The 72,089-nt window shown below is 42.0% G+C and overlaps 1 protein-coding gene across 4 annotated transcripts; it reads left to right on the top strand.

Annotated features, from left to right (window-relative positions):
* Positions 1 to 18,618: 18,618 nt before the first annotated feature.
* LOC147605662 (transcription factor-like protein DPB) lies at positions 18,619 to 53,516 on the top strand. 4 transcript variants are annotated; one of them, XM_086793288.1, is made up of 11 exons: positions 18,619 to 18,775; positions 26,525 to 26,644; positions 27,187 to 27,457; positions 27,542 to 27,621; positions 28,055 to 28,098; positions 47,556 to 47,618; positions 47,809 to 47,955; positions 48,043 to 48,111; positions 48,258 to 48,359; positions 52,702 to 52,772; positions 52,984 to 53,516. In XM_086793288.1, the coding sequence occupies exons 1-11, from the start codon at positions 18,763 to 18,765 to the stop codon at positions 53,258 to 53,260; spliced, it is 1,257 nt and encodes a 418-aa protein (XP_086649414.1). In that variant the 5' UTR covers positions 18,619 to 18,762; the 3' UTR covers positions 53,261 to 53,516. The 4 variants fall into 4 exon arrangements, with proteins under 4 accessions (XP_086649414.1, XP_086649415.1, XP_086649413.1 ...); XM_086793287.1 differs by having other exon boundaries at positions 18,639 to 18,775; positions 26,510 to 26,644; XM_086793289.1 differs by lacking the exon at positions 26,525 to 26,644 and having other exon boundaries at positions 18,626 to 18,775.
* Positions 53,517 to 72,089: the final 18,573 nt, after the last annotated feature.

The raw sequence follows: 72,089 nt of genomic DNA, 5'->3' as shown, positions 1-72,089 counted from the left end.
ACTGTAAGTACTGTTTGTAACATGCTTCATGGAAGATGTTGATTCTCATGTGAGGCACTTCTTCTTGGCCATGTGTAGGCGTTGAGGCTTAGACCAAGAAAATGCCTATGTGGCACTATTCTCATCCACTCTGGAAGATGTTGATTGTCATGTGAGGCACTTCTTGGCCATGTGTAGGAGTTGAGGCTTAGACCAAGAAAATGCCTATGTGGCACTATTCTTATCCACTCTGGAAGGATCTATAAACAAGTGGTTCACAACTAATTTTTGGTGGACCACTTTATTAATTAGGATACCTTCCTCTCTCCACTATTAGACTAGGTCTATGTAGACCACATTCTCCAAGAGTTAAGTAACTTACTGAGAAACCATAGCTAAGCTTATGACCATGACCATAATGTTAGTGTTAGTGGCCTATATACCCAACTACCCTTGTGATTTTATAGTGTGCCAATGGGTCACATAGGTGATACCAAACCTATAAGGAAACACAATAGTGAAAGTAGAATCAACATAATACAAAGCACTAAATTGCATAAAGAAGTGGAGAGAAAACAATATTACTACTTGCAAACTTTGATTACAAAACTGATGGTTTTCGTCGACCCATGCACTCCGGTGGTGACAGTGAGGAGCTTTAATGGCAATATCTTGTTTACAAGAGTGCTTGCACATAATTAACTTGTTGATAAGCTAAGGGTGCCAAACTAGTCTATATATAGTACCCAGGTTTGGCATGGAACTAGGAGGTTAGCCACATTGGCCAACCTCTACGATGGTCCAAAATGACCAACTGACCATAGCTTTCGAGTAGGACCATATTAGAAAACAACAAAGTCACATAGGGACTTAGCACAACTCCCACGACCATGTAAGATTGGCTTGACCCTTAAACAGTTCCTCATAAACCTAAGAACAATGTCTCTTAGGTTTGTTGTCCGCACTCACTAATGTGTTCACATAGCTCACACATGTGTGCTTTTGACTTGGTAGAGTGTGCCAACAAGTCTATATAAGTCATCTCCTAACCATCTGGCCATATTTAGCCACCATCAAACTGAGAACTCTTGGGTGCCTTGGTGCTCACAAAACAATGGCTATTCCTCATATAGGGAACCTTACAAAAAACAACACATCCATCACTATAGTAGCAACATGAGGGTGGAGAAAATGCTTTTCCAATAGAACCACCAAGAAATCATAAAACCCACATGCACCTTGTTGCTAGAGCTCCGACAGCTCGCCTCTTAGTTTGAGAATGCTCAACTCATGTTTGAGTTGACTTGGAGTTCCACTTTGATTATCACTATGAATGACCCAATTGCTCATCAACTCAAGAAGGCGTTGGACACCTTAAAAGCTACATAAGACTTAAAAATGAAGAGGGCACCCTGGCCCAGCTCAAGAGGGAGATGGAGGAGCTAAGATCTCAATAAGATGTTAAGAAGGGTTTGTAGTGTGCCATATGCCATGTGTCTTGCCAAACCACTCTCAAGAATGCTCCAAGCAATGGTACAACAAGGGGTTCTATTACATGTTATAATTTTTTTCATCATGCTTACTATTAAATAAATAAAAGACATGTTACTATTAATAAATTACATATAAATTTTTCCGTCATGCTTGCTATTAAATAAATAAAAGACATGTTACTACTGATAAATTACATATAATTTTTTTTGCATTATAATTGTTATTAAATAAATAAAAGACATGTTACTAGCATCCTACACATTACTAGTAAGGCCAAGAAACGTGAGAATGATTGACCAAGTGCATGGACACATTACCAGTAGGGTGAGGAAAGGTGAATTGGACCAAGTGCATGAAGACATTACCAGTAGGGCAAGGAAAGGTGAATGACCAACCAAGTGCATGGGAAAAAAATATCTAATTGACATAGCATGCACTCATGCACGTATCAAGTAGGATAAGATAAGCCTAGAGATAAGATTCCCTTAGATGTGACCAAGAATCGTTAGACCTATACTAAGCACACATGGATTGTGTCGGCAAGATCCAAGATCAAATGGGAAAAACACAAGCTTGGAGAGAAATGTTAAATTTTATTGGTTTCGAGGTCATCTAAGGTTTTTGAGGGTTGTACAAGCCATTCACAATGTTAAAAAAGGTAAAAAGACGGCCTCTACGACCCCATCCACCATAACCGACCAAGGGTATTTAGCAGGCACACTTCTTCTAGTGTCATGATAGCCAAAGGCCCTTTTTTACCTTTTTTAACCCCGTGGTGGATAGCTTCTATAGCCCTAGAAACCCTTACATGATGTTCAAGTCAAGATCTTACCTTAACCTTACCAAAGCATGTGTTGTTGGGTCTTAGCTGCAAATGTAACTTCCCTTTGTGGGTCACATCCTCACTCCGTTATCACACTGGCATGCTCCTTGCTATGCTGGGGTGAAGAAAGAGCTCTCTATGACTATATGGAGGCAATAAGACATGGTACTTTGTCATGGTTCTCCCTTACGAAAGGAAAGGGAAGAAGAAGCTAATGGAGGAGGGAAACCTACAAGAGAAAACCTATTCAAAATGCAAGAGAAGAAGAAGCTAATTGAAGAGGGGAACCTAAAAGAAGCTAATTGAAGAGGGGAACCTAAAAGAAAACCTATTCAAGCATCCATCTAGCATGCATGAATCCAAAAGCATCTAAGCAACCAAGTGTAGAGAAGAAGAGGAGTATTCTATCAAGGGAATGATTGTATATTACTTATTGTCAAAAATGACTTACAAGTGACTAGTTTTCACACTGCTAAACTTTAAAATGGTTTGACTAGTCTTAAGCAAGTATATACACAAAATGGTTTGACTAGTCTTAGGCAAATATATAAACAAAAGTCCTTAGACTTTCTCTATTTGAAATTTAGCATAAGATAAGGCATCCTTATATGTTCAAGCATCATTTCATAAAAGAGATAAGTGCATGTAAGCGCCTTATAGTAGCTAGTCATGCAAGTAAAACCATGTGAACCTATGGAGTGGTTCATATATCCCCTTCCTAATGGTGAAACGTCCTTACGTCATGCTCAAGTGGGTTGCGTTCAAGTTAAAATCTTACCTTAACCTTTCCAAAGCATGTGTCATTGGGTCTTGCCTTAGAGCCATAAAAATAACTTTCCTATGTGGGTATGCTAGCTCATCCATCTCACGTTCTCACTCCGTTATTACATTAGAATGCTCCTTACATATGGGGTGAAGAGATAGCTCTCTATGCCTAGATGGAGGCAATAAGAGATGGTCCTTCCTGATGGTTCTCTCTCTAAAAAGAAGGGGGAAGAAGAAGCTAATGGAAGAGGAAAACCTACAAGCACACCTATTCAACCAAGTATCCATCTAGTATGCATGAAGAATCCAATAGCATAAGAGTAGAGAATAAGGGGAGGTCATAAGTATTCTATATTACAAGGAAATGATTTTATATTACTTATTGTAAAAAATGACATATATAAGTGACTAATTTTCACACTAGGTCAGGTAAACTAAAAAATGGTCCAACTAGTCTTAAGCAAGTATGTACACGAAGTCGTTAGAGTTTTCCTATTTAACATTAAGCACAAGGTAAGGCCACTTCATATGTTCCAGCATCGTTTAAAAGATAAGTACCTATTTGAGCGGATAAGATAGCAAAGCACCTTATAGTAGGTCGAGCAAGTGAAACCATTTTAACCTATAGAGTGGTTAGCATACCTCCCTTTCTAATGGTGAACTGTGTCCTTGCATCATGCCAGAGGGTGAGCCAAGAGGACCCCTAGTTCAAAGTTCTAAGCCTTGCAAATAATTTTTAATTTAAAAATGGGATATCCTTATCCAATAAGGTTGGAAAATAGGATTAAAAGAAAAATGGGAAAATTTGGAATTATCCACAAGAAAATAGTAAAGAAAGGCTCACATGAGGTGGAGATTTCATAATCATGAGTTTCTGATACATAAAGGAGACTTTTTGGAGGCCTTTTGACACCTCAGGGGGTGGGAAGAAAGCTTCAAGAAGGTGCCTAGAAGACCCATCAAACCCCCATTTTTTTATTCAAAAATACTCTAAAAGCATGGGATATTTTATCTCTCATCTCTCCTCTTCCAAACTAGATCAAAAAGTGGGCATAACTAAGCCAAATCTTGTCCAAATTGGATCAAACAAAAGCTGGAAGCCTCTAGATCCCAATTGGGCTTATTTGGAGGCCTCCCTCACCTATAAATAGAACCCCATTCCTTTGTATTTGCATCTTAGTATATTTTCACTTTAGTGTAATTTTCATTTTAGTGTATTTCCTTCATCCCTCTTCCTTGCCTCTCCATTTTGAAGCTTTGGTGCTTCACTAAACCATTCTATCTTTCCCTAATCCTCTCCATGGTAGGCATGGGTCTTTCCTCTTGAATCCTAATCCTCTCCATGGTGGTCTAGCCTCTTCTCTTGATGGTGGTGAACCCTCTCTTGAAGGTTATTCTCTTCCCTTGAAGCAAGATTCCTTTCTTGAAGGCTACCTTTCTCTTGAAGATTACCCTCTTCTCTTGGTGGCCAAGCCTCTTCCTTTAGGGCTACACACCTCCTTGCAAGATAAAGAATCAAGCCCATACCAAGGGTAAGCCTAAACAATGATGTTTATACTATCTTCTTCTCCTCCACATGCTTTGGAAGCATGGAGATGCATGATTCTCTTCTCTAAATCTTGTTTTATGAATTAAGTAGATGTTAAATCTCGTCTTAAGCATTAGGGATTCTTCTTTTCTCTTCCATATGACTTGGAAGTCCTCTACTCCATGGTTCTCCTCCTAAACCATGTGGAAGTTGGCTTATATGCTAATTTTTCATGTTTATGGTCATGATTTATGATTTATACTCATGTTTAAACTAAAGATAATCTTTCTTTTTTATTATGTATGCATGAAGGATTACCCTCCTTCTTCTCTTCTCTTCCACATGCTTTGGAAGAATGCTACTCTCATGGTTATCTCTTTTAAACCATGCTTTCTAAATAAGTAGATAAGTAATGATGAAGATGTTAACCCTCTTGCTTAATACTTGGCTTATGGTTTATAATGATGTCTAGATTATGAACATGGGCTTTATGTGGATGAGCTTTAACTAAGCTATCCCCTCTTCTAAACTTAGAATAGCCATGAAGATAGTGTCTAGCCCATGCATGAGGATATCCATGTAGACTCATGGGGGTAGAATCAAATAATTTAAGTTAGCTTCTTAACTATGAATAGAGGTATATATTTTTATGTCTAAAAGTGGACTCACGACGAGTATATTTTTATGTTTATATCTATGCATGCTTATGCATAAGTAATTAGATGCTAAAAGAGAATGTTTGGTCATATTTGTATGTTTACATTCATGCTAAAAGAGAATGTTTGGTCACATTTGTATGTTTACATTCATGTATGTGTATGCATGAATCATATAGATGTTAAAAGAGGATGAATGATCACATTTGCATGTTTACATTCATGGTATGTATACATGAATCATATAGATACTAAAAGTGGATGTTTACTTACATTTCCATATACATATCAATGATATGTGTATGCATGAGTCATTAGATGCAAAAATAATGATCTTTAGTTACATTTTCATGTTTATGTTTATGCATGCATATTTATAGATGTTAAAAGAGGAAGTTTTATCATATTTTATGCTTACTTTATGCAAGGATATGCATAAATAATTTAGATATTGAAAGAGAAAGTCTCATGATATCTTATATGTTTAAATGATATTTATTCCTTTCTTTGGAAAAGGAAATGAAAGAAACTCTTAGGATGGATATTAATTATTCATTTTTCAAGCTTCTTAAATATAGTTTAAAATTTGAGAAATCGTTTGAAAAGTAGCCAAGTTATGGCAAAATTTTCTTAGATGTAATTATCTTTGAAATAAGATGGTCGATGACCTAGTTCAATGGCCGGCCGTGAGTTAAGAGACAAGTAGAAATAATGGATAAAGACCACTTAGTCTCGCAAGGTGAAGACCTGTGACGCATAAGAACCTTCCCTTGTTTTGAAGAAAAGGGAAAGAAATGATCCTAGAGAATATAATCAAACTCGAAGGTTAGATCCTCGAGCGAAAAGGCTTCCTTGATGTGGAAAAGATCCCTAATAAGAAGTGAATTCGCCCAACGTCTGTGACTATAAATGAAGTCATATAGAGAACCATCCTATAAATGTTGGTCTTGAAGAAAGGATCAAGGATCAATGAAACAACGAGGTGGTCATCCTCAGAATGGCCGGAGAATTGTAGTGGGATAATGGCTATGTTGTTATCACTGAAGGATCGAGAGAAGAATAGATTTTTATCAAGTTATATGGATAAAGGAAAGTTGCGGGACTATATTTAGATTTTCTTTCTATATTATAGGACCCGAATAAGTCCTCATTTTAGGGGAAGGATTCAACGGCTGTGCCTCGCTCTTTCGATGGGGAAAAAAAGCGTTGATTTTATGAACCAAGTGCAAGTCTTGTTCCACTGTCGAGTCTGGCCAATTGACCTTAGAATGAATGGGAACGTAAGAAAGTTATTCAATTCTCAAGATTAGTTCGGAAAGGATTAAGTTGTCGGAATCAAAGGAAATGATTGTGGGAACTATCCCAAGGTTGTGATCAAGCTCAGAACGATGAGGTTCGAATTTAAGAAATCAACTCAGAATTGAAGGTTCTCTGATGATCAGGCAAGAGAGAAGATAAAGGTTCAGTTATGTTTGGATAGATTATTTAAATAAATACTGTTTGAATTTTAAGGTATGATTGTTTTTTATGCATGTGATGGTTCTTACTCTGTGTCGACGATGGGGCTCGGAGGGAAGACCTCTCTCTAAGTACCCGGACACAAACCCAATTGAATACTTTGGATTATAATTTACACTGGAAAGCGGGTGGCAAGGTAGACCCGAGCAGTACGGGTGGTTTCCAACATTAAGACTGGAAATTGTTAAGGTAGATAAAGATAGATGTAATAAGTCAGACCTTAGAGAATTTCAGAAGAAAACTCTTAATTTATGGTCTTTATACTCAAGGGGTAAGCTATCGGCAGCATGAGCGTGAGGAAGCCACAGATATATCTTTTACTCGTGAGAAGTATGAAAGAGATATTCCCAGAAGGAGTCGTATATCGATAAAGTTTTAGATGATTCAGGAAACTGTTGGTTAGATAGACCTTAAGATGTTGAAAATTCATGGAGGAATTGGCAGTGTCTTCCAGAGAGAAAAAATTTTCGGGTACGGTTTTAGGATGAGTCGCCAAACTAGTCTCTTGCCTCTGGACATTCGTGGGCGAGGCCCCGAGTGAGACGCTCTGCCCTACGTAGTTGCTATTTCGCTGCTAGCATTCTGATGGACCATAGAGGGCAGGGATCTCACACCCTTGCGTCACCCAAGTGGATGGTGAAGTTGCTTTGGGGGGTGGAAAGATATGCATGGTCCAAGATACGCCATGGAATTGGCATGTGAGATTTGTATATAGATAAGTAAGGATGACCTCTTTTATAGATAAATAAGGAGATGTTTACCTCCTAGAAATAACGCAATTATATTTACTTTAAAGTTGATAAAAACTTCTTTTAACAAACTAAGAGCGTATCCCCAAAAATGATGTGAGCTAAGAAAGTCTAAAAATGTTTTTTTTATCTTCAAGAATCTTGGCACCCCGACCAAGGTGTCCTTCCCTTATGACTAAGTGCAATGCAACGATATGAGAGATCTCCATAAATCCCAAATAGGACCTTCTTAGGTGATTAGCATAATGCACGAGAGATCTTAGAAGAGTGGATAGCTTCTATGGAAGAGTACTACTACTTTGAAGCAAATAAGTCTCCCAACAACAAAGATGATCCCTCTTCCAACACTCAAAAGGATATGAAAGACAAGGTCACCCTATCCAAATTTAAGGGAAATGGTTCAACCCTTAACGAGTTGGAGGAGTGGACTATGAAGATGGACACTTATTTTCAGCTTTACCAAAAGAGTGAAGAGGATAAGGTTAAATTTGCCTAGCATGATGGACAACTTGTAACCCTCATCATGGTTTAGGCATGATGCACTCATGAACAAAGTGCTTCAGCCCTTCCTTTACAAATGGGTATTTGTGTTTTTTTAATGATATCCTCATCTATAGCAAGAATAAAGGGGATCGTTTGTTGCATGTGAGGCAAGTCTTGGAGGCCTTAAGGAAGCACAAATTGTATTCCAAGGAGAGAAAGTGTTCTTTTATGGAGCATGACATGGACTATTTAGGGCACATTGTGAGTGAAGATGGTATCAAAGTGGACCCAAAGAAGTGCAGTATGTCAAAGAGTGGCCTATTCCAACCAACACCACTCAATTGAGGGGATTCTTGGGGCTCTCTTCCTTTTATAGAAGGTTCATTGAGCATTATGTATCCATTGCCACTCCTCTCACCGATAGGCTCAAGAAAGAGGCCTTATTTTGGGATGCCATAGCGGAGAAGAGCTTCCAAGAGCTTAAGGAAATCCTTACTCCGGTCCCTATCTTGGTGTGTCCTAATTTTTCCCTCCTTTTACCATAAGAGTGAATGTATGTTGGAGTGGCATTGGGGCTTTTCTTTACCAAGAACATGGTGTGGTTGCATATGAAAGTAGGAAGCTCACTGACAAGGAAAGGGCTTGCACGCTTATGAGCAAGAGATGTTGCCCATCATGCATGCAATCGAGAAGTGGCGTCACTACATCTATGGGAGTCATTTCAAGGTGATAAGTGATCATAGGGTTCTCAAGTATTTCATATCTCAACCCAATCTTTCTCTTGAGCAAAGAAAGTGGTTTTGCCACTCTCCAAAGTTATGACTTTGAGATATCTTATACGGTGGGCAAAGACAATGTTTAGCCGATGCTCTCTCTCGTATGTGGGCATGCACTCTTTCTTCCATCTTGGAAGTGTACAAGGATTGGATTGTAGATATACAAGAGGAATACTTGCTTGATCATGTGACTATCCCGCTTTTTTAGAAATTATAGCCAGTAAACAATGAAGATTTTCCTTAATATAAGGTGCATAATGGACTCCTATGGTATTGTGGCAAGGTGCACAATAAAGATTTTCCTCAATATAAGGTGCACAATGGACTCCTATGGTATTGTGGCAAGGTGTATTTGGTACCTAACTCATCATATGAGTAGAAATTGTTGATTCTTCTCCACTTTCGGGGCATTTGGGACTCTACAAAACCTATGACAAAGTGAGGCAAAGCCTTTATTGGAAAGGTTTGTGGAGGGATGTATATGAGTATGTTTCTCTATGCCTACCTTGTCAATAAAACAAGGACTCCACTCATAAGCCAAGTGGGTTTGAGTGTGTTTCTCAATGCCTACCTTGTCAACAAAACAAGGACTCCACTTATAAGCCAAGTGGCTTGCTTCAACCTTTGCCTACTCCACAAGGCAAATGGACTCACATAACCATGGACTTCATCATCGGCTTGCCTCTCACAAGGCATGGATGGAATTCCATTTATGTAGTGGTGTGGATAGAGACTTACTAAAGCCTCTCATTTTATTCTAACAAAGACACAATTTTCAGTATCTCAAGTGGCCACTCAATTTATGGAACATGTGTTCAAGCTACATGGGATGTCTTTACAAATTGTGAGTGATGAAGATCTAAAGTTTATGGGTTCTTTTTGGAAGAGTTTGTTTGAAGTTATGGGCACCAAGCTTCCTCCAAGCACCATCTATCACCCTCAAACCAATGGGGCCAATAGGAGAGAGTCAATAAGTGGTTGGAGACCTACTTGAGGCATTATTACCATAACACCCAAACCATTTGGGATAGATGGCTCTACTTGGCTGAATTTTGCTACAACAATACCATGCATTCAATCATTGGCATGCCACCATTTGAAGCTCTTTATGGTTATAAGATACATGTGCCTTCAATGATATTCAAAGAAGATGATGTCAATCCTCATGCAAAAAAAGAGATGGAGAGGATAACAATGCTGATATAACAATGCAAGGATAACGCAAAGAATTCCATAATCACGCTTGCCAAGGAGTCGTAGAAAGCCAAGGAATGGTATGAAAAGTGATATATAAGCATGAAGAAGTATGCCTAAACCTCTTATTTTGCAGTTATGTAGGAGTCACACCATGATCTATAGTCATGGTTGTGATCAATGATCACATCAACAATAAAGAATCACCTATCTCAAACATTTTCACATAGTACAAGGGTGTTACACATGCTATGTACATCATCAGAATGATGGAAAACATAAGGCTAAGCTACCGTGATTTTCAAATCACGCCTATGCACCTGAAGAAACATGCTTGTGATTCTCTGAATCACGTCTAGTAAAATTGCTTCAAATGTCCCATAAGTCACATATTCCTCATGAAAGCCTACTGCATCACTTGATTTAAAGTTTTTTATCACTATGATTTTTACCACATCATCAAAAATCATGCCGTGTGCCACATCATCAGGAATCATGCGAGTGTCACCGCCGTGATTGGTTGGTTAATCACGATGCATAATCACGATTGCCAACATGTATCCAATTTCATTTAAATCATGCCAATTGTTTTCAAATTGCACTCCACATGTATATTCTATAATTATTTGTTGTTTGTGTTGCATTAGTTCTTATTACCAAGATTTTTCTAAGAATCACACCCGTGATTCCCAACAAATCTTCATCTAAATGTTCAAGTACATGGTATTTTGGCATTCTTTCATTATGTTTGCACTATTTAAGTCATTTCATCTCAGTATACATGTAATATTATCATCGTAATTCTTCCAAGAATCATGCCCGTGATTCTTATCTCTATATAATCATGTTGACTTGGCTATCCCAAATTCCATCAAAACTATCTAGAACATTTGTTTCCTCTCATTCTAAATGTATATCAATTATCCTGTGGTGTAATATAAGTTTTTCGTCATCATGATTCTTCAACAATCACGGCTGTGATTTCTAACACCTACAAAATCATGGAGGCTAAAAGTCACTCAAATGTGTAACCACATGGCCACAATGTTTTCTCATCATATTTCCAATATAAGATACCATTCTTCTATAATTTCATGAAGTTTCACCACCGTGATTCTTAAAATCATAGCTATGGTTCAGTCCTAAAGAAGAATAGTCCTCAAGTGGCTAATCATCAAAAGTCTACTCTAATCAAAGGAAGCAACTGCTCAGTGAGTACACCTTTATTCACCCACTAGTGGAAACCTTGTCTCATCAACACCTTCTAGGTACACCTGTGGATGGGGGACCATGGTGGGTGTACCCATGGTATGACCCATCACCTAGAATTCCTCAAAGTTTAGCCTTGCCAACAGTAGCCAATGATCTTGTCCAAATAGCCTCTGAACCTTTACAACAAATGGCTCCACAACCTTGCAAGTTGACTAAATCCTTTTAATCCTCTCCAAATGTTTTGTACTCGCCCTTTTGTACTTCACGGTATATCAATTTGACCAATGCTCAAAGAGTAACTAATTATTCTTAATAATTAAAAAAGCACATAGGAAGTAAAGCAAGTTAAGTCACTACAAAATCCTTTGATAGCTTGCAAAGGGACACATTAAACCAAAAAGATTTGCTCATAGGGATTGCTTGTTAATGCTCCTTTGGACCTCTAACTCTTATCTTCCATTGCTAGTAGCCATTGAATCCCCACTAACCTTAATAAATATTGTAACCTTGCATGTGAATGCCAAAAAAAGGAAAAAGAGCAAACAAAGAGAGTAATCACACACAATGCCCTCCACCCTAATTAGGATCCCATCTATTGCTATTAACATTTTCATTTACTAACTAGCTTCTTCATCCCTCTAGAGGATTAAAGATATGCAAAATTTACTTATCAACAAGCATACATCTACCCCTCAACAAAGTCTTTAATCCAATCATGAGGACATGATTGACACATCATAAAGTTTTAGGGTTAACAAGGTTTTCCACACCCAATTATATGTCAAAGCGTGAGTAATCTACATCAAATGTCAAGGATGGACACACAAACTCATGTAAATGGCCAATTATATGCCAAAGCATGAGTAATCTACATCAAATGTCAAGGATGGACATACAAACTCATGTACAAACAAGCCATGAAACAATGGTGGTCCAAATCTCAAACTTGGACTGGCGCCTATAAAGGTCCAAGGGATAATTAATGGTGTTTCCCGCTCCAAGAGCATATGGTAGTGAGCTATGATGTGCTCCCTAGTGTTGTAATGCATCAATGTATTATGAGATGAAGTAATGTACAAGCAATAGGCCAAAGAGAAGCTTTGGGTGCCTGCCCGACCATAATTTAAGTGTGTGTGGCCATTGTATGAAAGGCAAAATCTCTCACAATGAAAGAACACTCTCCCATTGTTTCCCTCTTGCTAAACCTCTCTCTAATCTTCTCTCTAATGTATGCTAGTGAGCGTGTGAGAGTGATATGAGGTGACAGGAGGGAGTAGTGCCCATAGTGAAATGCGACGATGTGACAATGCTTGCAAGAGAAGTCAAATGGTAAGCTACCCATGGCATTGTTGAGCTTGGGGACCTCAAGGGCTACGAGCTCGGCCATCAAAAAGATTCCCATGAAATGTTGAGGTGAGTGGCTTCCTCATTGCTATCTATAAGCCTTAACAATAACTACAACAAAATATAATCATTATGTATTTATAATCATAATTTATCTTTGCTTGTGTCCCTACTTTAAACTTCCTTTTTCATTGATTTACACACACACATAAGGGCATTGATGAACGTGTGTTGTTATACTTAAATCCAAAGGCATCATGTTAGTTGCGCTCCAAGTTTTAGGTACTACAAAGCAGTAAGGATTATTATTACTAAATTTGTGATTTAGTTTAAAGTCATTTATCTTCCCAAGGCTTCTTATTGTTTTTAAACAAGTAAATGCAACTTTAAAATCCTCTTGAGCTAGACATGTCTTATTTATATGTGCTCTAAAAGCTAAGTTATTAAGCATAATGTGATGCCTAATAAATTTCTCAATAACACATATCTTCTCACATGAGCCATATGTATACAAACAAGGAGACAAGTCTACCAAAGATTCAGTTTTTTTTGGGAGTGAAGTTGTCTTAATGCACCTTGTAAACTAAATTAAGCCACATAGGGGGACTGTATATTTGATTGAGAAATCTATGGTAAAGATGACATTAATGAGTGATGCCCCTTTCCCATATTGCATGATTTCCAGTTTTACAAAGTAATTCCCTAAGATTGATAAGAAGAAGTGTCATTAGATATGATACATCACAAGACCAGTTTCACTTTAGGTACCATAATCATAAATAACTTTTCAATGAACAATTGTTGATCTTGATTTGATGAAGTTGTCATACACACAAAGCTAATGTTAAAGGAGCATGAGAAATCACAAGACAAGAAGTGTCATTCGATATGAGACATCACAAGACCAATTTCACTTTAAGTATCATAATCACAACTTCTTTTCAGTGAACAATTGTTGATCTTGGTTGATGAAGTTGTTATATACACAAAGCTAATGTTAAAGGAGTATGAGAAATATCCTAAAACTACATTACACAAGAGAAGCTAACTATTAATTCACTAAGATTGATGAGAAGAAGTGTCATTATATATGATACATCATAAGACCAGTTTCACTTTAGGTATCATAATCATAAATAACTTTTCAATGAACAAGTGTTGATCTTAGTTGATGAAGAGATGTCATACACACAAAGATAATGCAGGCTAAATTGGAAAGCTTTTTGGTACTTCCCCACCATGAGGTCTTCTTGCATCAGCCCCATAAAGCTCACATGTGATGTAGTCTTAATGGTGGCTTCACACATTGTTTGCTTGCATGTCTATAAGTAGATGGATCTCCTTCTTGTGCATTCGATTTGCTCTCTACAATATCAAATTTGGTCACAATTTTGGTCCAAATTTCTCAATAATTTGGTCTAGACCCCAAAATTTGGTCCCCAAATTCAAAAATTGATCCAAATCTTATATAAAAACCTTTGGAAATGGCTAAATGAAGGTAAATCTTGCATTTCCACCATCTTTCCCATCCACATTATTTTTTTTCCAAGAAAATGTAGATTACAATGTGTAGAATCAAGAAAATTCACAAAACACATGTAAACACTCAGTTTTCTCGCAATTTCTTGTCCAAATGCACATAAAAGCTCCCCAAAATCAAATTATAAGCTTTGATACCAATGTAAAGGTGGGAACCATAAAAGCAAAAACTCATGCACATATAAATCAAGAACACCATAGCCATAGCATGTGTATCTCCATCATGTATCATATGAAAGTGACAAACAATGTAGTGAAAGGGGTGTGGGTCTAAGCTATATCCAAGGAAGCCATGTGACAATTGTCACATGAATGTGAGTCATGAGCCAGCTCCCAGGAAAGCTCAAGTGTGGTAGTACATAAGTACTCCAAGATGTGACATAAGGTTAAATGTAAACTGATCCAAAAGTTTTCTTCCATGGACCACCACCCCTATTTATAGTCCTACCCCAAAACTACTCATAATCCTAATATTTACGACTTTAGGGAATTAAAATAACCCTTTATTTTAATTTTCTACATTTGCCCAGACTCCAGTTGCCCCTATGCCACACCAGACCACACATCGTTGGGTTGTGGCTAGAGATGGCAGGCACCCTTGTACACCCATACATGCCCCTTCACCCGCACCCCTAATGGAGCACCCCAACCCTTATGCAGTTCTTGCCTCACAGGATGTTGATCCTTCTTTGGAGGACGAGGCTTTGCAGTCATAGGATTTGGATCCCCCATAGGAGGATGTTGCATTTACAGCTACATGATGATTGCACCCTTTGAGGATGATGTTGCGCAGTCACATTGTCATGGTACCTCTCCAGTTTTAAGGACCAGCCCTGGCTTTTCCCCGGAGTGGGAATTATCAGATTTTCCCTCCCTTACCTATGCGAGACATACTTCCGTCTCTAAAGGGGGTCCTTCGTCGAGACCACGAGATTTGGTCGTTCCTACTCTGAGTCCTTATGAAGATTGTCTCATGGAACATTTAGGGTCTTGGGGGCTTGTTTCCATGTCGACGGAAACAAATTGTCAAAACTCAGCTTCATTGTGCAATTACAGGTGGACCTATGGATGTATTACTCTTGCAAGAGCATAAACTGGATGCTAGCTAGTGTGGGAGATTAGCAAGCTTCTCTCGGGACACACCTTTTGGTCACCAGCTATTGGTACCAAAGGTGGTGTCTGTATCTCTGTTTCAGCTTTGATCTTGCCTTGTATATTTGGACATAGTGTCATTTTGCCTGCGAGCGAGAGCGCAATGGATCCTTCTTATGCAGGGTACTACATGCATTGGTATTCTTAACCTCTATGCTCCTAACCATAGAGGTGACAGGATTGTCTTTTGGAAATCTCTCACTATGTTCATGCCTGTTGCCTGGATTATTGGTAGGGATTTTAACATGGTTGAGATGCCAATGGATAAAAGAGGTGGGCATGAGGGCTTGGTGCATCCTCTTGAAAGAGCATCTTGGGAGAGGTTTATACTCTCCATTCATGGTAGAGATTGTTGGCATGAGGATGACATTTTGAGGAGACCATCCACTCTTCTTTATTCATGGTCTAACAAAAGAAGAGATAAAGGATGTATTTATGCATGGTTAGACAGATTTTATGTGGATAATTGGGTGCTCGATAGAGGGGGGCACCTCTAAATCGGATCATTCTCTCCAGTGATACATCGTAGACAGATTTTATGTGGATAATTAGAGGATGTATTTATGCATGGTTAGACAGATTTTATGTGGATAATTGGGTGCTCGATAGAGGGGGCCACCTCTAAATCGGATCATTCTCTCCAGTGATACATCGTAGATATTGGCATAGGCTTTGGCATTCATACATAAGGAGTCAGATCTCTCATTTCTTTTGATTATTTTTACATGGTGGTCTTCCCACCAATCTCAGTGGAGATCGATTTTCGGTGTAGCACCTACTTGCCTGAGATGTGCGGCAAAGTCTAAGATTGTACAACATTGTTTATGGGCATGTAGCACTACACAACAGATTTGGGGTTCTATACCTCAACTTATGGGAAAATTGAGTGGCCATGCCATGCATGTGACTTGGGGGGCAGTTGCTTGGCTCTCCCAGTCCGGTGCGCAGCTTTTTTATGAGGGTAGTGGTACAAACTCTACTATTTTCATTTGTAGAGGTATTGCCCAGCATGGTTTATTGTTGCAGGATGTCCCTCACTCTGATTATACACCCCCCAGACAGAGGATTGACACCAGTTGTGGGAGATTGTTGCCAATATTACAACATGGCAGATCTGGAGAGCTAGATGCACAAAGGCTATTGAGAATGTCCAGATCTTTGCAGTGCATTAGTACTATATATGGGGCAATATCATCCATACTCTCATGGCTACTTGGGCTTGTATTTAGGGGCCCTCTCGTTCTGCGCAAGCAAAGCACATTATATTTATGTGAGAGTGGGACCATGGCATTTTCTTTTCCTCTAGCCCCACAGGTCTCTCATGGCATCATATGCTCCTCAGTGGTTGAAATCACCTTACATATTGGGGTGATTCTATTCTATTCTGGCTTATAGCCATGATTGTTGTATGCCTTTTTCATACTCAATAGAAGTCTCTTTCTTGAAAAAAAAACCCTTTATTACACAAAATCATGTTTAATCTTTACTATTTTTGGCCTTGGAATCCCTAAAATTGCAGTGAGAATCTCGGGAAGATAATCACAGGGGGCTATTACTATAAAATCAGGTTTTATCCAGAAACATGATTTTGTAAAAAATCCGAAATTTGATTTTTGAAAGTTTTTTTTATGTTTTTTCTTACAAAGTTGTACAGTATGGGCCCAATCTACCCTTTAAACTCTAATTTTTTTAAAATGATTTTTGTCTCTTGACTTCACTAATAAAAAAACCAATGTATTCGTGAAAATTAGCAAAAATCAAGAGTTTTGTTTTGTTTTTTATGGTATGAATGGTAGCATGCTAATGTAATCAAATACCATAAAAAACCTAGATAACATGCAAAAATTAAGTACCTAAGTTTTAGTTAACATATAAAAAAGCAAAAAGAGAGCAAAAATCACATATTTTCACACAAATCTCCATCAAGTCCCACTCCCATTTGTGGCACCCCACTATTCAAGAGTGTGAGCAATGGGCAAACCATAGGTTAGAGAAAAACAAATGATAAAGCCAAGGGATTAATCCTCGACAACAACGGCACTAAAAATGTTAAGGCTTAGAGAGAGCAAAGAGGGAACCACTCGCCTCAACGTGTCATGGAGATCTTTTCGATGGCCAAGCTTATAACCCTTGAGGTCTCCAAGCTCAATACCATTCACCTTCTCCTGCGAGCATTGTCACACCGTCATGTCGCACTATGGGAACTACTCCCTTCGCTCACCTCATATCACTTACATACACTCACTAGCATGCATTAAAGAGAAGATTAGAGAGAGGTTTAGCAAGAGGGAAAGCTCATTTGCACAATGGGAGGGTGTTCTTGCATTATGAGAGAAATTATCTTTACAATGGCCACCATAAGTGTTCACACACACTTAAACTATGGCGGACAGGTGCCCAAAGCTTCTATTTAGCCTATTGCCATTACATTGCTTCATCTCACAATACATTGATGCATTACAACACTGGGAAGCGTATCCTAGCTCACTACCACATGCACTTTGAGTGGGAAACACATTAATTATTTGTCGAACCTTTATAGTGTGCTAGTGCAAGTTTGAGATTTGGATACCATTGCTTCATGGCTTGTTTGTACATGAGTTTGTCTGTCCATCCTTGACATTTGATGTAGATTACTTATGCTTTGGCATATAATTGGGTGTGGCAAACCTTGTTAACCCTGAAATGGGTTAACTGTAGTACCCATGGCTTGGAATGCAACTAGCATGACCCCTTCTAAGTGTAACACATTGTGTTCAAAAAGGTGTTGGCACCACCCTCACGTCTCTTGCTCTCTCTTTTTCTCTATCATGCATAGCTATGAAAAAGAGAGGGAGTTATACATTCCCTTCAACTTAGCCTTTAACTTCACATAAGTGGGTTGCTAACAGTCGTAATTTACATTGACATCGAGTCTAAGATAGGCAATTTACATCCACAACGATGCTAATATAGGCATTGCTAACAAGTTCATAAAGAAGCTTACTTGACTATAGCCCAATGGTAGCACTTACGCCTCCCAAGAAGGAGACATTGGGTTAGGGATTTAACGTCCATGCTTCGTAAGAATGAGACATTAGATTTGAATCTACCCTATGCCTACCTCCTAAGAACGAAATTCAAACCCAATGTCTCGTTCTTAGGAGGCATGGGCATCTAATCGCTAACCCAATGTCTCCTTCTTTGGGAGGCATGGGTGCTTCTGCTAACCTAATGTTTACTCTAGTGGCATCTACCTCCTAAATGTTTACTCTAGTGGCATCTAAGAACGAAACATTGGGTTTGAATCACCCTAGTGGCATTGGGTGCCTCTCAAGTTTGAATCTACCCTAGTGGCATCTACAAACTCACACAAAAAAAAACAAGCTCATAAATAAAGAAAGATATATCACGATACATTTATGATTAAATTAAATTTTGAGCGTAAATACAAGGTTACGTGATTTTGGATCTTTGTCTCCTTGCAACAGAGAGAGATAGAGAGAGCCCCCATCAACAAGTTGAGAGTAGCTGCTCTCTCTTCAAATGCATGGAGTAGCCCCCTTCTAACATGTTTCCTCGAGGTATGGCGTGAATCTTTGACCTTTGGGCGGCCAGGTTCCGAATTTGGGTTGTGAAATTTTTCATCTGGGTTTTGAAAACCCAAATTTGGTTTTTTGGTTCCAATGCGGGTTTTGGAGAGAACGTGATGCTCATGATGAAGCAAAGTGACTGTTGGAGGCTGGCCCTTTCTAGATGAATAGCTTTCTTTTCTTCGTAATTTCTTCATGCCATTTTTACCTGGTTTGCTTTCAATGGTCTTCTGTTTTCTATCCTAAAAAATGTGGACTTTGTAGAAGATTTCATTTTGTGTGCGTGTGTGTGTGGCCAGAATGGTTGATGAAAACAACGTAGTACAGAATGTTTACAGTCTGTAAAAATGGAGGCATTCCCCAGAAAAGGATGAAAACTAAGTAGAAATGTGATGTGGAATGATCGTGTATGTCATATGGTAGATACAAGACCTCAATGAATATGCTCCAATTGCTTCTGTCTGTGCGTGCGTGCGTGCGTGCGTGTGTGTGTGTGTGAGAGAGAGAGAGAGAGAGAGAGAGAGAGAGAGAGAGAGATTAATGTCTTCAAAAGTATTCTGTGTGTGTGAGAGAGAGAGAGAGATTAATGTCTTCAAAAGTATTCTATGTGTGTGTGTGTGTGTGAGAGAGAGAGAGAGAGAGAGAGAGAGAGAGAGAGATTTAATCAACGTCTACAAAAGACCCAATGAGTATGTGAGACCAACATATGTTACAAAAGTTCCATGTGTAGAATGTGCACATGGAAACAAAAAGTACTGAAAATGAAACGAAAAGCAGCCCCACGTAATATGTGATGGACGTCTAAGAGGTGCCTTGCTGGCAGTGTTTCCAAGAGTGTTGCCTAAGCATGAGTTCTCAGTGAGACAGTGAAGCTCCAGTACATACATGCCTAAACATCTCTGATCCTCATACTGACTGACCGGTGAGAGGGGGCTGAAACCGTCCCGGAAGAGAATGAAATCTTCCTTGGATCTCATAGTAGGGTGGGCATTGAAACAAATAGTGCTCCTTGTCTTCCACCGGTGCATACTCTGCATATATATGCACCTCATGAAATGCCCTTGCTCTGGTAGACTCAACCCTAAGGGGATGTGAAGATAACTTCAGTTGGTTTGGCATGTGACATGTGTATCAAATCTTGTGCATAGACTGATATCTTAGGTGGGAAGTAACATATTGCAATGTACAACATCTTGAAGCTAGGTTTGGCAAAACACATCCACTTGAACTGGGCCTCCTCATCCCGTCTGACTATTGTGAGTACTTTATGCACATGGGGCTTAAATAAGCATGCCGCCCCCCCCCCCCCCCCCCAGCGGCGAGGTATGAGTTTGGCTCCTAAAAGCAGACTCCCATACATAACGTGACACCTCGGGTAAGCCCCCTCTCGGGGCTCTGATTAGTCTCTGTGTAAAAGGCCATGTTTTTCCTTGTTAAGTCTCGGCAAGACCATAAGGTCCCATTGCATGTCCATGTGGCCATGTGAAACACATTTGTGGTCTCATAGACCCTGCCTCGTCATGCGGGGTCTCTCTGTAATTATGACTCGACCTACAATACACAGCCCATTTCAAAAACCTTGCGACATCCTCACAATACAAGATTTCCCAAAGCAGTATGAGGTGCACTGAACAAGAAAGCCCCCCTTGGATGAGAACTTTTGTGCACTCAAAGCTTACAGGAAACACAAGAGAAAACAAGAGTGTGCACACATGGCACCGGGATATGACGAGATAAAAGATGTGATTGCCAAAGTATACCAAAAAAAACAGGATGTATACTTGAGTGAGAAAAACAAAGCTCCGAGATATGTGCACAAGAACTGGAGTGCCTACGAATGCCTAATTCTCACAAGAAAAATCTCACAGAGAAAACCCAAACAAAAAACCCCAAAATTTTTGCAAGAAAAATGGCTCCAATTGCTGCTATTTTGCAGAAATTTCAGAAAAGCCCCAAAATTGTGCATAGCAAGCCTTTAATTTTTGCAAATTGCTGATAACTGATTACTGATGGTATGGCCCAGGCATTGAGATCCACTAATGACAAAGCTGCGTGACCGCTGTTTATAGAGCGTGTGGCGGGATGAAGACAGCATGTGCTGATGGTGGTGACCAGTTCTGCAAGTTGAAATAAGGCAGCAACTTGGTAGAGCTGGCGGGTGGTGCTTTTGCTGGACAGAAAGCAGGCGACAACAAGGTGGGGGCAGCAGCTGCTGATGTTGGCAGAGGACATGGCAGCGGCTGCGCAGGGACTCCTGTGCAGGGACTCCTGTGCAAGAGGCATGAGTGGCTTTGAGCTGTGCAGCAAGGCTAAGCATGGAACCGCAAGGACAGCACACTGAGAAGCTGGCGTATGCAAGGTGTTCTCAACGGCAACTGTAGTAGGCAGCAACGTTGCTGAAGGAACGTATGCAGCTAAATCTTCTAACGAACAAAAACACCCAGCCTCTAGTACCATTGTCAGGCCCAGATAGAGATTAAAACAGGAGCAGGACTTGATTAACAAGATGGAATTAGGGATTAATCACAAGATGATTAAACAAGGGGCATGAGATTAGATGAAAAGATTAGGCATACTTTGTATTATAATAATGGTTCTTTTTATAGGAGAGACCCCCTTATACAAGGTGCGTGCATATGCTGCCACCACACATGCCACATGTCAAGTGTCCCTAAGAGGTGTCACCTTTACACAACATTGCTTACATAAGATCCTTCTACAGAGCTGCTCCCACACACAAATGAACCTACACAGAAAAGTTGTTCGCACACACTAGAACCGCTTTATTTAAACCCTAGAATACTAAGTTATTAAGTGCCAATTTACACCAGCACTTGTTTATTCCCACATTAATATTTAACAAGGGCATCTTTGAATTTGAGGATGAGAGGCCTCTCCTCGGTCATGTCTTTTCGTGCACGCCATACATCAATGAATGGATTGCCCTCCACACCCATTTGCCTGCATAGTTGCTCACCATCTACATTGGGAGCTCCTGCTGGAGAGAGAAAGAAAGAAAGAAAGAAAGAGAGAAAGTTATATTAACGTCTACGGAAGACCCCAAGGGTCTATGAGACCATAAGTAATACAATGGTATCTAACATGGATATACTGGGCCATGGAAGAACTGAAAAGAAAATGAAAAAAAAAGGAAAAATACTGACATCAAGATAATAGATGATGATCCTATGACTCATCCTCATCCAATCCCAATCTCATAGCAGAAAGAGGGTTAGGTCTATGTGATGAGAGCATGTCATGTCCGTGGAGAACTTCCTGGATCTGTCTTTGTGTGGTGGAGGGTCTTGATGCTCTGGGTCGGGGGCATCTGGCTTGTAGAATGGATCAAGCTCTCGCGCTAGGGCGTGGGTCAGAGCACGGGTATGGATCGCGGGCTCTGATGTCGGAGCAGAGACATTGGTATGGGTGGTGGATCTGATGTGGATGCGTGTACCACAGTGAGATCTATGATGGCTCTTTGGGAGGTGTCGTGTTAGGGTTGGGCCTGTCTCTCAGTGCGCTACCTTAGCACTACATTTGTTATGCCCCGTGCGTGGACATAATGTGGCTAGCATTAGAGGCCGTTTGGACATGGTTCTTATTGCAGTGTGAACTGGTCATAGGGCTATATAGTTGGATTTGCGGCTCATTTGTGGAGAGTTCCCATGTGGCTCATTTGATACGAACTCTGCCTTGGGAGTGGAGCCTTTGGAGGAACCCAGCTTGGGATGTCCACTAGCTTGTTGTACTGGTGACGATCGTGAGGACTCGGGGTGCGGAGTATGGAACGTGCATGCATTGAGGGCATGGACTTGCCAGGGTTGCCTTGACCCAGCTCAGGGGTGGCTTACCACAATGTGTAATCTTGGACCACTAAGGTTTTGCATCATTAGAAAACCATCTCGTACCGAATAAGATGGCACAACAATATCCCCATTCAAATCAGCCCAAATAAGCTGAAAATTTGTGTCCAAATAGTACATATCTCGCATTCCTGACAGAATACAACTTTCTTCTTCGTTAAATCATGCAACGGAGAAGCCAAGAAAGCAAAGTGTCGAATAAATTAACGATAGTAAGAACATAGGCCAATGAAACTCCTGACTTGATGAACATTTTGAAGCTCTAGCCAGTCCTTAATAGCTTGAATCTTTGCAGGATCCATGCGTAAAACCTCTTTTGAAACAATATGCCCCAAATAATGGATCTTGACAAAAAGAATTCACTCTTCTTTCCATTGATGAAAAGCTTGTGTTTCCTAAGCTCTTTAAACACAATGTCGAGGTGCTCCTTGTGCTTTGCCTCACTCTTTGAATATCATTAAAGAAAGTTTCCGTAAACTTGCGGTGAGGTCTAAAAATTCTATCTATCATTCTGTTGAAAATGGCGGGAGCATTTGTAAGACCAAATGGCATCACCAAATATTCATAGAGCCCAAATGATGTCCTGAAAGCAGTTTTATGTACATCTTGAGGTACCACTCTAATTTGATGGTAGCTACTCTTAAGATCAATGCGACTGAAATACGCAGCTCCCTCAAGCTTGTGATTCTAGGAATCGAAAACCTATTCTCGATGGTTATCTTGTTAAGGGTCTTGTAATCAACACATGTTTTGTACGAGCCATCCTTTTTTTTGGAGTAATACTGGAGAATAGTTAGGTGAAGAACTCGGTTGAATCAATCCTTTCTCGAGAAGGTCATTCACCTGAGTCATAATTTTCTCATTTTGGGCAGCACTTACCTTGTAGGGAGGTTGGTTAGAAGGGGAGCTATCAGGGATTATGTCAATACAATTATCCTTTGGCCTCTCCGGAGGTAACTGTCCAGGTAGGGTGTCAGCAAAGTAATCAGCATAATCACTTAAGAAATTAATCTTATCCTGATCTATGGGAGTCACAATATTATGTTTAGCATTATCATGTACAAAGACCAAGTAAGAACAAGCTGATTTCTTTATTGCTTTGGAAATAGAAATATGGCTTACAATTGGTATGGTACTCCCAGTGGTATCCGCATCTATGCAAATTTTCCTACCCTATGAGTAAAATTTACTTTCTTCTCCTTATGCAAAATCTTGGGATCCGAACGGTAATGCCAAGGCATCCCAAGTATCACATAACATCCCTTAAGTGGTGCTACCAAGAAGTCTTCATGATCCAAATAGCCCTGAATCTGTATATGAAGCTTCCCTATGATGGGAGTGACTTTAACTTCTTTGCTCTCAAAGGCGGCATCCGCATGAAAATCCATGTCCAACTCCTCGGGCTTTAACCCAAGAGTAGTAGCCATCTGAATAGATATGAAGTTATCTGTAGAGGCATTATCTAAAAGGAACAAGGCTATTTGATCCTTCAACTTGCCCCAAGCCTTGCATAAAATTCTACTCTTAGGTTCATGTGCAGTATTACCCTGTACATCGGGTATGACATTCACGCTTGGTTTTGCACATTAGTCTTTTTGACATTCTGAGGGCATTGTGATTTCATGTAATCCTTACCGCCACATAAGAAACATTTCCCCTCTTGCATGCATTCAAAAATATGCTGTCTGGACAACTTGGTATCATCATTTTTACCCCCTGGCTTCTTTTTAGAGCCCACTGGCAAGAACCAACCTTTTTGTGCTTCTTGCATTAATGCACTCACAATGATCACATCTGATGCATCCAAAAACAAATGAAATATTAGCTCAAAGTTGGGTTGCCGCATGATGGGTGCAGATGCTAGCATCTTTTTTAGATTTTGGAATGCCTCAGGACACCCTCCAAACCTAGTATACTCAGTGTTTTGTATAGTTAGTAGGCAATATAGTCACGTTGCAACATCTACTAAAATTTTCAAGAACCTACTATGCCACTTGATTTGGCTAGTTCCTTAATGTTCCTTGGTGCGTGTAGCTTCACAATCAGCTCCACCTTGGCTAGATCCATTGCTAAGCCACTGGGAGAAACACTGGCCCCCAAGCATTAGAGCACGAAGACCCAACCTTAGTTGATCCCAGGGCAGGAGAGTGGCAGACTGTTGTGGCCCGAGGGGAACCGCAAGAGACTTCCAGAGCAGAGCGACACCAACAATTTGAACTGGGGGCGGGGACCACTGGAGGCGTCCTCTTGGACTGTCGGCGAGGACAAGCTCTAGCGAGGTGTCCCATTTGTTGGCAGATGAAACATTGGCCCAGGAGGCCAGTGTACTCAACTCTGCAAAATAGGGTCCCCTTGGAGGCAAGGAATTGATATGGCATGAGGCACTGACTCCGGAGAGGCTATGTAGATACGAAGGGATAGAATTCCAACCATTTGAGCAAGAACTGAAGTGGCAGGGGGGGGGATTCCATCACTCTCCTGTTAGCACCACCTATCACTGGGAGGAGAGAAAGGTATTCCTTCCTAAGACTTGGAAAGTAGACTATCACAAGAAAGCTTGAGATGCTAGTCAAAGGGTCGGACATGCAAGGTCGAACGTGCTCGGTTGCATGACTTTGTCCGAAGCTGCTGGTGAATCGAACTCAACCTAGTAGTAGCCATGCCCCAAGAGATGAATATTAGTGGTCTTTCCAAGAAGGCTTGCTTGTAACATATCCGTGAGCTGTCTGCGTGCCGGCGGCTACCCATAATCTCCCTGCAATCTTGCATACTAAGGTGGAGACCTCCAAAGATGCAGCTATCGAAGCGAGGAACAGTCGGGGATGACAGAGCGGCTGTATTGGAGTCCTCCTAGGGGCTCAAGACCAGAAGTTGCCGAATCTTGCCTGAGAAAAAAATACCCGAAAGCTAATAGCACCTGACCAGGAAGACGAAAAAGAGGGTAGGGAGAGGGGGGGGGGGTCGGGTGGAAGGAAAGGGGGAAAAGGCCCAGGCGGAGTAGGAGGAAGAAGGGTGAGGAGGAACAAAGGAGGGAACAGAGGGCACTGAGGCAAGAGAAGGCAGAGAAGAAGGCTTGGAAGAGGGACTCAATAGAGGGGGCAGGAAGAACTGGAGGCAAGGGCAGAAAACAGGCACTGGGGCCGCAGGGTGGAAAACAAGCAAACTGGGGTGCAGCGGGAAGGAAGGCAGAAAGCTGGGGGTGCTCAGGAAGGAGGAGGGTAGGAGGCGGAAAGAAGAAAAAAGCGCCCAGGAGGGCAGTGCACAGGAGAAGGGGAGGAACGGAGAGGGCGAAGGCGGCGGAAGAGACGAGGAGGGAAGGTGGGCAGAAGAGAAGAGGCAGCGGGGGCAGTGCGAAGGTGGGCAGGGGAGAGATGGGGGGGGGTACTCCGGCTTGCTTCTTGAGCATGTTCTAACTTGGACTCAGGCGTAGTATGAGTAAACCCGTGATAATCACATGCTCTTTTCCCTTGTGCACCAAAGTAATCTTCTTTGATGTGGAGTCCTTATTGGGATCCATGCGTGTATGCCATGGCATGCTCAATAGTTCATCGCAGCCATCGGCTTTCTAAGAAGACTCAAGGAAAATGACCTGTTTTCAGCATGAAGTGGGCATGCGAATCAGCCGAAAAAACTCATCCTCTGTCCACACCTAGGCAGGAGGGTTGCTGATAGAAGGGGACAGAATGTATCAAAAGGGCATTTTGCTGGTTGTGGGCTGTAGGCCAAGCAAACTAGGGGCTAATTTTTCTTTTTCATACTGCCTATTTGATTTGGTGTTTAATCAGTAGATTCATCATAAACGTGTCTGCATAGCACCTGATGCTAAACAAATTTTCACTGCGCCTTATGCTTTTGACTTGAGAGGTACTCAATTTAGGTCCATTGAGGAAGGGGAGCAACAACTTCGGTATCAGGACGGGACCGAGAACAAAGCATGCTATACAACAGTTGACCTCGAATGGTATACACACTCAGAGTGGTCAAGATGGTCTTGCAAGTGAGTTTCTTTTGTTTCAAGTTCATATTTTTTGCTGATACATTTTGGTGCTCCATTAGTGGAGGTGTGGATTCTCACAAGGTCTTTGTTTATGTGGTCTGGTATGAGTCATTTTTCTCTCTAGAAGGTTTTGACACACAGCCCCCACATGCATGTTGTGTGCATGGATGGGTTATGGATAAATCAGATATCTTAGAGTGATGGCAGGCACATGCTTACGTGCACACAAACCTCTTGCTTCCTTTCTTTTTTTTAATTGACTCTGTGAGGTGGGGGAGTGAGGGAGGAGTGGGTTATGGATAAATCAGATAAGTTATAGGGGTGCACATGTGCTTCTTGTCTCTTTCCTTTCTTTCTAAAAAATAAAAACTATGATTGTGTTATGGAACCTCTGGGTATATTATGTGATGCATATCAGTCACATACTTTTTGGATTAATTTCAGTGGTTACATGCTCTTGCTGTGTTTGTCTCTCACATGGGACCTTTGATGTGTTCTCAAACGGTGGGGGAGAATGAACAATTCCTTTTTATATTTGTCAGGGTTCCCCTTGGATGCTAAAAATTTGGATATGGGTCTGAGAGAAGCAGATTTTCTTTCAACAACAAATGGCTATGGTCCAATTTTCTCAAGAAAATCTTCTCAGCAGATGGGTGTCCAAGGTCTGTCGGCATCGATGGATACTGGAAGCATGGATTCGCCATCCCTTGGTAGTGATTCAGCGATGATTAACCCCGGGACAAACAGTGTGGAAACAAGGACTCAAAATGTGGAAAGTCTAGGGGATGAGCTTGAGTCTCCGGACTTTGCAGTGTTAGTTTTTTACTTTTGGTATCTTAATGGAGTCTTCGGTAGCCATATAACTGAATCTGGTCATATGTTTTATAATGTTTTCAGTGGTAGGAAAAAGAAACGAGGGCCGAGGCCTGGTGGCACAGAGAAAGGTGGGCGAGGGCTTCGTCACTTCAGCATGAAAGGTTAGCACGTAATCTGTTCCTAAGGATGCTCAAGTGCCCACTGTGTCCAACAATGGCCACAGTGTCCAGTCTCTGATATTCAGTTGCTCTTCAATCCTAGCCTTCTTATTCTCATAGGGTTTTTGCCTTGGGGCACTGATTATCCCTTCATAGGACTGCACCTAATCTATCCCTATACAAAACGCAAAATCAGCATTCATCAGTTCGGAGCAGGTTTGGGAAGGCTGTAGGCAGCCTTGGAGCAGCCAAAAGCATCCTGGCCTGGCTCTCAAGGGTGGGCCAAAGGAGCCGCCATGTAGGGAATCGCCCTTCGCCTCCCCCCCCCCACCCTAAAAGAAATAAAAAAACAACTGCTGGAAGAATTAATGATTTTGTATCATTGAAGCAAAGTAGTGCTTATGATCATGTTTGACGGGCTTTTTATCTGTTGCAGTCTGTGAGAAGGTCGAGTCAAAGGGGAGAACAACCTACAATGAGGTAAAGTTTGTTGAGACTGTCTTGTTATAAAGTATCTTGTTGGAGGCAAGTGTTGGGTTTCTTGTTTTGTGGAACATCTCATCAGTAATAATATTTGTACGTGCGAAGGGGGGGGGTGGGGGGGGGCATGCACGTGCATGTGTATGTGCACAAGTGCATGAATGTGCATGCGTGTGTGTGCATGTGCTCATGTGTGCGCTTGTGCAAAAGTGCATGTGTGTTTGTGTGTGTGTGTGTGAAAGTGCATGTGCGCGTTTCTCCCAACATTTTTGGATATTTGATAGATATGAGCTGAGATTTGCACATATGGCTCCATTTTTTCAATGGACGCGATTTTGGGCTCTCTGGACAGTTTGGATTGCTCATAATCGATTGGTTTTCTAGTCGACCTCGATTGACAAGTATCAGTATTTCCATCAATTGTTTGTGATAATCTCTACACACTTACTCACCTTCTCTATTGGGCTTCATGGCAGACTAGAGAGAGTAGAGACCCCCTTAGCAGACTTCAGAGGATGCACCTTGCAGAGAGTGAGGGCGATTGGTTTTTATGCACATGAGTGGCAGATCGGCCCTCCACTGGCCAAGGTGGTCAGAGAGAGACTCTAGCGGTTATGGATTTGGGAGGACCAGCCTCTCACGAGTCTCTAGTGGGACCCAGGAGAGTGGACATGGCAGGATTCAAAGGATAGTGAGGAGATGCCTGGCACCCCCTTTTTTGCTTACACTGCATGGCTAAGCCTTAGGATTCAAATGTCAAAGGTGGACACTGGCAGTCCCAGGGCCTCCCGCCGTACTCTCTCTCAGATTTCTGAAAGCGGCTGTGGGGTAGTTTTTGGCCACAGAAAATCACTCTTTTCATGTGGCAGCTGGCACATAGGAGCTTGGCAGTTGGCACTTGGTTGGCCATTGGGGGTAGACTAGCATTATGTTAGAGGTGTGGCCATCCCTAGGAGTCTCAGCATCATTATCTATGGGATAGCCTAAAGAAACAGCAGGTTTGGCAGAGGATCCTATGCATTTTCACTATGGATCAGCCCCCTGCACGTATTCTTACGTGGGGCACAGATGCTTGGGCCACTGAGGCTGTGATCATCATGTCATATGAGGAGGAAGGTGGGGGACTAGCCCTTGAGGTCTCTCACCTTAGTATTTCTTTAGTGCCAGTTCCAGCTCCTCCTACATGTCGCCGGACGCCACGTTCTAGCCAGAGATGGGAGATTTGTAGCAGCATTGCGGTGTGGCATATATGGAGAACTCGATGTAGCGAAGCTATTGAAGACACCCTCACCCTGCCAGCGGAGTCTATCCGAAGCATTTGGCTTGGTATCATTCATACCCTCCATGGTAAGTGGGGGCAGCTTCACGGTGGCTCCGACTGCATGCGGAAGCACCGGGAGGCCTTCCTAAGGATCTAGCGGCACGGTCCCTTTCTTACAGATAATGTTGGCGAGCCCACTTGGCATTATCGACCACCTATGTGGTTGTTTCCCCCTCCCCCCATTGTATGAGATAGCCTTCTCCTCCTATAGCAACCAGCCGGAGGAGAAGAGCATCCTCCCCTTTTGTACATCTTTACTCTTATTCCCCATTTGAGGACGAGTTTGTACTTAGCCATTTTGGTTGTTTTTCTCACCTCCCTTGTAATAGATTGTATTATCAAGGTTCTTGTTACAAGCTTCACTTCACGGGCATTTGCATGCCAAAGTGTCCATAGGCATTCATGCAAATGGAAACAGTTTTGCAAACATAGTTGTTGATGCGGTTGATTGGTTCCATAGCTTCCATTTGATTTCACCGTGTCACTCCTTGACCCCTCATAGCTAATCAAATGCAACTATGTTCCATTGGCATCCATACACAAACATTGTGTGTGCCAAGACCAAGACATGGGATCATAATGACTAGTATTTGGATCTTGAGTAAGTGAAAGAGAGTTTAAATGAGCTCTTATCACAATTCTGCTTCTTGAATTTGAGTACAACCATTGTATGGTTGATGTCCACGCTTCCAGGGGTCCATTTCCACTCCTGGCTGAAATTAGGGTTTTCAACAGGTATTCGGACTCTAAAATTGGGGCTGTTGGGTGTAAAAGATGCCTAAAACAAAGGGCTATAGATGTATTGTGCTTGTCCCAAAATTAGGGTTTTTGATAGAATCAGGGTTTCTATAAATTAGGGTTTATTGAAAATTTGGGAGTGATAGAATACTTAGGAGGCTTCATATTCATGAATAGAAGAGGAATTTTGCAAATTGGTGATCATATGGAGACTATATAAGTAGAAGACAAGTTTTCTCAAGCTTTCATGGCTATGGGGATCATGAAAGACAAGAAAATCAGCTTTCCCATTAGTGTGTGTGTCCAATTATGAAAAGAGAAGCTCCCACATGGTTGGCATCCACTTCTAGAGAGAGAAGAGAGAGAGAAGATAAGCTTCCCAGCATGTAGAGGATGAGTGGATGGTGCCTATTGGGCCACACGTCCAAACCATCCCTCTTCTTGACATGTGGGAGGCCACCCAAAGCTCATAAAATGCTGAAAAAGGGCGCCTGAATATGTGCCTGGTCGATTGGGAGTGGAAACTGGTCCAACCTCTTTATGAATTGTCCACCCGAACTTTAATAAAGTCTGGACGCTCAAACTCACTTATAACTTGGATGGACACACTTATTAAAGTGTGGACCTGCAAAACAGAAAAATGAGCAACATAGAGTAAAGTAGTATACTTACCACTTGTTTATATCTTACAAGCGAGGTAAGAAGATAGTTTCACTTGCACGGTTCACAAGAGTGCGTCCCCAACTCATGAACTATACGCATAATTCATGCATGCAACAAAACTGTTCATGCGAAAACAAGTTTAAAACCTTACACGCATAGATGCAATGCAAGAATGCACCATGGAATAGTTTTCCATTTCATTTAGCTAGTAACCCATGGTACCATATTTTGGATATGGGCGCGGATCAATATCCCCAGCCTATCGGCTCTTGGTCTTGACAACAAGTCCTCGACTATGCCAGTCCATCTTATGGAACTCGTCTGACATCCCCCATTGCTTCTAAACAATTGACCGCAACTGAAATGCTTCCAGGAATGCTCAAAGGAGTTGTGGATACTCCTGAAAGTAAGCTTCATCCATCCACTTTGCATCCATGGGAGAATAATTCTTGAATTTGACAAGATAGCGTCGTCGTAGTTTGTCACCTGCAAGTTTACGCTCTTTATGAAAGACAATTTGTTCGGGTTGCAAAACCTCTTTCAACTCATCCACTTCCAGTGGGACTAGTTCCACAGGTGGAGGTTCCACATACTTGTGCAAGAGGCTCACATGGAATGCATTGTGTATCTTCCAATGATCTGGTAAAGCAAGCCGGAAACCCACATCATTTATCTTTTTGATCACTTTAAAGGGTCCATAATACCTGTTAGAGAGCTTAGGGCATGCTCCCTCCTTACCAGGTCTCTTACTAAGCCTGTCTTTCTCAAATTTCAACAATACCAAATCATTTTCTTTGATATCCAATTGCCTTCTATGCTTGTCGGCGGCAGCCTTCTTATGCTTTGCTTGAGAACGTTCAATGGTTGTCTAAACTTGTGCAAAGACAATATCAAGGTTCCTTATGTACTCATCGGCAGCAAAAATCTCATCCTTAGTGCGTAGGATGGGCGGCAATACCACTTTGCCATACATGATCTCAAAAGGAGCCTTGCTTGTAGAAGCATGTACCGTATTATTGTATGCAAACTCCACAAGTGGTAGATACTTTTCCCAAGAAGATTTTTGATCTGCCACATAGCATTTAAGCAAATCCAATATAGCTTAATTTGCAGCTTCACTTTGTCTATCTGTTTGAGGATGATAAGCCGATGAAAAATTCAGCTTGATGTCCATGTTATCAAATAGAGCTCTCCAAAAGAGGCTTGTTGTCCTGGGATCTCTATTCCCCACAATCGACTTAGGCATACCATGATGCTTTAACACCTGTGACATAAAGAGTTTGACCATATGCTCAGCTTTTATGGTCTTCCTGACAGGTATGAAATGTGCTTGCTTGCTAAACTTGTCTACAATGGTACAAATTGCATCATTACCATATTGTGTACGAGAAGATCCATAATGAAATCCATTGTGATGCTTTCCCATGGCTGGTTAGGAATAGGCAAAGGTTGAAGTAAACTAGGGGCTTTTTGCCTATCAAACTTTACCTTTTGATAGGTGATACATGTACGAACAAAAGTTTCTGTCTCTTTCCTCATGCCTGGCCAAAAGAAATATTTTTCAATCATTTGTGTAGTGGGAAATATTCCCCTATGTCCTACATACGGTGGTGCATGACATTCATCCAAAACTTTTGGCCTTAAGTCTTTTACCACGCATAGGCAATTATCCTTCATAAGATAGCCATCTTTAACCATATAAGATGGATGTGCATGACCAGCCATCAAATCAGCTCATATATCACCAAAATCAGGATTCAAATGATACATTTCTCGCATACTAGACAAGTCCTGATGAGAGGCAATTGAAATTGCAGCCACACATGGCTTTCTTGATAATGCATCAGCCACCACATTTTTCTTGCCAGGAGTATGCAAAATCTGAAAATGAAACATTGAGAGGAAGTTGGCCATCCTCATTTGCTTTTCGAAGAGTTTAATTTGCGTAAGAAAGTATTGCAAACTTTGATGGTCGGTTTTGACCACAAATTCAGCTCCCAATAAGTAGTGTTTCCATACTGTAAGTGCATGAATAACGGCCAACAATTCCTTCTCATCTATGATTTCTGAAAATTCAGTCCATCATGCGGTTAAAAGTAGCTGGAGACCGAAAGGCATAACCAAGAACTCATAGAGATCAAAAGAAGTGCAAAAAGCTGTTTTATGTACATCCCTCTGGTATCACTCGCACTTGATGATAGCCGCTCTTTAGATCAATGCGACTAAAACATGATGATCCATCCAATTTGTGCAAGATATCATCTATCCTTGGAATTGGAAACCGATTTTTGATGGTTATCTTGTTTAATGCCCTGTAATCTACACACATGCGAAATGAACCATCCTTCTTTTGCACAAGAAGAACGGGTGAGCGAAATGGCAATGAGCTTGGCCGCACTAAGCCCTTCTCTAATAGCTCCCCAACCTGTTTCATGATCTCCTTTGCTTGCAAGCACTCACACGATCTCCTTTGCTTGCAAGCACTCACACGATATGCTGGCCTATTTGGCGGTGAACTTCCTGGCACTAATTCAATACGGTGGTCTTTTGGTCGAATGGGAGGCATATCATCTAGAAGGGAGTTTGGCAAAACAAATTCACTTAAAAAAATCAGCTTATCATGTGTAAGGGTATCCTTATGTACATTAGCACGTACTTCAATCCCCAAGGCGGCAGCCATATGAGTGGAGATGAAGTTGTTAGTAGAGCAATCATCAAACATGAATAAGGCGGGCTGGTCTTTGAGTTGACCCCATGCTTTGCATACCATTCTATCCATGCTTGCATGGCCTGTATCACCCTGCACATCATGTATCACATGTTTATACGTGGTTTGGGCTCTTCTTCTTTCTTGCTCTTGTTTGGGCATTGAGGAGAAATGTGGTCTTTACTACCACATCTAAAGCACTTCCCTTCACGCATAAATTGCATTCTTTGCTGCGGAGATAACCTAAAAGTGCTCTTTTTGGGTGGTATCTTCTTCTCCTTTGCATCTTTGGTCTTATGCATGCCTTTAGTATCCTTAAAACCAGAATTTTTAGCCTTATGCTCACCTTTTGCATTTCCAAAATCTCTTCTTGATGATTGTCCACTCCTTTGAACAAAAGGGTCAGCTTTGTCCTTGCCCTTTCCCAAGCTCACATCAATCCTGGATTGCACCCATTTAAGATTTAGCTCTTCCAAAGCCAAGATGGAGTTTATAAGTTGGCGTAAAGTTTGATTGGGATAAACTTGCAGCCCTCGTTGGAAGATGGGTTGCAATCCCGATTCAAACTTCCTCTTTTCCTCTTCATTATCTCCATGAAGGGACGTACTTCCATTAGTGTAACATGCGGAAGCTATGGGGGTCTTCTTTCAGCCCTAAACACTCCTGGAAACATGCTGATGCAAAACGCAGACGTGAAGACAGAGTAGAGAGAGAGAGAGATGCTGGAAATTCAGTATATTAATATAGTACAAAAAGGTACTCTTCTACAGTCCTAGGCTACCTCCTTGGAAAAGGTGAACATTACCAAAATCTGTCCCTATCTGGGACCCTAAGGACCCAACTCCTAAGTGAGTTGAATGAATCTACACAATGAGCACCTTGGCCTTTTATACCCTCTTGGACTTCTTGGAGTGCTGGCCGACCAGCAGTCGGCAGCCGACTGGTTATATTCATCTTAAAAGCTGCGCCGTCTCCTCATAATCCTTGATAATGCTGTGCTTCCAGCTGCCTTGTCCTCTGGTCCAGCCAATGTCATCTTCTGATGCAGCTGAGAGTCCCCACTTGTAGCTGACAGCTTCCTCTTCATGTCGTCCATGCCTTGCTCCAAGTCCACACTGGCTAATGTGCACTCTGTGCTCCATAAATCCTGGTTCTATCTGGTTCATACTCTTTATCTGGCTGCCTCTTCTGGACCAGCATTTGAGAATGTCCATGGCATCTTTCATGCACATGACATCCCCCTCTGCTACACTTGATGACGGGAATCCAACCTGTTCTTGGATGATTGTCATCATCCCAATCTTTTCCCGAAGTCCCTCTGTCATTCATCCATCCCTGGCAAACCCTTTTCTCTGAAATCCCGGCCCGATCTCCAAAACCACTCTGTCTCAGATTAAGATCTATGCATCTGTTCCATCTAGTCCACAATCCATTCCTACCCTGACTTTGAACATTGTCTTGGTCTTCATTCCTGAGAAATGAGTCTGGCACTCTCACATCACCCCTTGGAGGATAATCCTCCCTTGGGACCGTTGCCCGAGAACCTATCTGGCTCACAGGACTGCCATCCCCTCTGGCTCTGTGGAACACCACCAACAAACCTCCTGGGAGCTCTTCCTGATTCTGTGTTCCTTGCCTTGGGCTTCGTATCCGTGTACTTTCCTGTACCTTGGACCTGTACACCATCATATGGGGCTGAATCAGTGTTTAGCTTTGCTGAGCTTGATGCTCTGATACCAATGTAACATGCGGAAGCTATGGGGCTCTTCTTTCAGCCCTAAACACTCTTGGAAACATGCTGATGCAAAACGCAGACAAGAAGACAGAGTAGAGAGAGAGATATGCTGGAAATTCAGTATATTAATATAGTACAAAAAGGTACTCTTCTACAGCCCTAGGCTACCTCCTCGGAAAAGGTGAACATTACCAAAATCTGTCCCTATCTGGGACCCTACGGACCCAACTCCTAAGTGAGTTGAATGAATCTACACAATGAGCACCTTGGCCTTTTATACCCTCTTGGACTTCTTGGAGTGCTGGCCGACCAGCAGTCGGCCAGCCGACTGGTTATATTCATCTTAAAAGCTGCGTCGTCTGCTCATAATCCCTGATAATGTTGCGCTTCCAGCCGCCTTGTCCTCTGGTCCAGCCGATGTCATCTTCTGAGGCAGCCACAGTCCCCACTTGCAGCTGACAGCTTCCTCTTCATGTCCTCCATGCCTTGCTCCAAGTCCACACTGGCGAATGTGCACTCTGTGCTCCATAAATCCTGGTTCTATCTGGTTCATACTCTTTATCTGACTGCCTCTTCTGGATCAGCATCTGAGAATGTCCATGGCATCTTTCATGCACATGACAATTAGCACCTCCAGATTGCCCTTCTTTTTGTTCCAACCTATCCCATTTCCGGTATGTCTTTAACAAAATTTGGAGGCAAAAACTGCTCATAAAACTTCTCTTTAAATTCAGCCTATGTAGCAATGTTATTGCATGCAAGTTTCTCGGCCAACTACCAATGTGCAGCGGTGCCCTCCATGTACGTCCCACATGTCTGAGTTTTGAACTCTCAGAATAGATGGCTTCATGGAATGCAATTTCAAACTGGGAGATGAAAAATAATGCTTTACCCGAATCATACTCCCCATGATAAACCTCAAATTTTACTTGCTTGTCACCCACATCAAATTCTTTGGCTTTCTTTCTATGGCGGTGGGATTCTTCTTCATGTGCCATGGCTGGCCGCTTCCCTGTATCCAAAGTAGGCACATATCGTTCATGCTCCATACTTAGAGGGGTTGACTTATGCATATGCTCTCTGGGAAGATTTTCAAGTGGTATAGGAGGAGGCCTATGAGAGGAAGTGGCATGTGTGGTAGAGGCATAATGAGAGGTTGCAGACTCCTCTTCTCTTTTCCTATGTACAACCGATTTCAATTTTGATGCCACAAGAGAAGGCCGACTTACATTAGGTGGCTTTTTGAACATAAGCCCACCTTGTTTACCTGTGATTATATCACCTTGTCCCATAAGATAAGAGATGGCCATATCTCTTGGTTGCACTCCCAATTCCAATGCAACATTTTCTAATGCATCATTCACAAAGGCTGGCTGCCTTGACATATGAGATACATTCTTAGTTTGTGAACCTTCATGCATGCTTTTGAGTTGCCCATGCATTTCACATAGTTGCTTCTTTAGAGTTGGAATTTCAGCCTGCATAGCTTCATGTCCAGTTTCCTCCAAAGCCTTCTCCTTGCCATGGGACGGCTGTCCCAAATGTACATATGTTACATGCTTTTCCGCTCTAGGATGGGACGGCTGTCCACCATGCACTTTGCCATCATGAAATGCATGAGAGACATTTTCAGCCATATCTTGTTTATGCATATGAGCATCACTATGTACATTCTCCTCTCCATGCTCCACATATACATATTATTTTGCATTTACATCCCGCTTGGTACGTGTCTGACTTGCCATATTGTCTAACAATGGTAAATGCTAGTATTTGCAAGATTTTGGATCGTCTTCCCCATAAGAAGAGAGAAGATCCCAGGCTCTAATACCAATGAGACTTCCCCGTTTGGGGTTAAGCACAATCTTGCCTTACACTTAAGCAATTAACACAATTAAACAAGCTGAAAATAGCACCACAAAATGAAGCTTAACAAAACAGAAAATTGACATCACTTGCACACCGCAAAAGGGTCGGAAAGGGCCGACCCCCCTTGTAATAGATTGTATTATCAAGGTTCCTGTTACAAGCTTCACGGGCATTCATGGTTGATGTCCACGCTTCCAAGGGTCCATTTTCACTCCCGGCTGAAATTAGGGTTTTCACCAGGCATTCGGACTCTAAAATTGGGCCTTTTGGGTGCAAAAGATGCCCAAAATAGAGGGCTATAGATGTACTATGGTTGCCCCAAAATTAGTGTTTTTGAAATCAGGGTTTTTGATAGAATTAGGGTTCATAAAAAATTTGGGGATGATAGAATACTTAGGAGGCTTCACATTCATTAATAGAAGAGGAATTTTGCAAATTGGTGATCATATGGAGACTATATAAGTAGAAGACAAGATTTCTCAAGCTTTCATGGCTATGGGAATCATGAAAGAGAAGAAAATCAGCTTTTCCATAAGTGTGTGTGTCCAAGAATGAAAAGAGAAGCCCCCCCATAAGGTTGGCGCCCACTTCTAGGGAGAGGAGAGAGAGAGAAGATAAGCTTTCTCAACATGTAGAGGATGAGTGGAGGGTGCCTATTGGGCCACCCGTCCAAACCATCCCTCCTCTTGACACGTGGGAGGCCGCCCAAAGCTCATAAAATGCTGAAAAGGGTGCCTGAATTTGTGCCTGGCCGATCGGAAGTGGAAACTGGTCCAACCTCTTTATGAACTGTCCGCCTGAACTTTAATGAAGTGTGGATGCCCAAACTCACTTATAACTTGGGCGGACACACTTATTAAAGTGTGGACCTGCAAAATAGAAAAATGAGCAACATAGAGTAAAGTAGTATACTTTACTCTGAGTCTGTCTTGCATCTTCGGAGGTTTGACAAAAACTCAGTACGAAGGTCTTTGTGTGAATATATGCTCTTATGTGTGTTTGAGAGCATATCTTGATACAGAGTTCTACACCCACTATTGGGCATTGATGAAGTTAGCGGGGATGTCGTAGTATCTAGTCCATACTATGCATAATGGAGTTGATAGTTATATAGTCTTGTGTGTTGACTACCATGAGTATATAACATGCACGTTCCTAAAAGGTGAACTTGGGCATGTTCCTGGATTCATCTAGGTATATATAAAGTAGTATACTTACCACCTGTCTACATCCCACAAGCGAGGTTGGAAGACAATTTCACTTGCACGGTTCATAAGAGGGCATCCCCAACTCATGAACTACACGCACAATTCATGCATGCAACAAAACAGTTCATGCGAAAACAGGTGTAAAACCTTACAGCATAGATGCAATGCAAGCATGCACCATGGAACAGTTTCCCATTTCATTTAGCTACTAACCCATGGTACCATATTTTGGATATGGGCGCAGATCAATATCCCCAGCCTACTGGCTCTTGGTGTTGACAACAAGTCCTCGACCATGCTAGTCCATCTTATGGAACTCATCCATAAGCTTGAAGCGCAGAGAATGCCCAAATGGTGACAATAAGGCGGAGCTCTTATCTGCACCATGACCTGCCAGGGGTATATCATGCTTGGCGGACACTCCCAGCAGCGGGGAGGAGGGTTGAGTATTGGGGCCAGTCGCTCCGAGGGGATGAGGGAGTCGATGTCAAAGCTAAGTTTGTCTCTGCCCTGGATCCCACTATGGCCTCTCTCCTGGGCCTTTGGGGGTAGTTGTCTCAATGTAAGCCAATCTCAAAGTGACCTAGCGGGGCCCGTGCTCAACGATACGTAGGGGCGAGCCCCGAGCATGTGACCACTAGGTAGAAGGACCATGGGGTTCCAGATCCGAGGCTGACGAAGTTGCTCCTTGGAGGCTATTGGAGCTGACTGCTGAAGGGCCGGCCTGACATGATCCCAAGCACACTAGAGACTGGCTTCAAATCTGTCGTCAAATGCTGGGCTAACGCCATGTGCCCGCATCTCTATGAAAATCCATCTCGTGCTCTGACGCCAAAGGCCTCCCAGGATCGGGGTGTGGGCGGTGATCCTAGCCGGGAGGAAGTCCTTCCAAGGCTCACAACCTGGAAGAGAACCTCGAACAATCAACTTGCCTAACAAGGCCCGGCTCTGAATGGAGGGGTCGATGATGCCTAGGCCCCTTTGCGTCGCGGCTAAATGATCACTCTCTAGGCCATCTTGGCCCTGGTAGGTCACCATCCCACAGGAAGTTCCGGATCAAATGCTGAACCTGACCAATATAGGCTCGAGAGAAAGACCAACAAGAGGTGATGTGGCACATGGTGGCGAGAAGAACTTGGTTCGCCACCACAACACGACCAGCTAAGGAAAGCATGGTAGAACTCCAGTATAGTAGTGTCTTCCGAATGCTCAGAAGAACAGGGGCAAGGTGGTGCTCAAGGGAGATGTCAATGCTAACCTGGCATCCAAGATAACGAACTGGAGTGCCTCTTGGGACCCACTAAAAAGCCTCAATTGGGGCCACACCAGATGGGCATGTATCTTGGCCTCCATGTGGATCCACTTAGTTTGAGTCCTAGAGTATGCATACTTTGGACTCCATGTGTCACAGTGCAAGTATCTGCAGGAGGGGGGAAGTGGTGGCTGCAGGCCCGGCTCGTTGTAGGCTTTGGAGGGTCAGTGATCCTCTCTAGAAACAGAAAGCGTGGAGGGGGATCTCGACGAGGCAACGGTCTCCATAAGAGAGGGAGGGGGGGGGGGGGGTCTCTCTCAGGAACTGAGGGGGCCCATCACCATCGGGGGGCTGCTGAGAGAAATGCTTGAAATGGTTCTCTGACACCACTGTATCCTCTTGATCCTACTAGCGTGGCGCGCTTGTTGGTGCCGCTCTGCTCTTGAAGTCAGCCGGCGGTTCTGCCTCGGACCAGCGGTTTACCACTCTCCTCACCGGTCTCAGCCGAGGTCAAGGCCTGGTGCTCTGGTTCTTGGGGGCTTGTGTTCCACCCACTCCCTGGGGAGGGTTTGGGCTGGGGCTTGGTCTGGGGCCGTCGGGGGCGGGTGAGGTGGGCAGGTTCAGACGCGTGGGAGGGGGAGGCTCCAGCTCAACGCCAGCCTAGGGAGGCATTACTGTATGTGTAAAGAAGTTAATTCTGGTTGGCTTGCACCTCTTAATAAAATGATCATGAAGGCATCTCTCAAATGTATGATATATAATGTATAGAGTTTAAGCAACTTGAGTAAATGGAGGTTGGTTTGGGACTATGTGCACTCGCCTCTGTGGGAAGATTCTACTTGGCGGGAGTCATACTTTTTGGTCTCCAACTTTCGGTCCTTCAAGGATGCAGGGAGGAGTGTGTCTCTCTGTCAGTGAGCAGCTTCTGTCATCTGTGATAGGATCAAGAGTCATAGTTCCAGGATGTGCTCAGTGGGTTACCATTCTAATTGGTGAGGATAGCGTTGGCTTCCTCTAACATTTATGCCCGGAATGCTGTTGTTGCAGGTAGAGCTATCTTTTGGAGCACTGTCTGACAAGCCTTGCCCCAAGCTGATTTTTGGTGCATGGGCGGTGACTTCAATATGATAGAGGCAGCAGAGGACAAACTAGGAGGTGGCACGGTCACAATCTCAGGAGCGGAGTACTCTGCCTGGGAGGAGATGATCATGATTCTCCGGGGTCAGGACCCTGAGCATCTCCTAGAGTTTGGGTGTAGCCCTGGGAGCTTCTCTCGATCGGATAGGCGGAGCACTCGCCCCAACCTCTCTCGGCTGGACAGGTATTATTTCGACGATGAGTGGGCTTGCAGCCAGAGGCATGGTTGGTATTCTGACAGGCAGTACATTTTCAGATCATGCCCCAGTTATTCTGTCCCTCGAGGACCCATGGAGGCATGACAAGCATGCGAGCTCCAAGATTCTAGATAGCCTCATTCAGGACCTCGAGATCTGCAGCCGGATCGAGCAGGTATGGGCGGGACTGGACTTTTCCTCAGGCTCTGCAGCATGCACTTTGGATGATGGCCTTGGGGAGATCAGTGTTTTCTTATAGGATGCAGCATGGAGTAGATTGGAGGGATTTCGGGAGCAAGGGAGGAGTCTGAGAAAGGGGCCTAGTCTCTTTACAGCGTCTTCAGGGGAGTTCCCCAGACAGCCCGTGGATTGAGAGTCAGATTGTTGCCACCCGCACGGAGATTCGGTTCATTGAGGAGAGGAGGGTGGATTATAGATACCATGCCAGGGCTTCATTTTGGACACAGGCCGGTGACAGAGTTACTCGAGACTTCTTTGAGATAGCTGGCTCCCACAGGAGGAGAGACGGTATTCGTAGGCTGCGTGGCTAGGATGGAGCTATTGTCTCTGATCCCCCACATGTGAGAGCCATCGCCACGGATTTCTTTTGATCTCTTCTCACTGGTGCCCCATTATCCCCCCAGGTGATGGATGCACGCAAGAGAGTCTGGAGGCACACGAGAGAGGTGGTTCCCCCCTCCCTTCGGTCTTTCTTATTGACCCCTTTCACTTCAGAGGAGTTGGTGGAGGCGATGACGGCATTACCCAGGGGCAAATGCCCGAGGGCGGATGGGCTTCCTGTTTCTTTCTTTCTTTCACCATTGGGACCTCATGAAAGGTGGCCTTCGTGCTGCCTTCAATGAGATTATGCTCACAGGTGCCATGCCAGAGAGGCTTACAGAGGGCTTGATACATTTGATTCCCAAGGAGGGTGTTGATAGATTGGAGATCCGGCAATGGAGACCTATCACCCTTCTAGGGACGGGGCCTACAAGATTTTGGCCAAGGCCATCAGCATAGGTGACTTCAGCCTTCGCTCCCAGCCTTGATCCATGACACTCAGATTGGTTTTGTTCAGGATCGGAGCATTCTGGACAACATCTTTACCTTTTGGGAGGCGACATCTTCGGCCAGGATGCGGCAACAGGACCTCATCGTGCTACTCCCAGACTTTTAGAAAGCTTATGACAGGGTGGACTAGAGCTTTCTGGAGGGCGCAATGAGTTAGATGGGATTTCCCCATGGGGTGGATTCGTGGAGTCTCAAGACTTTATTCAGCATCACACAGCTAGGTTCTTATTCAGGGAGCCCGAGGCGACATATTCTCCCTTTCCTGCTCGGTTTGACGAGGCTGTCCTTGGCACCATACCTCTTCCTATTTGTAGCCGTGGCCATGAGTAGTTTTCTCTCCGCCCAGGAGATCGGACTTCAGGGATTGCACCTTCCTCTTCGCACGCAGGAGGAGTTGCTGGACTCAGAGTTTGCAGACAACACAGCAGCCTACCTTGCTGGAGATGTTGGGAATCTCTAGAGATTCGCGGAGGCGATAGAGATTTTCTGCCGTGCATCAAGAGCGCAGATCAACTGGCACAAGTCGTGTTGTTTTTGGGTAGGCTCAGCCCCCGCCCCGAGTTGGCGACCAGTTGAGGCTTTCCAGTGGATCCCGAGGGGCACTCCAGTCCGCTACCTTGGTTGCGAGGTTGGCATTGATATCTCTCGTGAGGAGCAGCTGGCTCCGCTTCTTTTGAGTATTCGGAAGAAGCTTTTATAGTGGAGGTCGGCGAGGCTATCCCTAGCAGGCAGAGTGGTGGTGGCGAACTAGGTATTGCTTGCCACCATGTGGTACATCACTTTGTGCTGGGCCTTTTCTCGAGCATGTATTGGCCAGGTACAGCATTTGATCCGACACTTCTTGTGGGCCGGAAGTGATGGGAGGCCAGCCAGGGCCAAGGTGGCATGGAGAGTGATCATTCAGCCATGTAGTAGAGGGGGGCTTGGCCTCATTGATCCCGCTATACAGAGCCGTGCCTTGCTTGGCAAGTTGATTGTTAGAGGACTCCTACCTGGCGATGAGCCTTGGAAGGATTTCCACTTAGCCCGGATTTCAGTCTGCACTCTGAGCCTTAGAGGCGCGTGGCCGCAGAGTACTAGATGGATCTTTGCAGAGATGCGAGCTCGTGGTTTTGGTCCTTCCTTTGAGGACAAATTCGCAACCAGTCTTCTTTGTGCTTGGGATCATCTCAGGCCAGTCCTCAGACAGATTGTTCCAATGGCCTTAGAGGAGCAGCTTCGGCAGTCTTTGGTCTGGAACCCCCTGATCCGTTTACCGAGTGGCCACATGCTAGGGGCCCAACCGCATATATCCTAGGGCGCCTTGAGCATGGGACCAACTAGGTCTCTCGTTCGGAGATTGGATTGCACATAGACAATTACCTCAAAGCAGGAGAGGCTTGACAGGGATCCGGGGTGGAGACAGGCTCAAGATCGACATCGACTCAGCTATTCCTCAGGAGTGGCTGACTCATATTCCAGACCCGACCCCCCATTGTGGCTAAGCGTGTTTATCAAGCAGGATATCCTCGTGGCAGTCTATGGAGCAGATGAGGACAGTGGTCTGCTCACTTTTTCTATTGGATCCCATGGCAAACTAGAGAGATCAAAGCTCCCCTTGGAGGATTTCAGAGGCTGCACCTTGCAGAGGATGCGGGTGATTGGTTTTTGGACACGGGCATGGCACATAGATCCAGCACCGACCAAGGTGGCTAGGGAGAGACTTTGGCGGCTATGGATTTGGGAGAGCTGACCTCTCATGCAGTTGCAGTGGGACCCTAGAGAGTGGACTTGGCATGATCCTGTAGATCGGGAGGAGACTCTGGATGCCCCTTTCTTTGCATATACAGTGTGGCTTGGCCGCAGGATCCAAATGCCTGAGATAGATGGCACACTGGCAACAGTAGCACACTAGCAATCTCAGGGCTTTTCATAGCGCTTCCTTTCAGATTTCTGGAAGAGGCTTTGGGACAGCTATCGGTCGAGGAAGATCACACTCTTTCTTTGGTTGATGGCACAGAGGAGTCTGGCAGTCGGAGGTCGGTCAGCAGCTTGCCCGAGGTGCTGCCACCCCCAGGAGTCTCAGCAACATTGCCTCTGGGATTGCCTGAAGGCTCAACAGATTTGGCAGTGGATTCTCCGCTTCTTTACTATGGACAAGGCATTGACCCGGATCATCACTTGGGGTACTGTCGCTTGGGCCACTGAGGCTAGAGTGGTCAAGACTTATGAGGAGGATGGGGGAGGACTAGCCCTTCAGGTCTCCCACCATTGTACTGCAGCAGTACTAGTCACAGCTCCACCGACAGGTGACTGGTGACCACGCTCATGCCAACGATGGGAGATTTGCAGTAGCATAGCAGCGTGGCACACCTGGCATGCTAGATGCCTCAAGGCCATCGAGGGTACCCACACTCTGCCGGCTGAGACCATCAGGAGCATATGGCTCGATATCATTCACACCCTCCGGGGTCGTTGCAGGGAGGTTTTGATCGCAAGTGGAAGCGGCGGGAAGCCCTCTTGAGACTTTGGAGGCCTGGCCCTTTCCTCACAGATAGAGGCGGTGATCCCATTTGGCATTACAGACCACCTGTCACACAGAGCAGCCAGCTGGAGGAGAAGCATCTCTTCCCCTTTGATCATTTGTCTCCTGCCCTTATATGAGGCGAGTTTGTATCTAGCCCGTCGTGGTTGTACTTAGCCCTTTGTGGCTGTTTATTCTTTAACTAATTGAAGGATCTTTTTCCTGGAAAAAAAGAAAAGAAAAAAGAAGGTGTCCTTTCACACCACACCTCCAAGGGAAAAACCCAAAGGAAAAAAGTGCCCTTGGTTAGCCCATGTTCACATGTGGCACTACTCATATCATATATGCCAATAAATCTCAGGACTAGTCAGATTGGTGCTGAAGAAGCGGCTTTGTTAGATTCTTTCAAACTAGCATTTGATTACTCTTATGCCTATTATTTATAAGATCATCACTACGATAATAACTTGGAGAGTCAAAAAGATATTGCCCAGAGGATTACATAAGCCCAATATGGTTTTGTACCTAGAAGACAAATCACAGATAACATTTATAATGCTTATGTGGGCATTGAGTATGCCAAATATTCACAACAGGACATACTGTTGTTGCAGATAGATTTTGCAAAGGCTTTTGATACATTTCAATGGGATTTCATAGAGCTGTAGTGATGACCAAACCTAATTTTGGGCCTAAAATGCAACAAGTCATTTACTAGGTCTATCAAGACAGTACAGTGTGTTGTATATTGGGCAAAGGATTGTCCTGTCCCTGGATATTGGGTAAATGAGTCAAGAAGGGTTTCCCTTTGAGTGCATTACTATATGCAATTGTTGCCACTCACCATTTGCTTCTATATATGGACAGACTCACAGATCAAGGACTTTTGCATGGTTTGCAGTTGCCAAATGGTCATAATTTAGTGGCGTAGGCTTATGCTGATGATTCATTTTTCTTCTCCAAAAACACTCCGCAAGGTTTGCAAACCCTTATGAGATTGTTTGGGGAAGTTGCATGATTGTTCATCAATTTCTGCAAATCCAAACTACTACCACTTAGAGCATGGGATTGGCACAATTTTTTATGGCATGGATAGATTTTTCCACCACCAGATATCGTTAGACGTTTGAGTTACCCATTGGGAACGTATATGTTAGTGATGCCACAGACTAGGTCTTTCAAAAGATGAAAGCAAAATTGAAATAGTGGCAATTGCCTACCTTTGCCTTTACATGTGCGACTGAGAATAGTATAGGCCATCTTGATGGCTTATGTACAATTTTTCTTGCCTCTATTGGTATGGACAAAGAAACATAGCACTGCGTTCATGTCTCAAACCATGGAAGTCCTATGGAAAACTAGTCATTAGAAGAAAGCTCTTAGGCTTTTGAGATGTGAATGGATTTGTTTGGCAAAGATGCATGGAGGGCTGAATATTCTCAATATTCATTATCACGTTCTGGCAAGAAAAGAAACTCTGTTGTCCAGCTTTTTTGCTCAGGAGCAACCTTGGACCGTGATGATTGCAGCTATGTATACTGCACTTAAAACAGACACTTCTGGCAGATGGCAATGTACACATTGGGATTGGCTTCTTAGAAGGCTACAAGGGAAGATACTAGGCTGTCCTTTCACTACTAGACTAATAGCTGATTGGAAAAAAGTCCTCCAGTACGTGCATTGGTCTGGAAGACCTTTAGAGATAGGTAACTCACTGAGATTGAAGAGCATGCACTCGAGCAGAGTTTTTTTGGAACCTATGGCAGGTCAGGAGCCAAGGAAAGCCTATTTTCTTTCCACTAAAATTATACATCCAATCCACTTTGGAAGCCCTGGATTGGCCGCAGTCATTTGATCTTTTACTCTACACAGATTGACTAGTACTCGTATCTTCATCAATCATTGTGCCAATCTCTTTATGATTGCTAGACTACAAGAGATGGACTAGCTGGAGTTAGGCTTGTTTTTCCACTGTTTTGATCTTGAAGAAGTTTTCCTCGCTTTTGAGGGCTTCTTTCCTTGTACAGTGAAGTAATAGAACAAACTTCTTACAAAAAAAAAGTGTGTGCACGCGTTGGTGTACTCCCTGCACACTAATGTGTACTCATCATGTTTTGCTTAAGATGGAGGTAGGTTCACATCCTTTGGGGGAAATGGGGGTGCCTATGTTCGGATGCCGCAGTGTGGCATAGTCTTCTTGTGCACTCGGAGTCTTGGGCCCTTCGGACTGATCTGGCATTAGTGGCTTTCATTTCCTCCTCCACCGTTTAAGCCTCTCTCGAGAGCGGCCAAATGGAGAGGGAGCTCCCCCTCGTTATGTTTTTTGGTTTTCATAGGCCTCCCATGAGGGCTCTTTGTATTAGTTCTGCCTCTTTAGAGGTGGTAGTCTGCATCATGTGGACAATTTCTTTTGACTAATGAAGGAGCTTTTCTTGGGAAAGAAGAAGTAGAAGATCTGGCTTGGGTATAGTTGGCGGGCTGCAGCTTTCAACACCAGGTGGAGTGGATATGCTTTTGTGATTGACTTCTCAAAGAGTCTGTGTTGTGGATGGAGTGTATAAATGTGCAGTAACTGTGGTGTAAGATCAAGAGAGGAGGGAGTGGACATGTTCTTATTGTTGCATGCTACTCTCCTTCAACTGGATCACCATACTTAAGTAGGGAGATTAGAGATGGCAAAACTTATACAGCTTTTGCAATTTGTACTTGGTTGCCTTGCCTGCTTTTTCGAAGCAAAGGTGTAGCCATGTGATCTCCTCGTCATTGTGAATTGTTGTACCTCTGAAATGGCTGTCTGTACCGTTCACCAAACCATTGGAGATATCATTGTTCCCACAGCATAGTTCTACTAGCATGCCTACCTTTAGGTGCATGAAGGAGGCAAGTTGTCTCACATGAGCTCTGATGGAAAATATTAGTGCGAGGTCATATGCCTAACTTCTATGCTTTGTTATTGTATGATGCTAGTCTTCATTGGTGTGCATTAGCATTTGGCTCACATTGGATGCCTTCAGAGGGGGCTTAGTAAGTGGAGAGTAATGTGCATCAATGGGCAGGTGGCAGATGAATTGGTTGCAGAATTTACCGATGGAGAGAATTTATTGGCTTCACCGGACCAGGTATATTGTGATGCAAGCTGAATAGTACAGTTAAATGAAACAATGGCACCCCACATACCCGCACCCCCCCCCCCCCCCCGGCGCGCCCCGGCATGCCCCTTCCCGCCCGCGGTTTCTTTCTTCTCCCCCTTCATCTTCTTGAGGGCACCATAATCGTTTTTTTCTTGTTTGACATTTCTGTGTTATTTAGCAACAATATGACGAGAAGAACATAAGGCGAAGGGTTTATGATGCTTTGAATGTGCTTATGGCTATGGACATAATTTCAAAAGAGAAAAAGGAGATACAGTGGAAGGGTCTGCCTAACACCGAAATTGATGATATTGAGTCGTTGAAGGTTAGGGTTGGTTAATATCCATTAGTTTCCTTCATTCTGTTTTGAGGCTTGTACTAGCATTCTTTATAACACTGTTCATATGCACAGGCAGAACACATACAAGTGAGGGGGAGGATTGAGAGAAAGGCAGCATACCTCAAGGACTTAGAAGAGCAGGTAGTTGAGACACTGGCTCTGAGCTTTATGAAGTGGCTCTCAAGTTTGTGTGGTTTTGAAGTCAGGTGTTTTTAAAATACCAATAGGATTTCTGCCTTTTTCTTGTGTTGATATTAACTTATGTTTCTGGGTGGCTATATTTTAAGATTGTAGGGATTCAGAATTTGATAGAGCGGAATGAGAGTCTATTTCAAGGCACAGGCAGTGTGCCTGCCAATGGGGTAGCCCTTCCTTTTATCCTTGTCCAGGTTTGTACATCATAATCGATCAAAATTTCACAAGAATTTGTTACTGCTTTTCAAATTGGAAAATATATACCATGCAGAAAATGCAGCATGTATTCAACGACTTCAAGAAATTGGCTGTCATTAGTAGCCCTGTTTATTTTTTCACTGCCAAGTGAAGTCTTTCTGCTTCTTATCGTGTGAATTGACAATCTTCTTCAACTCACTCGCTCAAGTTTATCCACTTCTTGAATCTTCCCCTTGGAGTTGACAGTCGTTTTTACTTGTCAAGTCTGTCTTTGCAGGTGTGCTGGGTTTGCCAATTTGGTTGTGCCCAATCTCTCCATTGTGCTTCCTAATCCTTGCGTTCTTCCATTTGCTGATGTATCAACCTGCATTCCTCATCCTTACACCGATTCATCTGTCTGTGCTTATTGTCCATGCGTTAATTAATCTGCTGCATGTCTTGCATGATCCGGAGGATGTCGGATGTGTGCCGATGGTGGTGCTGGAGAAATGGGGGAAAATGAAGGTTCTAGGCAGCATGCTAGACGCCCAAGACCTACTAGTTTGAGGAGACACTCCTCCTGACGCTTCAGATGCAAGAGATACTCCAAAGTGCCCTCCACATGCAATGGACGCGGAGAGCCTCTATACAGTCATAGATGGAATTCTCCCGGTTAGGGTTGAGCACAATCTTGTCACGCACTCAAACTATTAATACTAATAAACGGTATGAAATGGCACAACACCAAAACAAGATAGTAATGCTGAAATTCAAATGACACTAGCAGACCCCCCTTGTAATATATTGTATTAGCAAGGATTTTTGGGATTTTTGAAGATACAAGCTTCACAAGCATTGAATGCCTAATTTCCAATGACATTTTATGCAATGAATACAGATTTCATGCATGATTTTGTTGTTGCAGAATGTCAAAATCCAAAGCTTTGGGCGCACAATTTCTTTCTCTTGAATCCCGAGTGGCTTGTCACAAGCAGCTATGTTCCACTAGCATCCATACACAAGCATGCATGTGAGGTAGGAGACCTTAATGACCAAGTACACAGATGTAAAGGAGAAAAAGAACCAGTAGGAGCTCTTACTTGTAAATACGATCAAGCTTGCAGGCTTGAATCAGCAAATACTCACAATGTTGGCGCTAGACTGCACAGTAGCCACTTTCAGCAAGGCAGCAGGTCGTAGATGATCAAAAGGCAGCGGGTATGAGCATACAGGTGCTGTACGGATGCATAACCTGATCGTATAGGTGTATGGACACAAGGTGCATCAGTACGGGCAGCAGGTGCACATGGTATGGGTAGAAAATCCAACACATTGCCGTCGTTTGGGAAAAGAGACAAAGCTTTTATTATTGTTTCCAATAACATCAGGAAAGGTCCACAGTACCTTCCTTATCCTTAATGTCTCTAAACTCTCGGGTATTTGCAAATACACGAACATTCCCTCGGATAACTCCCTCAGCAAACGCTATCTATCAGCATAAAACCGTGCTCTATCCTGAGCACTTCGATAAAATCTCCAGCTCTGGCTAGCATCTCTTGCATATCTGCCAAGAAATTTCTAGCTGCCTCATTGTGAATACTCTGAAGTCCTGTAGCTACTGGAGATTTGGGTTGGTATTTGTACATCAACATAAATAGGATGGAACTAGTGGTCACATGCTTAGCACTATTATGGGTAAACTCAACCATCGGGATGTACCTTTCCCAGTCTGATGGTCTCTTGGAGATGTATGCATGAAGCATATCCTCCAAAACCTGATTCACCCTCTTCGTTTGCCCGTTGGACTAAGAATGGTCAAAGGAATTCAAACTCAGCTTTGTCTCCGATTTCTGGAAGTCTAGCTGCCAGAATTATCAAGTAAACTTTGAGTCCCTACACTTACTATGTCACAAGGTGAACCATTATCCATATAACTTGAAAACCTGCTCAACAAATTGCTATGCCAATTCAAGAGCCATTACTATTTTCCTTGCGGGTAAAAATCTTGCCATCTTTGTCAATCTATCTACCACCACCCAGAAGGCATCATGCCCTCGGCCACCTTTTCGTGTGAAAGATCAACCATGGCTACTCCTCATAATGGGGGCCGTACAAACATAAGCTAGCTGGTGCTTGTGCAATACAATATGAGAGTGGAGCATTGATATCCAACATCTCCCATCAATGTTCACTCGAAGGTGAACTACCCTTGTGATCTGATGTTGTCGATGAAGATGTTGAGCCTTTGTGAAGATATCTGCACAATTCTCTATCGTTGGACAACAAACCTCGTCCTCCCTGGACACAATGAGCTCGTGCATAAAGTGATAATGAATCTCAATGTGTTTTGTGCGAGCATGAAACACATGATTCTCAGCAATGGCCATGCAACTTTGGTTGTCACATTGCATTGTTGCAGGCTGCTTCTCCACCACTCTCGTATCCTGTGGAATCCTCCTTAGCCACAATGCCTCACATGATGCAAAGCATGTAGCTCCGTACTCGGCCTCTGTTGATGAGAGTGTGACATCGAGTTGTTTCCTACTGATCCAAGAAATGAATCCCGAACCAAGAGAAAAACAATACCTTGTTATTGAGCGCTTGGTCACAACACCCGCATACTTGTTTTCCAATGATTCTCCCGGGGCTTTTTGTTCGAGAACCTGCTCAAAACACCAACAATAAAACTAATGTTTGGTCTAGTATTACACAAGCCCATGTTGCATGTGGAGATTGTGTTGCCTTGGTGATTTCCTTGTTGCATGATGAAGAAGAAGGAAGCTCCTCCTCCATCCAATGTGGTGGTTCTTGGAATACCACATCACGGCTCACTATGATCTTCTTTGCTTGAGCAATGAGGGTCATAGAGCCGGTATTCCTTGGACTCCATGCTATAATCCAAAGAGATGCATTTCTGGCTTTTGGCATCCAATTAGGTACTCTTGAGCATCAAGAATATGTACATAACATTCACATCCAAAAACTTTCAAGTGTGCACCTGAAGGTTTCTTACCCGTGTAGGTCTTAAACGAGTCATCCCTTTGATGGCCTTTGTTACACTCATGTTAAGAACGTACATTTAGGTAGATTCCTGCCATTAAGCATACTTTTTGCCATCTCCACAACAATGCAATTCTTGCACTCTGCAACACCATTTTGCTACAGTGTGTGAGCAGTAGTGAGCTGCCTCTTTCCATGCAGAAACCCAAGAATTCACCAAACATGAATTTTCCTCCTCGGTCTATTGTGAACTGCTTCAATTTTGTTCATGTGTCAGTTTCAACCAATGCAAGCCATTTCTTAAACTTTCTTAAAGCCTGAGACTTTTCTTTAAGAAAATACACCCAAATCTTCCTACTGTAATTATCTATCAATGTGAAAAAATAGGAATAACCTCCAACCTCCAAGTGTAATTATACTCATCTTTTCATAGAGGTAAATTTCTAACAGTCGAGATGTATGTAAAGCTTGCATGATGGGTAAGCATCTTTCCACAAGAGGCCAATATTACGGCCAAGGCTCCTTTTCAACTCGTACATGCTGGTGGCAAATGCTCAACTAGCTTACCTTTCTACATATCTCAAAGAGTCTGCATATTGAGATGCCCGTATCTCTCACGCCAAAGTTTGCTATTACCCAAATCAGCCTGGAGTGCGAGGGCCGAAAGCTCCTCCAAGTTGTTTCTCTGAATGCCCTTTGCAAATGACCTTGTTATCTCCATCAAGAATGATTGTACCATTCTTATCAAAGTGAACCCGCACCGCAAGTCACAGTCTGTGTGATGGCTAAGATAGAAAGGAGGTTCCTCTTTATATCTGGAACCCAAAGAACATTTGAAAGTCTTTCTGTGCATCCTTCTGTAGATGTAGTGAAATAGTACTTGAAGGTGCAGTTTGTGTAACCGACCCAGATGGCTATTGTAGTGGTGTGAAGATTGGGGTAGTGCATGGCTCATTACGAAAATAAGGCATTCTTTCATTACTCAAAATCAAAATAGTTTGTAAAACGAGAATTATTTTCAATAAGAGTTCCATATTTTTCCTTTTAACTCCACAAACATCGTTTCTAATGTAAATTTACTGTCTGACCTGTACATTGAAGCAACCAAAAGGCCATTTTTTGCTGGCAGAGCTGAGTGTAGTTTATATATATGAACAAGAATGAGAGACATCATGAAAATATTTTTACTGGAGAGAGAAGCTGTTCTTCACTTCCTTTCATCAGTGCTTTGTGATTGACTGCTTGAGTGCAGTTTACAAGATGCTGTGTGTGTGTGTGTGTGTGTGTGTGTGTGTGCATGCGCACGTGTGCATGTATTTTTTCCCACATTTTTTTGTGTTTTACTTGCCTTTTGTGCAGACTCGACCACATGCAACTGTGGAGGTTGAAATTTCTGAGGATATGCAGCTGGTTCACTTTGACTTCAACAGGTAGATCCAGTCCATATTCCAGAGTAGGTGAATATTGTCCCCTTGCACCAAGCTACTTAAAGCTAGCAGTTTTACGTGGTTTTATAAGGGCATTTTATTGTATGAGTAGATGAGCATTAATGAGGGAAGTGTCAAAACAATGGGTGCAGAACAGTGATGAATTAGCTGATTAAGAAAAGCTTTCAACAGTGCCCTGGTTTTTCATGTGCAGCACACCCTTTGAACTACACGATGATGCTTATGTCTTAAAGGCTATGAGATACAATAACATTCCGAACAACAGCGGAGATGGACGGGGAATTATTAAGGCAGAGTACGTGGAGGAGAAAAACATGGACACACTATATCCTCCCAACATGCAGTATGTGTCCCCTCCTACGAATTCCACAGCTCAGTATCAACTAGGATGCCTGCCTGGGAAGTGTTCAAACTCACTGCCACTCCCAGGAATATTGAAGGCCCGTGTGAAGCAAGAATATCACACTTAAAGAGGCAGGTGACTTCTATACCATATATCATCACTTGTATCCTTAGGCTGTATATTGGCCAGGCCCTAAATTAATAGTTTCTTTCGTGAAAATGTTGTTTTTTCAATGACATTTCTTTGCATTTATGGCATTTTTGAGTACTGTAAGATGAAAGCCCCTTTAAGGGCATGGCACGCACGCGCGCGCACACACGCACATAAAGTACATTACGTTTATGTATTCATTTTGAAGATTTCCAAGGATTAGTTTCAGGAAAGGAAGGCTACAGTGGGCAGAGTGTCTCTTATTCAACTAATCTTGGTCAAGAAATATATGTTTATCCCAGAAAAACCTTTCCAAATCTAATTGACAAGGATGGCTAACATGCTATTGTGATGTAAAAGTGGGCTCATTACGTGATCATCTTCCATGATTCTAAACTCCCTTCCTAGAGGGATGGTCACTAGGTAACCCTAATAAGGAGGACACAAAACACCACAAGACATAAACATTTAATTCCAGTGGTGCCATAGATGAATTCAAATAGTTACCACTAGAAACAGTTCATGAAAAACCCTCAAGTGATCCAAGATTGCATGCCACAAAATATTGGATACAAGTAATAAGATGATGCCATAGTTTTGGTCCTCTCATGAAGCTTGAAAATAGGGATAACTAGGCTCTTGACTAAGTTGAATGTGAGTGCCAAAGAAACGGATGCAATCATGGTTGCAGACATCAAAAGAGATGAGCATTCTCTCTTTGAGGTGAAGAGATAAGTATTCAGGGTGAGTCCCTTCACATTTCTCTCATAAATATTGGTCATAGTTACTCAGCAGGTGAAGCAAGAAGTGAACAAGAAGACAATATCTTCTCAAAATGACCTCCACTATGATAAAGATTGAGCTCTTCACAATATAAGAGGTGTGCTATTTATTAGGAAAATAACTTAGTTACACATTTGTGCCAAAAAAGCTTTCCTGCATGGTCATCATTTAGGTACTTTTCGTAAAAAAAGTTTTAAATGTTCAATTTTACTTTGAAAAATCTTAAAAAAAGGTTTAAGCACACTATAAATGCAATATAGAAATTCTTCTATATGTATTAAGGCCATTGCTACCTTCTAGACTAAAGATACACTTATTTTTACGTCTCCTTGAAGATAAAGCTACTATAATATTGTGTAAATTAAAGTAATTTGAAAATCGAACTTATTAGGTTCATATTTTTTTTCAAAACTTTTATCATAGGTATCTAGATGCTCATGGAATTCTATGTTGATTTGCCTTTCCACTTCCTAAAAATTTATAGATTAACCTTAAGTGACTTGTATGGCTCAATTACACAAATGGTCCTTAGTGAAAAAAAAGGAAAGAATATATTTATCTTCATTTCACAATAAGGTTGCCTCTATTGTATGCTGAAGAAGATAAAGATTTAAAATTAGTACATGTTCACCAAAGCCATGTATGAGTAGTGATGAAATTGGGGCTTTAGTCATCTAGAGCTAGGTGAATCACACAAGTGAAAGCCATTGGACACACAGCCTAGTAGTGAGGGTTAGTGACTTGGAGAGGAAAGCTCTAGAGGTTATATCTTTGTAGACCCTTGTTGGTATTGTGGTGGCAATTGTTGTGGCAATTGTTGTAAGAGTAGGCAACATACAATTACTATAACAATGGTAGAGCAGATGATGTTCTCTCCTAGCTATATTGATGGGACACTTTGGTTGTTGCTCTAGCGCCCCCAACTTCTCCACCTCCATTGATTGATGGCTTGTTCGCTATTAAGGCAGACTGATGGCATCTGTTGATTGTTGGATAACCCTCACATACATAACATTAGTTCATAAGAGACAGTTCACATGTTCTTAAGTACAATTAAGTAAATTATGTAGCTACCATTAATAGTATGTCACTAACTTGCAACTACAAATTTAGGCACTCATGAAAAGGCTCCAAGTCCTTGAAGCCCACCATAGAGCGATGGAAACCGATTGAGACAAACATTGATATAGCATCGACACACACAATCCTTAGGAATCTCCAAGGATTAGAACCTTTGAAAAGGAAGTCACCACCCAAACTAGCTCAATTCTACAGAAAGATGAAGAACATGTGTTTTTGCCTATGTTTGGACAACATAATTAGGCTATCATGATGCCGGGTACATTACTTACTATGATCTGGATTATGGTGGGCAGTTTAACTTAGTTGTGGCTCATTATAGAGAGTTCCTCCTTGGGGGTTAGACATTGGGAGAGGGACCTCATAAGGACCTAGCTATGGCCTACTAGGGCTAGACGCATTAGTGACAATCATGAGGGTTGGGGTTGCATGGCATGTGACATGCATGCCTTAAGGATGTAGACTAGGCCAAGGTTGTGTGGTCTTTAGCATGGGAGTGGCTTCTCGTTATATTCGGTTTGGAGCATACAGGTAGGTGGTGAGTGCTAATTGAACTCATTTTCTATCCTTTTGGTTATGTTCATGCATTGGTGACCATGGATTACAGGTACATGGATAGCTTCATAGATTTTCTTGTGTGTGTGTGGATCTTGGTTGGAAATCCAAGGGAGTGTGACTCTTTCTTTGGGGTATTTCATTTTAGCATCACATCGTTACTCTTTTATGAAGGTTATGAAGCTATATCCTCACTGTTTCCCAGTCAACATGTCATCTGCATAAAGTATGAGCACAAGTAAACCCCCACAATCCTCTTTAACATAGCGGGTGCTCTCAGCTAGACTGCTTCTAAAACACTGGTTGGCCAAATAAGAGTGTATCTTCTCATACCAAGCTATGGGAGATTGTTTGAGACCATATAGAGCCTTCCAGAGCTAACATACTCTGCCTTCTTGTCCAAGCACCACAAAACCAATGGGTTGACTCATATAAACTTCTTCCGGCAAGTCCTCATTGAGAAAGGCTATCTTAATGTCCAATTGATGCATCTTCCATCCATGATGGGCAGCCAAAGCAACAACACATTTGATAGTGAAGTAGGTGCAAAAGTCTCAGCATAATCTATGTCTTTCTACTAGGCATAGCTTTTGGAAACAAGTTTAGCCTTGTACTTGTCAATGGTATCATTAGACTTTCTCTTGACTTTATAAACCCACTTCGTACCAATTGGCTTCTTGCCATGAGGCAAGTATACTAGATCCCATGTGCTATTTTTCTAGATAGCATTGATTTCATGTTGCCTGGCTTCTTGCCTATGCTCATCTTCTTGGTCCTCCTCATAAGAGTCTGGCTTATCTGTGTTATAAAGACTACTCATGTAGGCCACATTTGCATGTTATGTAGCATTTTTGGAGCCAACCCGTGTCTTGCTATGAAGAGGAGTTGAGAGTTTACTCTCTTGCAAAGTACAAACCAGCCAATGAGGCACTATTCTAGCCTCTTCCAAACATGTTTGCTCTTCATGAACTACTTCCTCTATGTCATGATCTACATTGGGCTGATTTTTAGCATGATGTCTATTAGGCATTTCTAGTGGCTACTAGTCTACTATTACATCTTGCCCTCAAACATACCCTTTGAGCCATTTTGGAAATTTCTATTGAATTCAGCCTTGAACGGTTGGGTTGAATTTTCAGCAAATATAATATATCTTCTTTCAAAGATACTACATGGATTGTAGAGACACTAACTCTTGTTACCATTGTTGTAGCCCACAAATATGCACTTAACTGCCTTGTCATCCAACTTGCCTCTTAGTTGTGGAGGCATATGAGCATATGCAAGGCAACCAACCTTAGGCTTTCTGTTAATCAAGCCTCAAATGATTCTAATGGTCTTTAAATATTTGGTAGGGCACACGTTTAAAACATGTGCTACACACGTACTAGCCTCCATCCAAAACTTGTGAGGCAAGCCATACATCTAGCCATCTCCATTAATGACATGTTCTTTCTTTCTTTCACACCATTCTATTTTGGTGCTCATGGCATTGTGCATTAATGTTTAATGTCCTTCTCTCCCAAATATGCTTCGAATGCATCTAACATGTATTCCTCCCCTTGATCTAAGTGGAGACTTTGTACTTTGCAACCTGTTTCATTTTCAGCTCTTGCGAGAGAAAGAGAGAGAGAGAGAGAGAGAGAGAGAGAGAGAGAGATGGGAAAGCCACACAAGGTTGAATGTATAAGAATAATAAGCTTGTGTATACACAACCACAAGTACAAGGCATGATAATAAAATTAGTCTAGGCATCCTTGCACACCAAATGTCCACAGGGAAAAACCCATAGGACAAAAGTGCCCCTAGAGTTAGTGCATGTTCACATGCAACATCACTACATAATCATGTGCCCTCAGTTGCATTGATTGCCAAGGCCTTCTTAAAAAGAGGCTAAAAGGTTGTAAGTGAAGAGTCATGTCCCGAATGCATGGATGTGACTCTTAGATTGACACTAGTGTCTTTTGATTAAGAGTTCTCGTTGTTCTGACCCAAGAGGAAGCTGGGAAGAGCCATGTTGTCAAGCTAGCGGCCCCCAGACAGAACCAACAAAGCCAAGGCACGCGCCAAAGAGGTCGACAAGGCTGCCACTACCTTTGTAGAACAAAATGATTCCATGTCAAAGATGGGCAAAGAGGCCACAACCACCTTCACTTCTTTCCAAAAAAATCTACAAGGAGGACAGGCAACACAAGGATGTTTTGGAACATCAGAAAAACTCATTTGCAGATGCTTGAGAACCAACAGAGCCTTTTATCTTGAGGATCCTAAGCAATGCAAACTTGATGTCCTCATGGCCATGACAAACCTCGAGTTCCTTTCCAAAAACCTCTCCCTTGATCTTGAACAGTTTGACATCTCCCTTCCCTACTTGATAGGCTGAATTCATTCATAGGCCAAATAGCACCACCCTGTTGGGATCCTCATGCTCTTCCAGATTGTATACGAGCACATCATGCAAGCTAGGGACTTACACCATTATGGATTTGGCATATGATATAGTAGTAGAGATCTGCCTCATCATCTTGCCTTGTCATCATTTAGTACAGAAAGAAGTTGCACATTAGGAACCCCTAGCACAAGATGTGAATGGGAAGAGCTTAATCTTTGTGACCACCGAAGATGCCACACCAGCTTGGTGGATGCCCTACCTCAAGGACGCTTACCTCTAGCAGAATTACACTAACACAAGTGGCATCTTCTAACACCTAAAGATGGTGACGTAAGGACCCGATCACCTTTAAGAACAGGGATATGTTAACCACTCCGGTTCACATTGTCCCATCACTTAGCCCTCTTGTAAGGCACCCTCACTATCTTTTTGTATTACAAGCAAGTATTTGGTAAGATGTCATTGGAATATATAGAGTGGCCTTACATTATTCTCAAAAGATGAAGATGGGGAAGTCTACGACTTCATAGATATAACTTTTGGGAACTAAACTACCTGCCAAGGACTAGGTCTTGGCCAAGCACGTGTGAATACAAGTTCCTTGTATATAACTCAAGTTTGACATTAAGCATTTGACATTAAGCAATACATAATCATTGTTCATTGTAAATCCAGGCTTTCGAGCTCTCTATTCTATGTGCTTTCTTCAGCTACTTGTCTTTATTTGATTCATGCATATTGTAGATAGATGTTAGCATATTTAGGAGTTCCATATAGGATGTAAAGATTCTCTCAACCTCCTCTTGAGTAATTTAGAGCCAAGTGAAGAGGATTCTTGCTTGCTTCCATCAAGGCAAGTGAAGCTCTCTCTTCACACCCCATTTGTAAGGAGCTCTTTGATGTGACGACACAGAGCAAGGCTAGCACATCTACAAGCAAAAGTTGCATTTGCAGCTCTGTCCCTTATGTATGGCAAGGTAAGAACAATGATCCAAAGCTCAAACTTCATAAATATTACGGATCATAAGCTAAGACATAACCCATTTTTTTTATTTACGAAATAAAAAAAACTACATATAAGTACAGTGTACTATAAAAAAAAACTCGCATAACAATTTTTTTTTTCAAAAAAACTACATATAAGTACAGTGAGTGTCCTGTAATCCATAAATTTATACCAAAGCACTACCAAGGCAAGATTCCCTTCGAATTTCTCCACGCATGGAAAAAAAAACAAATTTTAGGAACTAGCATAAATCTTTACCTCCACATTAAAATTACCTTATGATTTGAATGCTAGAAAAAAAGGTAACAACCTTACAAAGAAGGCAAACCCTCTTTCCTCTCATTTACACAGGTTGCTTTTGTACCTTAAATTCCCTTTAAAGAAGAGAACAACTCAAGTCTTTTCTTCCATCTAAAAACACTTTGTAAATTCAACCTCTCTCATAACCATGACTTATGAAATTTCATATGAATCACATACGCTAAAACTTCTATGTTATCTACACCAAAATGAATACTTGGTGCAAAGTTCCTATGGGATACTATTGTAGTCTTATATGGTCCCAATCAAATGATATGGTCAATTGGTGATTTTGGACGAAGTTGTGTGTTGGCCAACATGGCTAACCTATGTCCATACCAACTCTGGGCACTATACAAATGCTAATGTGGCAACCTTTCATCACACTAAGTTCATTATATGCTCAAGTACTCTTATAAACAAGACATCTTTTGTGTCCAGACTATGTCTAGATTACCATCAAAGCTCCTTACCTAGAGTACACGGGGGTTCAAGCATTCTTTTAAAAGAAAGACATCTTTCATGTCCAAATTATGTCTAGATTGCCATCAAAGCCCCTTACCCGGATCGGAGAACACGGGTGTTAAAAAATATGGATCTAGAGCTCTCCATAGCCATGGAGGTGATGATAAAGAAGGTGAGCTAATGTGGATAGAAGTGAAGGGAGCTCATCATGAGTGTGTGTTTGTGCTAATGAAGCTTTAGAATCAAGTTGAGTTACAAGGTTGAGACTTGTACTCATAAAAGACTTGAGTTGTGTTACTTAATTGATTGCTTGAAAATGACTTGAGTTGCGTTACTTAATTGATTGCTTGAAAATGTCTTGCTCATGTGGGACTATGCTAGGTGCTTGACTCTCACTCTCTACCAAGACGTGCTCCATACCACCATATTTTTCAACACCTCCCCTTGGTGCCATATTGTTAGGCTACTGCAAGGTGGTTGGATACGAGGTTTACAACTCTAATACTCCCCCTTGGGTGCTTGATATGCTACTCTCAGGTGGTAAGGTTTGGTTATAACGCCTACACCTCTCCCTTAGTGCATTCATATGCTACTTAAGGTGGATGTGGATAAAAAGAAATGAGATGAGATGGGTGTCTACTCATATGGTGACCCCTTTTATAACATATAGGTTGTAATATAGGCTTGGGTGATAAGGTTTGTTAATGTAGCTCTTAGAAGAGTCTGCCGTTGGGAATCTCCTCTTTGCTCAATGAAGACTCCATGTAGTTGGCTATCTTGGTTCTTGAATCTTGCACTCCTCTTCTTTGTGTCACATCTTCTTACAATGGTCACACTTTGGCTTGTGCTGCGTAAGTCTACATTCACTTAGGCAGTGTTATGCAGTGTCCCATCCTTCCACAATGGAAGCATTTCTTAGTTGTTTTGTTGAAGAGTGCTTGTTCCATAGATGTGTTTCTTTGCTTTAGCTCCTTTTCTTCTTCGAGAAGAGAGGAGACACATCCTTCAAAGGTTGGTTCTTGTAAATTCTTTAGTGTAGTTACCAATGCATTATATTCCTTTGGCATGCTTTTTAGGAGAATGGCTAATGCAGATTTATCTCCTATCTTGGCATTTATGCTATCTAGTTATGTCATTATGCTTTTCATCTTGCTAACAACTTGTGCTAGTGATTCACTAAAGTTGATCTCTAGCCCATAGAACTTAATTTTAAGATGAATTTCTTGATTTTTTTGCTTTAGCCTCAAATACTTAACCATTCATCTTTAGCGTTGTGTGGTTTGTGGGTGACGGCCTCTATACAACACCAGCAGGCAACATGCACACAAGAAGAGAACAATATGGGATCAAAATTGTGGGACACTCAAATCCCTGCTTCCAAGGGCACCTTTCCACCTGGCTGTTGTCTTTAGCCCTCGAGCTGACTCCTCCGGACACAAACGGATGCATGAAGCCCTCCCAACCTACCATGTTGATTCCTCCTGCTATCCTCCTAGGTCAACAATCACCTCCAGAAGCTCTGTTCTTTCACCTAATAACCTCAGCTAACCACCACCAACTCCGTGTTGACCAAAAACCTCTTCGGCTGACTGTCAGCAGCTGACCCCCAGCTGACCCAAAACTGAATCAGAATGCCGAAGCTAACTCTAGTCTTGAAACTATCCTCCAGGCTCCTCTCTTTGTCCTCCAACTTCAGCAAACCTTTAATCTCAAACTCAAGACCTTTCTGGATCCGCTCCTGACCCTCTGCGGATCACCTGCTGACCTCTGTTGATAGAACTTGACTGGATTCTGACTCAGAATGCTGACACAAACTTGGTTGACTCAGCAACCTCAACTAAATCAGGAACCTATTCCCACGTGTCCTCTAACTTCCTACAACCCTTGGGTTTCTCAACTGACCAAGATATTCCCTTAAACACTCCCTGCTGACCACAATCGATCCACAACTGACTTCCTTCTGACTGCTGACTCAGCTGATTTTGAATCAGCTGGCTTTTGACAAATTGTCAGCTCTCCTCACCTTTGTGTCTGTAGACACTTCTAAAACCTCCAGACACTCAGTCCAAACCAACATCAAACACTATAGGCCCTCCACGGACTGCAGCTAACATACAATTGACTGAAAACACCATTTAGACCTTAGACCTGTCAAAATGCTGACTGCTGTCAAGCTGACACTTCTGTCAGCTAGCACCACCTTACCAACTCTTTCCCCAAGCCCATACTTATTACTCACCAAATCTAGCCCTTAACACATCCAATTGATCATCTCTGATCTTCAGCGGACACTACCTGACTCTATAAACCTCTCAGTTGATACCGTCTAAGTTAGCAGTGACTCGGTACAAGCTTTCCAGTCATCCAAATGACACCCACAGGAACTCAACCTCAACGAACTCAATGAAAGCCACACATCATCACAATGAAAACCTCAAAGCAAAAGACTATATAGCCACACACGCTGATATAGACCAAACTACTTCAGGCTACTAGAAAACTCACAGGAGTCTCAACTGAGACTTGGGCTTACAGATATCAAAACAAAAAACAAAACATAGGGGTCCTCCATAATTGGACCAGCAACGACACAGCTTCAAATTCACTAAACCCTCTGCCCCGCTTGATAGGCCTTAATACACATGTATCAGCACACAATTGCGCTGGTCTTCTTCTCTGAAAACTTTAAAAAAAAGGACGCAGGTACTCCAGCCCACAGCAAGAAAATTGACAGATCTGCAAGAGACCCCTCGATTACAGTCTCTCTCTGGCTCTCCTCTCTCTCTCTCTCTGGTGGGTGCTCTAGCCACATCACATGGAGAGTCCTTCAGAAACGATTAGCTCATCTCTTTGACTTCCCATATGCTTTCTACTTTCGATTAGCACACGTGCTCTTATCCACCTTGGATCCACCTCACACCAACATACATTCACACCATCCATCTATACATCAGGTTTTGGATGGGCCATGGATTCACCATACATTGTGAGGGGTGCCCAAGGCTCAAAACAAAGGTGGAGTGTGAAAAAAAAAAAACAAATGATGATGTGTAATGAATCTTAGATGGCAGGGACATCATGGCAACGTGAAGGATAAGAACAAGTGCTGGAAAAAACCAAAATAGAAGGTGTATGGAGAAGAAAGGGAACCGGTGTAGAAAGGCGGCGAATTAGCAATGGACAAAAAGGAGGAATCAAGACAATTTACGAGGAGGGCAATAGATGAGTGGGGGGAGAAGGAGACAAGAGAGAAGCAAGTGAGTGAAGAGGGAAAAGGGACTACAGTGAATAAAACTGTCGACGAGAGGGCTTCCAGTTCTCGAGGGTCACAGAGATTGAAGCGCAATCCAATTGAGGAGTATTTGGGAAAATCAGAGTAGAGGAGGTGTCTTGGTCCAGAGAATCAAACAGGAGATGTGTCCCTGGTTATCTTTGAAAGGTGACTGTGTTGGAGACATGTTTTAGCCCAATTTATGCTCAATTGTTGCTCTTGTAGGTCAGCCATGTGCTGAATCAAGTCTGTCTAGGAGAAGCTTGCAGTCTGAGTCAGTGTATTCACTATAGTTAGGATAGTTGTAGGAGCATACCCATAAAACTCTAAGTTTTCAATTATGTTTTGCCGACAAGTTTGATTGTCTCAGGGGTGTTGAGACAATTTCTCTTTGTTTTGTGAATAGAACATTGAGTTTAAAGCTTATACCTATGGCATGGTCAATGTGTATTTGTGTTTTGGAGTTAGTTTGAGTTGATCTGTTTGTTTTAGTTGATGTAGAGCACCTATGATGACAATCTGGGGGGTCTGAGATGTCCTTTAATAGAAAAAGAACAATTTCTCTTTGTTTTGTGAATAGAACATTGAGTTTAAAGCTTATACCTATGGCATGGTCAATGTGTATTTGTGTTTTGGAGTTAGTTTGAGTTGATCTGTTTGTTTTAGTTGATGTAGAGCACCTATGAAGAAGTGTTTGACAATCTGGGGGGTCTGAGATGTCCTTTAATAGAAAAAGTCATCTTCTATTGAGAAAATGCTATCAAAATAGGGTTAGAAGGGAGATAGCTACAGGCAGTTATGTGTCTAGGGAGTCACCTGATGAAGTAAAAAGTTAGTTCTGATCGTTTGGTTTACAAGGGAAGGTATTCTGAGTCAAGTATGACAGTTTAAAGTATGATAGAAGTCAGTTTGGGTTGTGGGTGGGGTTGTGGGCAAGCTGGTCATTCTGAAGCAGCCTGACTTGAAGGTGATCAGCTGGATGTCGTCCAAAGGGTCATATTTTGGTTTAGTTTGAGTATTTAGAGGGTTTAGAGATCCTAGAGGACTCAGAGTTGAGAGTGTCTGCTAGTTGAGTCAGCCGTTAAGCAATCGACAACAATCAGACATCAGATCGGACAATAGTAGTTAGTTGTTGTTGGTAGCAATAAAATGTCTTTGAAGTCATATCTTCATGAAACTAGGGCAGCCTAAGGGCTAGGAGGATACAACAGACATAAAAGAGAGAGAGTTATTGATCTAGACAGGGATTTTGAGTTGGTTGGTTCTGCTTATGAGAGAAAAATTGGTAACAGTTAAGACGAGTTATCTAGATTAGTGTCAGCAAGAGAGCAGACGAGATTAGCCAAGAGTTGGATAAGGTCCTTGGATAGTGACTACAAGGTTTGCTGAAGTGGGAGGATTGTAGAGGATCCTAGAGGACTCATTTTGACCTGGATTGAGCCATCAAAATTCGAAACCAGTAGACAGTTTATATCTCATTTGTCTATGGCAGCAGCTGAGAGTGTTTGGGGTAAGCTCGTGGTCAGCTAAGGTTAGTTGACTGGTTCAGAGGGTTTTTGAGGCAAGGTTTTGGGGGGAGGACATTCTGGGAGCCTTAAAGACTCATTCTGGATTGGAAACTTAAAGGTGGATTTTGGAGGTGACATTTTGTCATTTCTATGTCAGTCGAAATAATTTTTGGTTAGTTTCTATAAGAGGATGCTAATGGGTGTTATGGAGTTCTGAAGCAAACCTTTGAGGTGTTTTGATGTTGGCGAACGTTTTTGGTCTAGGTTATCAGCCTGTGTTTGTTTTGGGTAACAATCAATATTTAATCTATCTAAGGCAGTTGAGAGAGATTTAGGTTAGCTAATTGTCACAGCTTTGGTCGGCTGAGGCTTTTGGGTAAAAGATTTAAGGTCTTGGAGGTAAGGTCTGACTGTGGGGAACGGTTGGAGATAGTGGTCGGGTCGGACAGTAAGGTGTAGAGGTGCCTATTTGTGTCAGCCAGGGGTTAGGGGATTGAACCTGAGCTGATAGCTGTCATTTGAGCTGGGATCTTAGAGTCCCCAAATTTTAATCCTAATACATATTCTTCTTGTGTGTTTGTTGGTGGTGTTATAGAGGCCATCACCCAGCCACCACACAGTGTGTTCCTTGGAGGCTATGTGATAGATAAGGTGAGGCCCTAGGTGTAACTTGATGAGTGAAAGTGCTTGCTTATCCTTTTCTACCCATTCATCATTAGGATTAGCAAGTGAATTCTCTTTAATGAGTTTTCATAGCTTTTGGTACATGAGGAGATACTTCATTTATGTTGCCCAAGTATGGAACCCTTCCCAAGTGAATCTTTCAACATGACTTCCTATGCTTACTACCATTTGAGAGGGTCTTAGCAATGAGTACTACTCACGTGCCAGTGTCTACTTTCATATAATGTTGGTGATGCACGAGATTTTCAAGTACAAAGTCAAGCAATAAAGTGATTTGAATGCAAGTAAGTGTTTGCAAGTACTAGAAATCAAGCAATAAAGTGATTTGAATGCAAGTAAGTGTTTGCAAGTGTCAAATACTATCCCAAGTTATGACACAACCTTAATTTCTACTCATAATAGTTAATTAATTGTTAATACTAATTAAGTCTTAATTACTATGATTAATAGATCAAAGAGTGGAGCTTCAAATTGACCTTATCCAAGGCACACCGACCTTTGTAGCCTCATCCACTAGAAGAGAATAAGGATAAAGTTATGATAATGTGAGCTAAAATTATGGGAAATTATCATTATAATAGAGATGAAAACTTAGAGGGTGATGAAAAGCTACGCTGCTGAAACACCAACTACTATAGAGAGCTAACCAAGCTCTAATACCATGTCAAAAATACTTGGATCTAGAGATCTCCATAACCATGGAGGTGATGATGAAGAAGGTGAGCTAAGGTAGAAAGAAGTAAAGGAAACTCATCATGAGTGTGTGTGTGTGTGTGTGTGTGTGTGTGTGTGTGATAATAAAGCTTTAGACTTAAGTTCAGTAAGGTTACAAGATTGAGACTTGTTCTCTTAGAAAGACTTGAGATGTGTTGCTTGATTGATTTCTTGAAAATGACCCCTTTTATATAAGGTGAGTACAAATTGGCTTTGCTGCTTGCTCATGTGGGATTATGGTAGGTACTTGACTCTCACTCTCTAAAAAGACTTATGCTCCATGGCACCAAACTTCTCAACACGGGTGTCATCATTTTATAATCAAAGTTTGTAAGTAGTAATATTTTTTACTCTCCACTTCTTTCTGCAATTCAAGGCTTTGTATTATAAAGATACATGCAGCTTCTGCTATTGTGTTTCTTACATGGTATTCGAGTTTAGGCTCTAGGCAACGCAACCTGCAAATAACGCAATTAGCCACTCTCATGCCCATCTTCCATCATTTGGTGAAGGAAATATGGATGGATCAAATTACATTATCTGAAAGTTCAAGATTCTTGATTTATATGAGGTGTGAGAAATCATAAGCAGAGGTTGATGCAAACCTAGATCCTACTTCGGATTGGAGAGATGGCGCAACTTGTAAATAATGTAGTCACTTATGCTCATTTGGTAAAGGAAAGCTAGAGTGAAGGAAAGATGGATGGAACAAATTACTCTCAGAAAGTTTAAGATTATTGATTCATATGAGGTGTGAGAAATCACAACAAGGTTTGATGCAAAGCCGAGTTCTACTCGGATCCAATAGATCCACTATAGACTATATCACTAGATCCTACTCTCGCTTTGCCGTGGAGGCGAAGGAATGCAAATATGTCATATACCATCGTTACCAACATCACTCATTTATGTAATGACCTTGAGTCAACATGCTATCATAGCCTCTAAATCATGGCAAGTTCTTAAGAACCACTATGTAACAAGAGATTCAAAACCTTGAGAATTAGCTTGCATTAGAAAAGCATTCTAAAAGAGAAGCATCAAAGCTGTTCTTATTCACTCACGGATAAAGAATTTACAAGATCAAATGGTGATGGGTAGTGGTGGGGATCACCAAGACTAGTGAAGAACTAGTATGCAAGTGCATGATAGTTTGATGACCTCACAATTGACACAATGATGGTGGAGGAGGAGATGCATTTTAAAGCTAGAGATCGTAGTGATGCTGCATTCTCCCCAAATACAAAGAAAGGCAAGAAGAAGGGCTTTGCTAACCCTAATGCTTCTAAAAATAAGAACAAATCAAAGGCAAAGTGTTCCTACTGTGACAATCTTCATCATGTGGTCAAATCATGAAGGAAGTAAATAAGAACAACACTTTAAACCCTTTGAAAGAAGTCAGGGAATAGTGTTGAAGTAAAACTAGAGTTGTTTGTGGCAATCGAAAAGATACGTGCAAAGGTAGAACAATCCCCATCATTTGAATGGTTCATGGATCATAGATAATGGAACTTCTTGATATATGATAAGTTAAAAGGGTTGGTATAGCTCCCTCAAGCCTATGGAGGAGTCCATCCTAGAAGCAGTGGGAACATGCTAAATGCCCGCAATGGGATTAGGTTCCATTTCTTTTGCTTCTAGCAATGGTGATGTCCAATGTCCTTTATGTGCTAAAACATCAAGAGGAATCTATAAGTTTTATGGCCATTGACTACCATGTTCTCTTCAATAAGTTTGGTAGCTGCCATTAGAAATGTTGTAGGGAGAGGAATTCGATGCAACAACTTGAATGAGCTGTCAACTTTTATAGCCCACGCCGATGTCAAGACAAGTAAGCTATGGCATGAAATATTTGAGCACCTGATCTTTGTGGCCTTCAAAGAGATATAAAGTACTAAGATTATGGCATATCCACCAACGTATTGTCAAATGCTAGATGTATGTGAAGCTTGTATAATGGCCAAGCAACATCGGCATGCATTTCCACAAGAAAGCAATAATCGTGCGCAAAGGGCTCCTCTAAAGCTTGTCCATGCAAATTTTTGTGGTAAAATGCTAAACCACTGCATTGGGTGGTTCTTCCTAGTTCTTATACTAAGCAATGACTTTAGTAGGAAGATTCTTCTTCAGAAGATTTTGGAAATTCAAAACATGGCATAGCTTGGTAGAGAATGAGATAAGAAAGAGATTGAAGAAGTTTCAAATAGATCAAGGAGGAGAATTCATATCAATGTCTATTGTAAGGAGCACACGATCAAGAGAGATTTGATAGTTGCTCATACTCCACAACAAACTGGTGTTGTAGAGCACAAGAATTACACAATCATGGAGATGGCACAAAGTCTGTTCAAAGGGAAAGGAATGCAAATTTATTTTTGGGACAAGGTAATTAACATTGTAGTGCATATTCTCAACAAGAGTTACGCAAAGGAAGAAGTTGTCTTGGTAAGAAACCTTGAGTGTATATCCTTAATAATAAGAGTTACACAAAGGCAATGAAGGGCATAAAACATCAAGAAGATTATTCTAGTAAGAAACCTTCAATTTTGTATATTTTATGACATTTGATTGTGAAATTGTTTTGTGCATGTTCTATACTCATCCAAAACTAAGCAGGATTTAAAGAGCAGGAAGTGTATCTTCTTGGGGTATATGTTAATCTAAGAAAACATTAAACTCACTTACTCCTATTTCTATAATAGCAATACAAACAAATCATAGCAAACAAGCATGCATGTCATATCCAAGGTTCTTATCACATAAGTAAGGAGACATGTAATCTCAAACAAACATTCACATGATATAAATCTCTATCAATTACAGCATAGCATCTCAATCAATCACAATGTATGTGTCTATCTCAAGATTCTATCATCATCACCATGCTCGTTAATCATAATGACTGAAATCTAGCCAATCTAGGGCTTTCTCTGATGCTCGTCCACCCAACCTCCACACTGGACATCGCAACTATCCCGGGTATGCCTTTTATGACAATAACAAATTGTTGGATACGATCTTCTTTGAGAAGATGCCCCAATTGGGCTTTTTTAGATATCATTGTAGCCCAAAATGGGAAGTTCTTGGCTTTGATAGGTGGGATGATATTAATCCTCGATATATTTATATAGTCTTAGATCCTTACAAGCTAGATGAAAATCTCAAGCTTCTCTTAATCAAAGAGGCATTGGGATTATTAGATGGCTTTTACATTGTGGGTATTAGATGTAGGAGCTCCGAGAAAAAGCGCTTCATTTTTAGGGAAATATTGAAATGCATTCCATTGAAAAATTTGGTAAAGATAATGTAATAAGATTTAAGATTATTGATGGATGGGTCCTCTCTCGCTCTCTCTCTCTCTCTCTCTCTCTCTATACCAATAGTTATTATTGTGCTTTATTTCGGTATTTGGTGTGAAATATAGTTAGGAGAGGGTGAAAAAAATAGAGAGATCATAAGTTTGTTATTTTATGTGTCTTTGTATGTGAATGTGTAGAAGCAAGCACAAGGACGATTGAATCAAAGTTGGTGCTTTTGAGTATAATTCTCTCTTCAACTTGAGGTAAGTTCTTTTGATGCTGTCATTGTCTCTCTCAATTTTTGTGTAGAAAAGGGATGCATAGAGTGAGGATTACATAGAGAAAGAGAGAGAGAGAGAGAGAGAGAGAGAGAGAGAGAGGAGAGAGAGGGGGAGAGAGGATTGAGTGTTTTGTTGTTGATACTCAGATTGCAAATATTAGTGTAATATTGATATGTTAGAAATCTTCATTTTTTGGACTTCTGCCTTTGAGATTGTTCAGAATATATAGAATATACAAATTGTACTAGCCTTGGAGAATATATGCATTTATATCTTATATTAATTGATAAACATTCTTAAAAAAGGAAAAAAACTTTCATAGACAATTATATGTATCATTGTGTTCTTCTTTTTTGTTGTGGTATAGGTTACTAGGGTTAGGTATATGTTGGCAAACGATACATAGAGATAATTGTACAGCTTTAAGATATTAATTTTGGATTTCAGCAAATGGAGCTTCAAAACAACCGCTCCAAAGATGTAGTGGTTGTGGATGATTCTTCCAATGAAGAAGTTGCTTTGTCTACGCCACCTGAGTTGATGAATGTTCGGGCTGTAAAGCACCTTGCTTGGTCAAGGTCTCCATTCTGGACAAACAAGCCCTAAACATCTATAAACTATTACGGATACATGCAATCGCACTGAGAAAAATTTGGTTGCTTGCAGCAAGGAGTACTTAGATGCCCTTTGGGATGAGATTCGTGGAAGTGGCAGCCAAAGGGGAGATATGTTAAGAGATGAGTTGACTCATCATCTCCATCGCGTCCATGACAGTAGTGGTCGCATGGAGGCAAACCAACTAGACATGATTTCTTTCATGGAGAACATGCATGTTCAAATTGGGGAATGTCTAGTGGATGTAATGGGCAATGTAAAGAACATGTAGATTCTCTAAAAGGTCAAGTGCGTACATTAGGCATGGAGATATTGAGTCTAAAGATATCTGTTAATTGACTCAATGCAATTATGAAAAATATGTGCCGTGTTTTAGAAGCCAAGGTAGTTGCTTAGAGATTTTGTGAGAGGGATGATGTTTTTTATCAAGGATCAAATTGAGTTCCAACTTATAGATTTGGCTCTTCATTTTGGTGATATATATGAAATTTCTATTTTCTCAAATTTAATACTTCTCTCTTCCATCTCTCAACATGTTTCAACTCTGCCTTCCTCTCTCTCTCTCTCTCTCTCTCTCTCTCTCTCTCTCTCTCTCTCTCTCTCTCTCTCTCTCTCTCTCTCTATCTATCTATGTCATTGTCTCTCTTTGTCTATCTCAAGTATTATGTTGTTTGAAGTTAAGAAAAATAGTATTTGTTATTTTGTGTTTCAAAGGAGATCGAAGATGGCTAAGAGCTGTACATACTTGAGTTCGAACCAAGTTCGTCGGCTTTGAATTTTGGATGCAACACGTATGACTCACCGTAAATGGTTACGGACAAGGACTTGCATTCGAAAAAAAAATGGTGCTAATTTTACGGATTACTTTTACTTATATGGAATTGAAACATTTAGAAGGGTTGAAAATGAGGAGCATAGTAAACCCCATGGTGGAATCCACTTGGAGATTCAAGAAACGGAATAATTCTCAATGCCACGGTTCTTCAAGAACCTAACAATGAACATCACAATGCTTAGACACATAGAGATTTGGCACGAGGCCCTTTCTCATTTGATTTAAATGAGCTACCTATGGATGATAATTTCCATTCTATAACGTTTGTCGTTGGTGATGTGAAAGATATTAAATCTCAATGTCACTCTATAAGACAGGTGTTTTCTTTGCCTTAGAATGTCAAGCACCCAGCAACTATGGTGGTATACAAAGGACATGATAGAGCTACTATAGAGTTGCAAGACAGAAATGGGGTTATTGATGAGGTTAGTCAATATCTGGATGCACGGTACATTTCTGCTTCAGAGGCATGCTGGCACATATATCAATATGATTTGCATGATGAAAATCCTGATATACAAAGGTTAAATGTTCATCTCCCAATGCACAATAATGTGCTTTTCAATGACCACGATGACTTGCATGATGTGATTAGTTGTGACAAAAACCAAAGAACATCTCTCACTGAATGGTTCAAAGCCAATCAATTATATGCGGATGCAAATAGCTTACTATATGTTGATTTCCCTTGCAAGTGGGTGTGGAATTTGGCTCTTCGATCATGGACTAAAAGGAAAAGGAAAAATATGATTGGATGTATGGATAATGTTAGTTCAAGTGCAGGTGAGCAATATTACTTACGGATGCTACTCACAGTGTGCAAAGGGTGCAAATCTTTTGAGGATTTGTAAATAGTGAATGGACATTTGTATCCATGTTTTAAGGCTGCATGTGAAGCCAAAGGGATGATGAAGAGTGATGAGGAGTGATACATGTGTCTCCATCAAGCTGCAATTCAGAATACAAGATTCTAGCTACGTCAATTGTTTGTCATTATAATGGTTTTTTGTAAGCCTAT

The sequence above is a fragment of the Cibotium barometz genome, chromosome 59 (genome assembly GCF_041138505.1).
Source record: "Cibotium barometz isolate CiBa-2024 chromosome 59, ASM4113850v1, whole genome shotgun sequence".
In the NCBI taxonomy this organism is placed as follows: Eukaryota; Viridiplantae; Streptophyta; class Polypodiopsida; order Cyatheales; family Cibotiaceae; genus Cibotium; species Cibotium barometz.
The sequence above is the reverse complement of the archived record's forward strand: the minus strand, read 5'-3'. Positions and strand labels throughout refer to the sequence as shown.

What these genes read in the sequence shown, in the direction of transcription:
- LOC147605662 (XM_086793287.1), top strand. An exon ending in TCGTCACTTCAGCATGAAAG is followed by an intron (nt 27,622 to 28,054) that starts GTTAGCACGTAA and finishes TATCTGTTGCAG; the next exon opens with TCTGTGAGAAGGTCGAGTCA. An exon ending in TATTGGCTTCACCGGACCAG is followed by an intron (nt 47,619 to 47,808) that starts GTATATTGTGAT and finishes TGTGTTATTTAG; the next exon opens with CAACAATATGACGAGAAGAA.